The following is a 68,736-nucleotide window of genomic DNA, read 5'->3' on the forward strand; positions in this document are numbered from 1 at the left end:
GGGAAGGGTCTCTGATGGAGAGTGCTCCTCTTGGCATCTTCTCAGCGAGCCCAAGACAAGGGTAAGCTTTCCATCCATTCTTCTTTTATTTGATCACCTGTTTAGCTTAACTTTCCTGTGTATTTCTTAATTATAATAACTGTATATTTATTGATTATACAAACCTCATCTCCGCTTACAGCAGCTCTGCCTTCTCCCAGTTCTTACCATTGCTTTCCACAGCTTGGGTAGTGTGGCACAGAGCCCTTGCCAGTGAGGCAAGGAAGTCATGGAGCACCTCCGCCACATCCCTCATGATCAGGGCTCGTTTCCTCCCAGAGAGAGCCCACATCCTCCCTGGCCTTCCTTTTATTGCTGATCCACCTTGATTACAAGAATTTCTTGTTCCCTTTGATGTCCCTGGCTAGATTTAGTTGCTTGGGTTTTGGCTTTCCTAGCCCAATCCTTGACTGCTTTGACAGCTCCTTTGTAATCCCCCCAGGCAATTCTGTTCCTTCTTCTACCCCCCATATTTGAGTGCAAGTCCAGGAGCTCCTCGTTGATCCACAGAAGCCTCCTGGTATCCTTGCCTGCATTCCTCTTTCTGGGGATGTGCCGCTTCTGGCCTTGGAGGAAATGGGCCTTGAATACCAGCCAGCTTCCTTGGGCTCCCCTTCCCTCCCATGCTTCCTCCCACATCTCCCTGCCAAGCGGTCCCCTGATGAGTTCAACTTTTGCTCTCCTGAAGCTCAGAGCAGCCCCTTGCTGTGCTCCCTCTTTGACACCCCGAGGATTCTGTACTCTGCCATTCGTCGACACTGCAGCCCAGGCTGCCCTGTGCTCCCTGTCACCCCGCAGCCCCCGCTTGGTGAGGACGGAATCCGGTACGGCGCCTTTCTTGTGGGTTCCTGTACTGCTGGGAAGAGGAACGTCTCAGCAGTGCGTTCCAGGACCCCCTGTGGCTGCTGGCACACTGCTGTGCCGTCCCTCCGGCTGACGGGGTGGTTGAAGCCCCCCACGAGGGCCGCATTTCGTGAACGTGAAGCTGTTCCCGTGTGTCCATAGAGGGCTCGGCGCTCCTGCCGGCGGGGCAGTTCGCAGCAGACCGCACTCCGGCGTTTCTTCCCTTTAGCCCCGACCCCTTCGCTCTCAGTCAGCTCCCCGTCCACCCCGGTGGAGCCCCGCGGACCGCAGCTGGCCGCCGGTAAGCAGCGTCGTGCCCCCCAACCCGTTCCTCCCGTTCCGCACCGCGGGCCGCAGCCGCCCCGCCGCGTCCCGGTGAGCCGCTGAGGCCGCAGCGCTGTGGCTTCGCGCGGTCGCGGCTCCTCCCGCTTCCCCCCGGTCGCCGTACGGCGTCGGGCCGAGTTACCGACGGTCCTCTCCTGCACGCGGCGCTCCCGGGTTGCGGTCCGGCCGTGCCCGACGTCAGCCCGCAGCGGGACGGGGCGAGAATCCCCCGCCCCGGAGACTCTGCGAAGCCCTCCCGGCCGAGCTGGAGGCTCGCTGCCGAAGGAGCCCCGGCAGAACGGAATCCCCGCGGCACCTGCCGCGGCCCAACGGCGCCGCTTCCCGAACCGCCCCCGGGTTTCGTCTCGGCCCCTTCTCTCCCCGGCCCTCCTACTGGGGTTACTGACGCTGCGACTCCTCGCGGCCCGTCGATGCGCGGAGCTGCGCGCCGTGCCGCCGTGGGCCCGGGGCGGTTCGGCGCTCCGGCGGGGCCGAGGTGCGGCGGCGCAGCCGTTGTTTCTCGCTGCCTGAGCGGTTCGCCGAACGAGGGGCGGACATCGCAGCGCCGCTCCGTGAGGCCTCCCTGCCCCCCCACCCCCACCGCGTTCGCTCCGCACCGCGCGCTGCCCGCACCCGTAATCCACTTCTTCCGATGGGCTCCACCGCGGCCGCTGCGCTTACGGCCGTTCCGTGCGTTTCGGTGGTACGGGAGCGTCCGCTCCTCCCCGCCCCGCTTCACCGCAGCCGCGTTTAGGAAGAAACCCGGCTCAGAAAATTGGAAACCACCGCGCTCCGCTCCACGACGGACGGCGGTGTTGGAGCCACGTGTGGCCGCACGCCGGCACCGTTAACTCCGCGTTCGTTCCCCCGCGTTTCCCGCCGACGTTTCGGCTGCCGACGTTTCCCGCACCGCACCGCCCCCTCGCCCGCTGCGGGTCGGGCTCAGCTCGGCGCCGCCTGGCGGGGCTCCATCTGTCCGTCTGTGCGTCCCTTCCATCCCCGCTGTGCGCCCCGGGCTGTCCGTCTGTCCGCGCTGTCCCGCCCTCCCAGCCGTTCCCACGGTTCCTAGCCATTTCAGCTGCCGAGAGCCGTTCCACCCCCCCCCCCCCGTTTATCCGCTCTCCGTTCCCTCCCCTTTCCATCTCCGTCATTCATTTCCAAATGCTTTCCCGTTTCCCGTTTGCCATTTTCTCTTTTCCCCACTTCCCCTCGCCCCCGTTTCTCTCCCTGCTGCTTCTCTCCCGTTCCCGTTTTCTCCCCGTGAGCCCATTTCTGTTTTCTCCCATTTCCCCGCTTTCCCCTTTCTCCCATTTCCCCCCATTTTCCCGTCTCATTTTCCCACTCCCCACCTAGCCCCTCCCTTTGCTTTCCCCCTCCTCCATTCACGTTCCCACTTTTCCTTTCCTTTCCTCTGCATCTTTTCCTTTTATGCCCTTTTCCCTTTATTTCCCCCACTTCCCACCGTTTCCCATTTTCCCCCTTCAGCCCCGCTCCATTTTCCCACTTTTCCATTCCCCACTTCCTCTTTTTGCCCCATTTTCCCGTTTCCCGGCATTCTGTCCCCCTCCCCACCCCCACCCCTTGCCATCGTTTCCTCCTTCCCCTCCCTTCCCCTTTAGCCGATTTCCCTTCAATTCCGACCTTCACCCCCCCCCCCCCCCCGCTCAGGGACGGCGCGATCCGTTGGGGATGTGGGTGGCTGGGGGGGGTCGGAGGCAGCAGCGCCCGGCGGGGGTGCGTTGGGGGTTTCTGCCGGGGCTCTGTTCCTCTCGCGGGTCCCTTTAAGCGGCGCTCAGCCCCGCGGCCCCCCCTTCCTCCCCTCGAGCAATTGGGGAAGCTGCCGCAGCGCTGGGGGGCCGCCCCACATCCGTAGGAAGCGAAACTGCCCCGCACCCAAGCGGCGGCGGTGCGGGGTCGTTCGTGCCCCCCCGGCGCTGCAGGCGGCCGCTGAGGACGCGGGAGGAGCCCCGGGGGGTTCAGCGCCGCACGTGTGGGCGCTCCCCCCCCCAGCTCCCGCGCCCCCCCAAAGCGGCCGTCGCCGGGAGCCCCCCAGAGCCCCGCATCCAACCCGGGACGCCCGGCGGCCCCTCTCCCCCAAACCGCCGGGGCTCTGCGCTCACTGGCGGGGCTGCGGGCTGGGGGTCCCAGAGCCCCCCAGCGCTGCTCCGCTCCCGTCGGGTCGGCCGCCACTCCGCTTCTGCCCCTTCGTTACCGAGCATCTCTCCTTTGGGCCGTTTCTGCCACTTTTGGACAACTTCTCCCCACGGGGACGCTGGGGACACTCGGGGAACTGAGGACGTGGGGCAGCTACAGGACAGCTATGGGGCAGTGCTATGGGGCGGCCGTGGGGCAGAGTTATGGAGCAGACCCATTTGGCTTTTGCCCTTTTTTGGCTCTCTCGGCCCTTCCCCGCCCCCTCTCCCCACTTCCGCCCCCCACGGCCGCGCGTGGGCTGTGGGTGTGGGGCAGCCCCCTCTATTCCCCGCCATGGGGCCGTGGGTGCTGCTGCTGCTCGGCGCAGGTCTGGGGCCGAACGCGGTGCTTTTGGGGCCGGGGGGGAAGTGGGGGGTGTGGAGGGAGAGACCCCGGCGGGGAGGGGGAGTCTGAAGGGCTGAGGGGACAGATGGGGGAGAACCCCAAAATGCCCCCAATCCCCAACCCGCGTTTTCCCTCTGACGGCGGCATCCCTGGGCCCCACTGCCCCACAGCCCTTCAACCCCACAGAGATACTGGGGCCGCTGGGGACACGTTGGGATGGGGGCGTGGGGATGGGGGGGAGCGTGGGGGTGTGAGGAGAAATGGGGGACGGTGTGACAGTGGAGGGATGTGGGGACATGGAGAGGTCCTGGGGGACAGTGGGGATGTGGGGCAGCTGTGGGGCAGCATTGCAGTGCCACAGCGGGCAGCTCTCTCACGTTCACCCATTTCTTCCCAGTTCCGTTCCTCATTCTGCCCATTTCTGCTTCCGTTCCTCACCCATTCCGCTCCCATTTCACACTTTGCTGCCCACTATTTCTCCCCATTTCTGCTCATTATTTCTTCCCATTTCTGCCCATTTTTGCCTATTTCTTGCTGCCCGTTCCCTGGTGTTCCATTCCTCCCATTCTGTGCCACTGTTTCGGACCATTTCTCTCAGTGTTATTCCATTTCTTTTCACATCTTCTGCCCAATCCAATTCCCTCCCATTCTGACAATTCCTGCTCCTTTTTGCCCATTTCTTCTGCTTTTTGCCATTTTTCTCTTTTTTGCCCATTTCTGCCTCCTCCTCCCTCTGTCCATTCCGTCCCTCTCTCCCCATTTCTGCACGTTTCTCCTTTTTCCCCATTTCCACCCATTCCCTTTCAGGTCTTTTCCTGCCCGTTCCCCCCATTGCAGTTCCCCCTCCTGTCCATTTCTTTCCATTTCCCCCTTTTCTCCCCATTTCCTTCCATTCCTTTCCCTCTTTACCGATTTCTGCCCCTTTCCCCCCGAGCCCCAACCCGGGACCCCCAACCCATTGGGGCAGTGGGGCTCTGAGCTCAAAAGGGTCTGGGGGGTCCCAGAGCCCCCAGTGCTGCTCCACCCCACTCTCTCCATCCCACTCCGGTCCCATCAGTTTGGTCCCGTTTCCCTTTGGGTCCATCCCCATTCCTGCCCATTTCTGAGCACCGCTCTCCGTTTGGTGCCATTTCTGTCACTTCTGGTCATCTTTGCCCATGGGGACACTGGGGCCACTGGGGGAACTGAGGGCATGGAGGCATGGGGTGTGGAACTGGGAATGCAGGGCAGTGCTATGGGGCAGCACTATGGGGCAGTGCAGCAGGACAGCTATGGGGCAGTGCTATGGGGCGGCCGTGGGGCAGAGTTATGGAGCAGACCCATTTGGCTTTTGCCCTTTTTTGGCTCTCTTGGCCCTTCCCCGCCCCCTCTCCCCACTTCCGCCCCCCACGGCCGCGCGTGGGCTGTGGGTGTGGGGCAGCCCCCTCTATTCCCCGCCATGGGGCCGTGGGTGCTGCTGCTGCTCGGCGCAGGTCTGGGGCCGAACGCGGTGCTTTTGGGGCCGGGGGGGAAGTGGGGGGTGTGGAGGGAGAGACCCCGGCGGGGAGGGGGAGTCTGAAGGGCTGAGGGGACAGATGGGGGAGAACCCCAAAATGCCCCCAATCCCCAACCCGCGTTTTCCCTCTGACGGCGGCACCCCTGGGCCCCACTGCCCCACAGCCCTTCAACCCCACAGAGATACTGGGGCCGCTGGGGACACGTCGGGATGGGGCGCGTGGGGATGGGGGGGAGCGTGGGGGTGTGAGGAGAAATGGGGGACGGTGTGACAGTGGAGGGATGTGGGGACATGGGGGGACATTGGAGGTCAGTGGAGATATGGGGGCACAAGGAGCAATATGGGAATGTGAGGGGTAGGGTGGCATGGCGGTGTTACTGGGATGTGGGGTGATGAGGGGGGATATATGGGGATGGGGAAAACTTGGGCACATTGGGGACACATGGGGACATTGGGGACATGCGGACATACAGGGGATTTGAGGATGTGGGGGCACATGGAGGGGTGGAGGGACGTGGAGGACACAGGGATGGTGGAGGACATGGGGACATTTGGGGACAGTGGGGAACATGGGGGTGCCTGTGTGGCTTTGTGGGATCTGTGGGGCTCTATGGGATTCTGTGAGTTCTATGAGGCTTTGTGGGATTCTTTGGGACTTAATGGGGCTCTATGGGGTCTGTGGGGCTCTGTGGGGTCTACAGAGCTCTATGGGGCAATATGGACTCTGTGGAGGCTATGGGCTGTATGGGTCCCCATGGGTGTCCTCCACCCCACAGCTCTGCCCCACAGCTGCAGCTCTGCCCTCGACGTGGACTCTGCTGTGGCCTTTGAGGGTCCTGGTTCCTTCGGCCTCAGTGTGGCACAGAGCGATGATGGGTATGGAGCTGCCCCACAGCTTGTGGGGCCTCCCCATGGATTCCGTGGGGCACCCCACAGAATACATGGGGTGCCCCATAGAATATTTGGGGTGGCTCACGGAATGTATTGGGTGGTTCATGAGGCAAATGGGAGCCCACTGTGGTATCTATAGGGCACCCCACAGAAATCTATGGGGCACCCCATGGAACTTAGAGGGTGACTTACAGAAGCTGTGCGGCACTCTACATAATCTGTGGGATGCTCTGGAGAATCTGTGTAGTGCCCCACTGAATTTTGAGATGCCCCACAGAGTCTGTGCGGTGCCCCATGGAAGCTATAGGGTGCCAGTGTGATCTATGGGGCAGCCCACATAACCTATGGGCTCCCTACTGACTCTATGACTGCCCCACAGAATCGATGGGGGACCCTGTGGGAATCTACGGTTACCCTACTGAATCCATCCGGCCCCCCAAGTAATCTAGGGCTGCCCCATGGAATCTGTGGGACACTCCACTGAATCTGTAGGGTGGTCTGTTTAATCTGTGCAGTGCCCCACTGAATTTAGTGGTGCCCCATGGAACCTATGGAGTGCCCCATATGTCCTAGGGGACTCCTTGCTGACTCTATGATTGCCCCACATAGTCTGTGGGGACCCAGTGTAATCTATGTAGTGCCCCATAGAATTGAAGGGGTATCTGTGGGTCACCCTGTGGGATCTATGGAGCACCCCACTGAACCCCACATCCCGCCATCACAGGGTGCTGGTTGGGGCTCCCCTGGACTTGGGGGGCCGAGGCCGTGTCTATCGATGCCGCGTGGGGGAGAAGAGTTGCAGGGATGCAGACGTTGGTGGTGAGAGCTATGGGGCAGCCCCACACATGCGGGGCACATGGGGTGGTGTGTGGCTGCCTCTCATGTGTGTCCCATGGGGAGTTGTGGGGTGGACTGGGGAAGGGGGGAAGGATGTGGGGCAGCCACAATATGTGGAACTGAATGGGGAGTTTGTGGGGTAGCCTCACATGTGTGGGGCAGCCCCAAATGTGCGAGTCCTGTGGGAGTTGTGGGGCAGTACTATATGTGGACCTTAATGGGATGTTATGGGGCAGCCTTGATGTATGGGTCTGTGCGGGAAGTTGTGGGGTGGCCTCAATGTATGAGTCCTACGGGCAGTTATCAGGCAGATCAGAGGGGGTCCCAATGGGAGGTTATGGGGCATGGGGTGGTGTGGTGCTGCCTCACGTGAGTCCTTTGGCAAGTTTTGGGGCTGCTCCACAAGTGTGGGTGCTATGGGGTTCCCTGCCCCACAGACCCCCCGGATATGGGTCCCACGGCACTGGGAATGTCCATGGCTGCCAACGGATCCCAGCTCCTGGTGGGTACTATGGGGTGCTGTGGGACTCTCACGGGTCTACAGTGTCTGTCAGGCTCTGTATGCTTTATGTCTCTGTGGGGTGCTATGGGTCACTGTGTTGTCTAGGGGTCTGCTGGGCTCTATGGGTTCTATGGGGCTCTGTGGGTCTCTATGGGGTGCTATGGAGCTCTGTGGGTCTCTGTGGGGTATTGTGGGTTACTATGGGGTCCATGGGGGTCTGTTGAGCCCAATGGGTTCTATGGGGCTTTGTGTGTCTCTGTGGGTCACTGTGGGTCTGTGTGGGGTACTGTTGGTCTCTATGGGATGCTGTGGGTCACTATGGTTCTCTGTGGGGCACTATGGATCTCTCTGAGGCTCTATGGGATGCTCTGGGGGTTCTATGGGGCACTGTGGGTCTCTCTGGAGTGCTATGGGTCACTGTGTATCTCTATGGGCTGCTATGGGGTGCAGGCCTGTGGCCCCATGGCGCAGCGGACGTGTGGGGAGAATGCGGAGGTTCCAGGATTCTGCTTCCTCCTCTTCTCGGGCCGCTCCCTAACGACCACCCCAAGAGGTATGGGGCACATGGGGGGCAGCAGTGGGGCAGAGGGGCTCTGTGGGGTGGAGAAGACCTAGTGCCATTGTCCGTGGGTTCTGTGGGGCAGATATAGGATCTATGGGGCGGACGCGAGGCAGAAAAGATCCAACGCTATTGTCAATGGGATCTGTGGGGCAAAGAAGACTCAGTGTTGGGTTCAATAGGATCCATGGGTGGGGATGGGTTGGATGAGACTCACCCGAACTGCCTGCTCCGCCCCACTGCCTGCCCCACAGCTTGCCCCACATCGGCCTCCGACATCGTGTTCCTGATGGACGGCTCTGGCAGCGTGGCACGGTTTGACTTCAACCGGATGAAGATATTTGTCATCGAAATCATCAAACGCTTCCGTGGGACCAACACCCGCGTGCGTGACACACGGTGCTATGGGGCTGCCCCACAGCGGGGCCTTAGCCGATGGCCTGCCTCTATGGCTGCCCCACAGAATCTATGGGGCGCTCCATAGAATCCACGCATTACCCGAGTGAATCTCTGGGGCGCCCCATGGAACGTATTGTATCAGTGCCCCACACAATCTATGGGGCACCCAGACTCAACTCGGAGCTGCCCGACATCACTTGTGGGGCATCCCGCTGAATTTGGAGCTGCCCCATAGAATTTATGGGTGTCCCACTGAATCTATGGTTGCCCCACATAATATATGGGGCACCTGGTGTAATGTGTGGGGCTCTGTAGGGCCTTATGGAGTGCTGTGGGGCCCTATGGGGCTCTGGGTTTCTGTGGGATGCTGTGAGACTGCGGGGTTCTGTGGAGCTCTGTGGGGCACTACTGGATGCTGAGGGATGCTGTGGAGCTCTGTGTGGTCCGTGGGGCTCTGTGGGCTCTATGGGTGTGGGGCTGTAGGGGCTGGCTGGTGGGGCTGTGTGGGGACTCAGTGGGGCTGTGTGGGGCTGTGTGGGGTTCTGTGGGGCTGTGTGGGGCTGTGTGGGGTTCTGTGGGGTCTGTGTGGGCTGTGTGGGGCTGTGTGGCTCCTCTGTGGCTCTGGGCGCGGTGCTATGGGTGCCGTGGCCGCGCCCCGCAGTTCGCAGTGGTGCAGTTCTCCACCGGCGTGCAGCCGCACGTGGGTTTCTCCGACTTCGACCGCTTGCCGGCGGAGGATCTGGAGCGGCTGGTGCTGGGGGTGAAGCAGAGCAACGGCGTCACGCAGACCGCCACCGCCATCCGCACCGTGCTGTGCGTCCCGCCCCGCCCCGCCCCGCCCCGCCCCGCCCCGCCCCGCCCGCCGTTCGCCCGGCGCTGACGCCGCTGTGCGCAGGACGCGGGTGTTCACGGGGAGCCGCGCGGGGGCCAACAAAGTGCTGATCGTGGTGACGGACGGACAGAAGTACGGCGATGAGCTGCAATACAGCGATGTCATCCCGGAGGCTGAGCGCGCCGAGGTCGTCCGCTACGCCATCGGGGTGAGCCGGGCCGCAGGGCTCCCCCGGCCCCACACGGCTCCCCCGGCCCCACGCGTCACCCCGCATCCCTCCCAGACCCCAAATTCCTCCGCGTTCCTCCAAATCCTCCCCCAAATCCATCCTCAAAATGCCCCAAATTCCTCCGCGTTCTCCTCAAAGTCCTTCCCCAAAGCACCCAAATTCCTGCAAATTCTCCCCAAAATCATCCCCCCTAAATCCTAAATTCATCTCCGAAGCTCCAAAATTCCTCTCCCAAAATTCACCCCTCAAAACCCTCAAACCACGAAATCCATCTCCCAAACCCAATCCCCCAAAACTCCCAAATCCGAAGTTTGCCCCCAAACCCCAATTCCCTCACACCTCCCCCACAAAAAAAAACCAAAAATCCCAAATCCACCCAATCCCCCATCTCCACAACTCCTTCCCCTAACGAATTCCCAAAACCAGACCCATCCCCCAAACCCCCAATTCTCCACAAATTCTCCCCAGCTCCTGCCCAAAGCCTGGCCACAAAGCTCCCACCCTCTCACCCCCTCACCCCCACACTGCCATGAGCTGCCCCCCATAACTCCACATCCACCCAAAGGCCCCAGTTCTGCTCATTCCCCCCAAACCGTCCCCAAAACCCCTCCCCCCAAAACCCCAAACACCAAATTCATCACCCAAACCCCACATTCCCCCCAGTTCTCCACCAAACCCTCCCCAGAAATTCACGAGCCCCAAATTCATCCCCCAAACCTCTAAATTGTCCCCAAATCGTAACCCAAATCCCTCCCTCCAGAAAACCCCAACTCCAATCTCCAAACCCCAAATTCCCCCAAATCCTCCCCAAGAATTGTGGGGCTCTATAGGGGTTTGTGAGTCTCTAAGGGCTCTGTGGGGTGTTATGAGGCTCTATGGGGTCTGTTGGGCACTATGGGATGCTATGGGGTGCTGTGGGATCTAGGGGGCTCTATGGGGTCCAATAGCCATGGGGGCACCTGAGGGACATCGGGGGACACCGAGAGCATTGGGGACGTGGGGCTTCACACCCCTTCATTGGGGACACTGAGAGGACAGTGAGAGGCTGGGGACATGGAGGTGCCACCAGGAATGTAGGACAGTGAGAAGAGTGGGGACACAGAGTGCCGGGACACCGAGAGTGCAGGGTGTTGACACTCCTGGCGTTGACACCAGGAGTGCTGGGGACAGCAAGGGACACGGAGAGTCTGGGTGCATCAAGGGTCGGGGACATTAAGTGACATCAGGAGTGCTGGGGCACCAAGAACACTGGGGGACTCCCAGGTGAGATTGAGGCCATGGGGACACGGAGGTGACACAGAATGTGGGGGGCATCACGAGTGTCATGGCCACCTCGTGCTGGGGTGACACCAAGAGCACGGGGAACACCGAGTGTGATGTCAAGTTCTGGGGATGCCAAGAGGGTTGGGACACCTAGAACGCTGCGGGCACCGCGAGCTTTGAGACACCTAGAACGTGGGGAGCAGCAGGGGCAGTGGGACACCCAGAACTCGGGGACAGCCGGGTGACACCGAGATGGCAGGGACACTGTGAGCGACAGGGACGTCCCCGCAGGTGGGCAGCGCCTTCAAGGACTCCAAGGCAGCCGCAGAGCTGCAGACCATTGCCTCGGCCCCCCCCGAGGCACACGTCTTCCGTGTGGACAACTTCGAGGCGCTGCGAGGAATCCAGGAGCAGCTGCAGGAGAAGATCTTCGCCATCGAAGGTACGGCCCCGTAGGGCGGCCCCGTGGGGGTGCTGGGGGCCCACCTCACCCCACGATGCCCCCAGGGACCCGCCCAGCCTTCGGGAGCTCCTTCCAACTGGAGATGGCCCAGGAGGGCTTCAGCACTCTGCTCACCCCCGTGAGTCCCCACTGCCACCCCACGGCTCTGCACCCATCCATGCAGACCCAAAACCCATCGGAACCCCATACAACCCCATAGAACCCTCAGATCCCCATAGGCCCCATAGCACCCCATAGAGACCCCATAGAGCCCACAGAGCCCCATAGAGCCTACAGAGCCCCATAGAACCCATAGAATCTTCAGATCCCCATAGGCCCGATAGCACCCCATAAAGACAAGCCCATAGAGCCCCATAGAGCTCCACAGACCCACAGAGACCCACCAGATGCCCCCAAACCCACCAGAATTCCCCAGGACCTCCTCAACCCCCTACAGACACCCCCTAAACCCATCTGAGATCCTCAGAGCCCCATCCCACCCAGCTCAGCCCCCTGCCCCCCCACAACCTCCCTGCTGCAGGAGGGGGCGGTGCTGGGAGCAGTGGGCGCCTATGACTGGGCCGGAGGGGTCTTCGTCTATGGGGCTGATGGGAAGGTCGCCTTCGTCAATGCATCCGAAGGGGACGGGGGTATGAGCGACGCATACTTGGGTGAGGGCCTGGGGGTCCTGGGCTCTTCAGGGGGTCTTTGGGTTGGTGGTCATCCCCACGGGGGTCTTGGCATCCTCATGGGGGTCTCTTGGTTGAGGGCATCCCCGTGGGGATGTTGGAGTCCTCACGATGGTCAAAGGGGTAGTGGGCTACCCTCGGGGGTTTTGGGGTCGGTGGGTGTGTCCCCACTTGGGTCATGGAGATAGTGGGGTTCTCACGGGGATGATGGGGATGGTGGTGATCCCATGGGGCTAATGGAGTTTTGTGGAGGTCCTGGGGTCTTCACGGGGGTCTTGGGGCCCTTGTGATGGTCCAAGAGATGATGGAGTCCCCATAGAGACAGATTTGTCCCTGTGTGTGGTGTGGTGATGATCCTATGGGGGTCCCGGAGCTGTGGATGTCCCCATGCCCCCACGAGGAGTTGTGGGGCCAACCCCCGCCATGGGTCCAACCCGCCGCCCCTCTGCCCGCAGGTTACGCCACTGAGTCTCTGTCCCTGGGGGGGCTCCGGGCACTGGTGCTGGGGGCCCCCGATATCGCCACGTGGGCCGCCTGCTCCTCTTCGTGCTCCACCGTGGGGGGAAGTGGGAGCTGCGCTCTGATGCCATGGGGCGGCAGGTGATGGTGGGGGAATGTGTGGGGCACAGCATGGGGTGGGAGGAGCCCCGGGGCTGACACTGTCACCCACAGGTGGGCTCCTACTTTGGGGCAGCGCTCTGCGCTCTGGAGGGATCAGGGGATGGCGTGGCACTGCTGGTGGGGGTCCCCATGTTCTATGGGGACGGCACTGGGGGACGCGTGGAGGTCTGCATGGTGCTGCCGCAGGTATGGACCACCAGCACGGCCCCGTGGTGCTCAGCGCGACCCCACCCCAATAAGGCAACTGCAAACCAGCCCCAGTCCAACCAACCCCTATCCGAACTGCATCCCCATCCCTATCCCCACACCCATCCCATCCTCACCCCCATCCCATCCTCACCCCCATCCCTATCCCCATCCCTGTCTTCATCCCGTTCCCATCCCCATTCCCGTCCCAACCTGACCCCACCTCTCCCCTCGCCCCCCATGTGTTGCTCGCTGTAGGGCCGTGCGCTGCGGTGCCATCGGATGCTGCGGGGTCAGGCCGGACACCCGCTGGGGCGCTTTGGGGCCAGCATTGCTCGCCTTGGGGACATCGACGGGGACGGACTGCACGATGTGGCCGTGGGTGCTCCCATGGAGGATGATGAGCGCGGTGCCGTCTACATCTTCCGTGGGGAGAAGGGCGGTGTCGGTGACCACTACAGCCAGGTGGGACCGCCCCACTGAGACCCACCGAACCCCATAGCGTCCCATAGATCCCAAAGAGCCCATAGGGCCCTTCAGAGCCCACAGAGCCCCACAGACACCACAGTGCCTCCAGGTCCCACAGACTCCACAGTGCCCAGCTGCCACTTGGAGGCTTGGGTGCTGCGCTCCGTCCCGGTTCTGAGGAGGTCCCTCAGAACCACCCATGTGTGGTTCCGTCTCCCACAGCGCATTGCAGGCTCCATATTCCACAGTGCCCCACAGCACTTTGGGCAGGCGCTGAGTGGGGGGCGCGACCTGACTGGGGACAGACTGCCGGATGTGGCCGTGGGCGCACGGGGACAGGTCCTGCTGCTCAGGTGGGAGTGACGCACCGGCGCCCCATCGCCAATCCCAACCCCACACATCCCCAACTCAAATAACCCATCCCCATACCATTCCCATCTCCAACCCTAATCCCAACCAAACACCAGCCTAACCCAACTTCATCCCCAAACTCAACCCAACCCCAATCGCCATCCCCACCCCCATCTCCATCTCCATACCCATTCCCGTTCCCAACCTCGCCCCACCCCACGTTCTCCCCTCCCCATGCCGCCGCCCCACAGGTCCCCACCCCTGCTGAAGATTGAGGTGACGGTGACCTTCAGTCCCCCGGAAATCCCAACATCCGCCCTCGACTGCCACCGGGCAGAGGAGGAGGAGCTGAGCGCCGCTGGGGCTGCGGCGGTCGCCACAGCCGAAGTCTGCTTTGTCGGCACCAAGAAGAGCCGCGACAGCTTAGGTGAGAGCGCGGGGTGCGGGGCCGTGCCCCAGGGGCGGGCCTCCAGCCATCGGCCACCCGCGGGACCTCCCCAGCCCTCCGGGTTCCCTCGGGACCCTTCGAGTCCCGTAGGCGCTCCCCGGCCCGTCCCAGACGGCCTCGCACCCATCGAGCCCCGTGGCACCTCCCCAACCACCTCCCGACGCCCCCCGACCCACCGGGCCTCACAGCGCCCCGTAGAGCCCCGCGGCGCCACGTCCTGCCGCCCCCCAGGTTCCCTCGGCGCCGCCCTCCGCTACCGGCTGGAGTTGGACCCCGGCCGCGCCGCGCGCGCCGTCTTCTTGCCGGGCGCCGCCAGGAGCAACGGGACCGCGCACGTGGGCGAGGGGCTCCGCTGCCAGACCTTCCCCGTCGCTCTGGCGGTGCGTGCGGCGCGGGCGCAGACGCTGGGGGTGCGGAGCTGCCCCGCGCGGGGCCGCCGCCGCCACGGGCGCTGTCTGTGGGTCCCCAGGGCTGCCCGGCGGACACGCTGAGCCCCGTGGTGCTGCGGGTGGCCTTCGAAGCGCGCGGGGACGCGCTGCAGCACGCGCAGGGGCTGCGCGTGGCGCTCAGCCGCGACACGCAGTGGGCCGTCACCGCCGCGGTAGGGGCACGGGGGGCTGGGGTGGGCGGGGGGTTGGGGATGTGGGGGGGGAGGTGGGGTGGGGGTCTGGGTGGGTGAGGGGGTCGGGAATTGTTAGGAAACATTTGGAAGGAAACATTGGGAGGGATGGAGCGATGCGGTGGGCGCCTGGAGAAGATGGGACAGACGGATGGGATGGGATGGGATGGGATGGGATGGGATGGGATGGGATGGGATGGGATGGGATGGGATGGGATGGAAGTGTGGGGTGCATGAAGAGGGTGTGATGGGAGGGAGGCACAGGATGGAGGTGGTTGCGGTGGGAATTTAGGAGCGTGGATGGAGGAATGGGATGGGATTAGAGGAACGGGATGGGTGTGTAGGGTGGGTGGAGAACGTGGGATGGGAATTGGTATGGGGATGGGATGGGAGAGATGGATGGGGATGGAGCTGATGAGGTGGATGGGATGGAATGATTGGGGTGAGTGGAGAAGGGATGGAAATTTGGGATGGACATTGGGATGGATGGAGATATAGGATGGATGTAAAAGTTGGGTTGGAAACGTGGGGTGCATGGAGAGACAGGATGGAGATGTGGGGGGATGGAGCAGAATGGATGCAGTTGGGGCGTGCACTGGGAGGTTGGGATGGAGGCCTGTGTGCCGGCCCCCAGCTGCCCTTCGAGAAGAACTGTGGTGAGGACAACCAGTGTGTGCCCGACCTCCGTGTGGCCCTCAGCTTCTCAGGGTATGTTCCCCCCATGGCCTCACCTCATGCGGGGCACCCTACCTCCCCGCCCCACACCCACTGCCGCCGCCCCATAGGCTGGAGGAGCTGGTGGTGGGCACCACTGAGGACATCACCGTCACTGTCACCGTGCACAACGTCGGGGAGGATGCCTATGGGGCCCAGGTGGAGCTGCAGCACCCCAAGGCGCTCTCCTACCGCAAGGCCACCGCGCTGCAGGTGCCCACAGGGAATGGGGGAACTGCCACCCCACAGGGGCTGCCCCATGTTCCCCCAGTTCCCCCAGAGCCCCTCCAGATGCTCTCAGGACCCCCAAAATCCCATCCCGGTGTTCTCAAGACCCCATAGATGTCGTTATGGCACCCAAACCTCCATCCAGATGCCCTCAAGATCCTCGCATCCTCTACAGATGTCCCCAAGACCTCAAATCTTCTCAAGTTGCTATGGAATCCTGCACGAACCCATACCCCAAACCCATTTCATATGCCCTCAAGAGTACAAACCTCATCTAGCTGACCTCAATCCCATCCAGAGGCCCTCAAGACCACAGAGAATCCCGTGTGTCCCCAAAACACCAAACCCCAATCAGATGACCCCAAACCTCCTTCCCTCACCCCCAGACCCCACCCCAAGTCCCTCCACACCCCCCCACAGCTGACCCTGTGCTCCACAGCCCCACCGCAGGTCCCTGGCACAGCACTGCAGCTCAGTGTCTCCAGGAGGTGGGCACATCCGCTGCAACATCAGCCACCCCGTGCTGTGGGCCGGCCAGCAGGTGGGCTGCTATGGGGCACTGTGGGGCTCTGTGAGGTGCTGTGGGGCTCTGTGGGCTGCTATGGGGCACTGTGGGGTGCTATGGGGCTCTATGGGGTGCTATGGGCTCTGTGGGGCTCTATGGGGGTCTGTGAGTCTCTAAGGACTCTGTGGGGTGTTATGAGGCTCTGTGGGCTCTACGAGATGCTATGGGGTGCTGTGGAGAGCTATGGGTGCTTTGGGCTCTATGGCAGTTTACGAAGCTCTAAGGGCTCCGTGAGGTGCTATGGGAAGCTATGAGACTGCACGGGCTCTGTGGGGCACTATGTGCTTTATGGGGCTCTATAGGGCTTTATGGGGTTCTGTGGGGTGCTATGGGCCCTGTGGAGTTCCATGGGACTCTGTGGGGCCCCATGGGGTGCTATGGGGCTGAGCCCCACATCCTGTGCCCCCCAGCTCGTGTTCGCTGTCACCATGGATGTGCCCCACGAGGCTGAGCTGGGGGACAGAGCAGAGGTGGTGGCATTGGCCAGCAGGTGGGTGACACTGCAGCATCACACTGACACCACACGCCATGGGTGGCACTGTGGTGCTGTGTGGGGCTGTGACATTGTGACATGGTGTGACATGGTGTGACATTGGGTGACAGTGTGACATGGTGACACCATGTGATGCTGTGTGACATGGTGTGACGTGTGAGAATTTGATAGAGGGTGACACGGTGTGATACTGTGACACTAACATTGTGCTATGTGACACTGTGATGTGGTGGTTCCTTTGATGTTGTGTGACACTGTGACGTGGGGTGACACCGTGGAACTGACATGAGGTGACATGGTTAGTGACGCAGTGATGTGCCGTGGTGTGACATGGCGTGAGTGACATGGGTGGCAGTGTGTGACACAGTGTGACCTTACGTGGGGTGGTGACAGTGACACTGAGTCTGTGTGATGCTGTGTGACGCTGCGTGACACTGTGTGACGTGACGGGATGCTGTGTGACTGACAGTGGGTGACACGGGGTGAGATGGTGACACTGTGAGGCTGACACGGCGATGCAGTGTGAGCCCACGTGTCCCGCTGTCCCCGCAGCGTCCCCCCACCCGTGAGCTCCCCTCAGGCGCGTGCTGAGCTCCCAGTGCTGTACAGCGTTGTGCTGCTGCTCACCAGGTGGGCCCCCCCCACGTGCCCCACATCCCTACAGTGCTGCCGCCCCACATCCCTGTGGGCGTCCCTGTCACCCGATGTCCCTACGGCTGTCCTCACGACCCGACGTGCCACGTCCCTACGGACAAGGGATGTCCCTGTGGGTCCCCCAGCGTCCCCAAATCTCCGCGGACGTCCCCACATCCCCACACGTTCCCCGGACGCCCCCACGCCCCGCCATCCCCCGCGGTTATCCCACATCCCCGCGGCGCCCGGCTGCACCCGTGACTCGCTGTTCTGTCCCCACGCTGTCCCCACACTCCCCCGTGACGCGTTGTCCCCCCGCTGTCCCCGCAGCTCGCCGTCTTCCACGCGCTCGGTGCCCGCAGGACAGACTGCGGTTCAGCACCGCTACCAGCTGGCAGCGCAGGGCGCGCGCCGCCCCCGCGGCAGCGCCACCATCCGGGTGCCCACGGCGCTGCGCGGCGCGAAGCTCTGGGAGGAGCTGCGGGTGAAGGGGCCGGAGGTGGGGGCGGGGCCGGGGCGGGCCGGGGTCAGCGGGGACGCGAAATCGAAGGTTGGCCGGAGGGCCCTGGGGACGCGCCGGAGCCCCGCAGACCTCATAGAGCCCCGGTGCCCCGCAGAGCCCCGCGGACCGCACAGAACCCCGTAGAGCGCACCGTCCTGTAGAGCCCTGCAGAGTCCCTCGGGCCCCGCGGGGCTGCACAGAACCCATAGAGCCCCATAGAGCTCCTTTGAGCTCATTGCCCCACGGACCCCGCTGTCCCGTAGCGTCCCTTTGGCTCCATTTGCCCCCATCGCCCCCCAGCACTACAGCTCTGCCCCCCACTCTGCAGGGGTCTCAGACCCCAATCCCCTCCTGGGGTCAGCAGGTTTGGGGTTGCCCTGGGGGCCTGGGTCCTGCTGTGGGGTGGGTGCTGCTATAGGGCCGGGTCCCGCTATTGGTCTGAGTTCTCCTATGGGTCTGGGGGCTCGCTGTGGGTCTGGAGATGCACGGGGATCTGCTGTGGGGCTTGGAGTTCATTATGGGTCTGGGTCCCACTATGGGGCCAGATTCCACCATGGGTTTGCATTCCTCTATGGGTCTGGGGATGCCCTATGGGGATGGGGTTCTTCTGTGGGGCTGGAGACACTTATGGGGCTGGGGGCTCACTATGGGTTTGGGGATCTTCTATGGAATTGAGTCCCACTGTGGGGCCAGGTTCTGCTACGGGTTTGGATTCTGCTATGGGTCTGGGGTTCTCCTATGGGGCTGGGGCTCTGCTTGTTGGGGGGTGGTGACACTTACAGGGATGGGGTTTTTCTATAGGGTTGGTGTTTTGCTATAGGGTCTGGTTTCACCTATGGGTACAGGTCCTGCTATAGGGCTGGATTTCTCTATGTGTCTGGGGTTCCCCTATGGGTTTGGGGGGTTCCCTTTGGGGCTGGGGGTCAGCTATGGGTCTAGAGGTTCTCTATGGGGCTGGGCCACATTGTGGAGATGGAGGCCTGCTATGGGGATATTTATAGGGCTCACTATGGGGCTGGGGATTCCCTATGGGTCTGAATCCTGCTTGGGCCTGGGAGCTCCCTTTGGGGCTGGAAGCTGCTGCTGATATGGGGCTAACTGTATGGGTGGGTCTGCTATGGGGCTGGGTATTTGCTCCAGGTGTGGGGGTCCCCTATGGGGCTGGGGGTTTCTTGCGGGTGTGGGGGCTCCTTATGGAGCTGGGGTTTTGAAATAGGGTCTACAGTTCTTCTATAGAGATGAAACCAGCTATGGGGGCTGTGCCCCACAGACCACTGACCCCACTGTGCCCCCCATTCTCCCACAGTTATGTGAGACTGCTCCATATTCCTCGGGGGTTCAAGACCCCACCTCCCTCTTGCGGCAGAACCCGGTGGTGGTGAGTGCCCCATAGCCCCACCCCCTTCTGTTGGCCACGCCCCTTTATTGGCCCCGCCCCACACCCCGCCTTCTCCGCATAACTCTGCCCTGCCATTGCCATGTAGTCCCGCCCTTTCCCATAGCCCCGCCCTCTTCCCTGGTCCCACTCCTTAGGCCCTTCACCCTTAACTACACAGCCCCGCCCTTTCCTGTATGCCCGCCCCTCCCCTGTAGCCACGCCCCTTCCCCATAACCCCACCCTATTTGCCCCACGCCCTGCCCCTTTCCTTGGCCGCCCCTTGCCGCCACACCCATGCCCTGTTCCTTTGCCCCCTTTGCAACCCCGCCCCCTTCCCTCGGCCCCGCCCCCCGGCCGCTCTCCACCAATAGAATTGCAGCGTGGCCACCTGCTTGGAGTGGCGCTGTCCGTGGGGCGACACGCTGCCCCCCGAGGGCGTGGAGTTCATCGTTGGGGGGCAGCTGCGGCGGAACTGGGTGCAGCAGGTGGGTAGGGGGCAATATGATGTGGGTGGGTATATGGGGGTATTTGGTGTGGGGCTGTGAGGCAACGGTGTTATGGGGTATATAATATGAGGCTGTGGGGAGATGTGGGGTGGGGTATTGGGGCTGTATGGTGGTGTGGGAAGTGCCATTGGGATCTATGGACTCCACGGGGTCCATGGGGTTTTTGTGTGGACCTGGGGGCGGCTGTGGGGATGGGAATGCGATGGAGACATGTGGAGTTGGAGGTGGTATGGAGCAGCCATGGGGCAGCTGTAGGACATGAGAATGCAATGGGGCTGGGGAAGTCTGTGGGGCTGCCATAGATCTGGGAGTGCTGTGGGGTGGCTGTGGGTCTGGAGAACTTTATTAGGTGAGATATATATGGGGGGATGTGGGACTGCTGCGGGGCTGGGATGTGCTATGGGGCTGTTATGGGGAGATGTGGTAGCAGCTGTGGGGCTGGCGAGTGCTGTGGGGCTGCAAAAGGGTTACTATGGGGCTGGAGAACGCTATCGTGTGGGTTGTGCTGCGGGGTCGAGGCTGCTATGGGACAGGTGTGGGGCAACCATGAGGCTGGGTGTGCTATGGGGCTGCGGGAGGAGTGGGGTGTTATGGGGTCTGCGAGGAGATGTGGTGGGAAATGGAGGGGGGCTGGGCGTGGTCATGGGGGAGCGTGGGCGGGGCCAGGGCTGTGGGTGGGGCCGTGGCGCAGTGCCATCCCTCCTCTCCTCTCCCCACAGCTGCCCCTCCCCCACGTGGAACTGCAGAGCTCCATTCAGCTGCAGCCTGAGGAGCGGCGCTACCGCAATGTGGGGCGGGACCGCCTGGAGGTGGGCGGGGCTTTGGGAGGGGGAACCCATTGAGCCCCATGGAGTGCATGGAGCCCTGCAGGCCCCACAGAACCCTATAAAGTCCATAGAGCCCCACGCACTGTGCTGAGCACGTGAAACCTCATAGAACCCATTGCCCCACAGAGCCCTATGGCACCCATAAACCCTAGGGAGCCCGCAGAACTCTGTAGACCCCATAGCACCCCATTGGGCACACAGAGCCCTATAGAACCCATAGCTCCTCACGGACCCCGTAGCGCCCTGTAGATCCCCGGAGCCTCATAGAGCCCGGTAGACCCCACAGACCCAATGAAGCCCCACAGTTCCCACCGAGCCCCACGAGAGCCCCTCGGAGCCCCCTGGCCCCGCCCCCCGCTGACCCCGCCCCGTCCCGCAGGTCCGCACGGAGCTCCGCCCCGCAGCTCCTCCGGTGCCGCTAGGCCCCACGCTGGGCGCGGTGGTGGCGGGGCTGCTGCTGGCGGCTGCGGCGGGAGCGGTGCTGCATAAGGTGAGGGCGGGGCTGCGCGGGGAGCAGCCTCTGCTAGGGAACTGGGGGGGGGGGGACGTGGGAGTGGGCGGGGCTTCCGGGAGACCCCGCCCACAGGGTCAGATGCTGATTCTGCCCCTTTCACTCCAGGTCGGCTTCTTCCGGCGGCACTACAAAGAGATGCGGGAGGGCGGGGCCGATGGGGGCGGGGCCGATGGGGGCGGGGCCGATGGGGGCGGGGGAGGAGCTCAGAAAGAATGAGGGGGTGGATGAGTGGTTGTGGGGCTGGAGAATGCTATGGGGCTGCTATGGAGAGATGTGCGGGTGCTACCTATGGGGCTGGTTGTGGGGCTGGAGAATGCCATGGGGCTGCTATGGGGAGATATGGGGCAGCAATGGGGCTGGTTGTGCTGTGGGGCTGGGGGGAGGAATGGGGCTGCTGTGGGGCAACTGTGGGGCTGAGGCTGCTATGGGGCTTGGGATTGCTTTGGGGCTGGGAGTGTTTTAGAGCCGCTATGGGGAGATATGGGGCAGTTGGGGGTCTTGGTGCAGGGCTGGAGCCTGCTGTAGGGCCGCCCCATTGCTCTGTCAGCAATAAATGTCACTGCCCCACAGTACTATGAGGCCAAGGAATTCTGTGGGGCTGGGGGTGAGTCCGTATGGGTCAGGGCAACAGGGACAGTCTGTATGGGTCAGGGCTCCCTGTGGGTCTTGGTGTCCCGCTGTGAGTCTGGCTACAGGGCCTATGGATCACACCTCACTATGGGTCACATCCTGCTATGGGTTGTGTTACGTGTCCTGCTATGGGGCAGGCCCACTCTGTGGGCTCCCCTATGGGTCATAGCTCTCCTGTGGGTCTGAGTCCCTCTATGGGTCTCACAATGGGTCAGATCCTGCTATGGGTCCCTCTGTGGATCAGAGCCCTTCTATGGGTCCCACTATGGGTCACACTATGGATCTGGATCTCTCTGTAGGTCCCCCCATAGGTCTCACTATGGGTCAGGGCTGTGCTATGGATCCTGCTATGGCTCAGACTGCATTATGGGTTAGATCCCATAGGATCCACATGTGTGACTGCCCTATAGCTTTCCCGTAGGACCCATACATATTCAGCTGTCCCACAACTTCCCTTTGGGACATATGTGGAACTTTCCACACTTTCCCATAGGACCCACACGTGGGGTTGCCTCACATCCTCCCTTGGGCACCACCTGTGGGCCTGCCCCATCTCTGCCCCACAGCTTCCCATTGAGTCCCACACATGGAGCTGCACCATAAGCTCCCATTGAGTCTCATACGTAGGGGGCTGTCTCACATCTACCCCACAACTTCCCACTGGGACCCGATATGGGGCAGCCACACAACCCCCCCATCCATCGCTATGGGACCCTTCCCCCCCCCCCAGGATCGTTTCTGTGGCGGGGTCCGTGGGAGCGGTCCCCCTAGGGGTCCTTGGGGGGGTCCTCCCCCGTTCTGGGATCCTTGGGGGGTTCCCATAGCTAACGGGATCCCTGGGGGGCGGTCCTCCCGTTTGGGGTTTCTTGGGGGGTCCCTATGGATATTGGGATCCGGCGGGGGTTGGCGGTCCTCCCCTATTTCGTTTTAGTACATACTGGGATCCAGGGGGAGGAGGAGTCTCTCATTGAGGTATTTTTGGGGGGGGCGTCCGTGAGGGTCCGGGGGATCTGCGAGTCCGCCCACCAGCACAGCCCCCCGGCGCGGCCTCACGGAGCTGCTGTGCCGGAGCGGTAGAGATTTGTGCTTACCTGGTATTTGTATGACTAGTGAAGCGTCGCAAAGAGTGTGAGCCTGCAGTGCTCAGCCAGTGAGGAACCAGGGCAGCAGATCGGCGTCGGGCAATAGGGGATACAAGATGTAACGCTGCTTTCTCGGGGCGCTGCTGCTTGCGGGACGCCGCCACTGCAATCGCAAATAAAATCTGCTTTATCAGAGAAACCATCCTGGAAAATTATTTGGGTATTTCCACCAGGAGGGAGTGTCGATGTGCCACAGGGGAGAAAGGCGCTGCGGAAGGACCTGGATGTCGGGACGGATGGGCTGAGGCTCACTGTATGAGTTTCAGTAGGGCTGAGTGTCGGGTGCTGCGTTCTGGTGACAACAGCCCCAGGCAACCCTACAGGCCTGGGGAGGAGTGGCTGGAAAACTGCCTGACGGGAAGGGACCTCGGTCCGGCAGTGGGTCAGGTCATGACGTGACAACAGGACAGCATGGACAGTTGTGATGCTACTTTATTTATTGGCACAGCACAGCATGGAAAGCCCCGGGTGATGCCAGCAGTGGTTCTCTGGCTGTCAGATGATGCCCCCAAACCCACACGCCGGGGGTGCTCCCACCTCCTGACTGATGGTGGAGAGGAGTGGGAGGGCAGAGGTGATGCTGGGGTGGTCTGGGGGCTGCTGTGCCTGTCCTACTTCCCCCAAGGAGTGGTTTTACAGGTGTTGCATGGTGACCCCCCCGAGGGGGCCGCTCCCAGCTCCTGAAGGATGGTGGAGAGGAGTGGGAGGGCAGAGGTGGTGCTCTGGGGGGGGCTGGGGGCTGCAGGGCCTGGTATGCTTCCCCCAGGCTGTGGTTTTCTGGGTGTTGGATGACGCCCCCAAACTGACACCCTGGGGGGGCCGCTCCCACCTCCTGAAGGACGGTGGAGGGGAGTGGGAGGGTGGTGATGATGCCCGGGGGGACGGGGGGCTGCTGGGCCGGTCGGCTTCCCCCAGGCAGCGGTTGTCTGTCTGCTGGACAATGTCCCCAAGGCTACACCCTGCTGGGCTCGCTTCCATCCCCTGATGGATGCTGGAGGGGAGAGCGAAGGCAGAGCTGGCGCTGGGGGCTGCCAGGCCTCTCAAGCTTCCGCGAGGCAGTGGCTGCCCCCAGGCTGACCCCCTGAGGGACCGCTCCCGACCCCCGAAGGATGGTTCTGGGGGCCGGGGGTGGTGTTGATGCCCAGGGCGGCCGGGGGCTGGCAGGGGCCGCCCTGGTGGTGCCGTGCGGCCGCTGGGCAGGTGGTCACGGTCGTTGGCATCATCTCCAGCTGCCAGGGCCCTTGAGGAGAGCAGGACGCCCGTCCGAGGGCAAGCTGTGGCCGCGGACATCGCGCTGGGCTCCATCAGCTGCAGCCAGGCGCCTGCGGAGAGAGGAACGTGCTGAGGGCACAGCAGAGCCCCTGCTCTCCTTCCTCAATGGCAAAGAGCCGCCCTCAGCTCTCAGCCCGTCTCGGGCCCAGCGCCGAGAACGGGCTGCAGGAATGGCCGTGCCAATTCACACGTCTGACAGCGTCGATCTCAGACCACGGTAGCCCACAGCTAACCGGCCTCTCCACGCTGCTGGAGCTGCAAGTGCCTCCGGGCTCACAGCAGCCCCACAGGAAAGGCTTGGGCAGGATGGGGGTGGGGGTGAACAACCACTCACCGGTTTCTCTGCCTCCATCGCCGGAGAAGCAGACAGCACGTGATCGTCGCTGCCAGCATGGAAACCACGAGAGCTGCAGCCAGTAGTGCCAGGCAGTACTTCAGTAACACCGGACCTTCTGTGGCACGTCCCTCATCTTCCACACCTGGAGGAACAATGCGCTCACTGCTGTGTCTCGTGCCCTGCTGGCAGGCTCACAAGAGGTCTGACACGGCCACAAAACGTTGTCTTTCGTTTGGTTGGCCTCCGGGAACACGTGAAAATCCTCGGGCTGCAATGCTTCCCTGATTCCAGCGAAGCAAAGGGAACTCCCAAAGGCCCTGCACATCAAGGCACTCTGGAGCCTCTTTTTGGCCTCCCAGCTTTCTTTACACCCTAGCTCTGCCACGGTCCAGACCTTGCTGGGCCACGGATTTGCCGAGCTGGGACGTTCTGCGATTCTGTGATATGTGACATGGACAAGAACTGCCACAGGAGGGATCCAGCTCCAGGCTGCTGTTGTGCCTGGTGCCTCAAGGAAGGCACCTCAAGCTCTGGAATGCGGGGACTGTGGGCAGGAGGTACGTTGGAGGGTCCTATTTCCTCCCCTCATCTGCTGAATGTGGTTCCCCTGGCCTTGTTCCCAAAAGGGCAAAGTTCCTACGTGTCTGGGAACTGGGGGCAGTGGGAGGGGAGCAACCTCTAACCACGGCACGGAGCTCTACGAGGGGCTTTACCTGGAGCACCAGTCATGTGCGTGGCCTCTGTTCCTCCCGGCTGGACGGGCAGTGTGAGACGGCTGCCTTGCTGAGATGCAGCCCTGTGCACAGGCTCTCCGTCTGCCTCTTCAGAAAGGAGGGAAGAGTGGGGCTGTAAGTGACTGCTCTGATCCGCCCTTTCCTGCTGCGCACCCTACGGTTTCTCCACGTCTATTTCTAGAAGCTCAGCTTCCCAAGCCTTTCAGGGAACAGACAGAAATGCACTCACCACGTGCCGCCGTCTTCATGATTTTCGTTAGCAAGTGGGACAGTCCCGTGGAATATCTTCCATCTTCCCATGCCACCTTCCATCCCCCCGGACCTTAACAGAAAGCATTAAGATAAACCTCAGAGAAACCAAGGATTGAACTGAGTGGTCTTTTCCGTGAAGGCAGTACAGACAACAGCCACCCTGGGACGCCTGTGGGGCTCCAGCACAGGAGGGCGCCGAGGATTTGGCAGCGCCTTCCCTGCAGGCAATTCTGCACCCAAAGCTCTCTGAGGAGAACTTCCCACCACACACCGCAATCTACAGAGCTGCTCAGGAGCATCACCGAAGAGCAGACGGTGCCAGGGGGCCGTGTGAGGACAGGGCACGCACACGCAGCTGAGAATTCTCGCTCACAGCTGCAGGCACGCCTGGCTGCCATGAGCACTGTGAGCTGGCAGCTCTCACAGGAAGCAAAAACTCGTGCCATACCGGTACGAGTTGCTGGGGCTTCTGTCCTGGCGCTCAGCTGGGAAGCCGGAGACGATTCCGCTCCACCCGCACCTGTCCACAAACACAGAGCAGCTCCTGTCACACTGGCCACGTACTGCTTTAGACTGCAATGCCAGCAGTGCTCCACAGCACTCTTCTCTCCCTGCTCCACAGCAGCATCTGGCAAACAGCTGCTGGGTGCCTGCAGCACCGTGCCAGTCCAGAAAGGAACCGTGTGCGGAACTGTCTGCAGAAGGGAAGGGGCTGGAAGGGGACGGGAAGATCTGAAACCCTTTCCTTTGGGATAGCCCCGTAGGAGGCTTATGGAGCAGACTGTGCTGAGCCTTTGGCGAGGCACTGCTTCTAGGCACAGCTGTAAGGAGAAACATTCCCATCGTGTGTTGTCATCTCGCTCTTCCTCAGGGACCTGCAGCGACTGGAAGGGGCTCAGCTGGCGCCGTGGCACCCAGACCTGGGTCGAAAGTTGCAAAGCTGGAGAGGTGGGCAGCTGGCTGGCACCCAGGCTGCTCGTGGAGTAGAAATCAGCGGGCAGCGAAAAGCTGAACCCTTCCTCAACTACCACAACCGCATGTGAGCAGAGAGCGTGAGATGAAGGCTGGTGACTTACCTCTGGCATCCGGCCCGGGCTCAGGAACAGGACTCTGCTTGGGAAATCCACCAGGAGGACCTGCAGGCACAGATGTGATCAGACGCAGGCGAGGAGAGCTTCCACTGCACTAACTTTTCTGCCTTCAAGGAAGCAGACACTCGCAACTTACCTCTGGGTTTCCCCCGAGGCACAAAAGCAGCCTTCAGCCAGCCGTCTGCATAGCCAGGATTGGGAGCACCATCATCTGGAATCAAGAACAGCAGAGGGATGTTCCCACGGCACGCTGTGATCTCCTCGCTCGGAGACGGGGCAGGGCTCAGCTCGTGGGATGGCAGACTCGGGCCGCGACTGCCCAAGCTACAGGGCGACCTGGAGCCCGGCACTCGGCAGCTTTCCCAAGCTCTCCAGGCCACGTGCAACACCCCTCCGGGACCGCGTGGGAGAGCACGCGAAGAAAAGACACCCGAAGCCTCCGGGCTCCGGCCGGGGTCTCCGCCGGGAACCGGGATCCATCTGCGGGGAGCAGCAGGAAGCCGGAGCAGAAAGGCTCCCGCTTTTCCCAGCACCCATCTTCTGAGCTCCCCCTGGGACACCCCCGGGCGCAGAGCGCGCTTGGCCAGCAGCAGAGCCACGGCCCTGCAGAGCACCGCTTCCTCACGCCCTCGCCCGGCTCCTGCGCTGCTGCCCGTCCCCCCCATCCCAGCACCCCCACGGAAGGCGGCCCCAGAACGTCAAGGTTTTGGTAAGCATAGTGTATAATCCCAACTTCTGAATGTGGGCACAGCACATTCTGGCTCAAATCATGTCTGAGTACCACATTCGTTGTGCGTGAAGGTCACGACATGAGTCAAAATGCCACGTAAGGATGCACTGAACGAGGTGACCTGGGAGTTGATGCCTGTCTACATTTCACCTATTCAAAGCGTCCTTACCAAGATGAAATCCAGCATTGATAACGAAGCCCGGGTTTTTATATGGAACTCTACCTGCACTAAGATCACCTGTTAGTGTTACAGATGTACATAAAATATCCTAAGGACATTTCTGAAATTATACTAACAGTTCATTTGGAACTGTGTTCCGAGGAGAGAAATACATCCTGATTTTAGGAACTCAGGGTTAATTGCATATTCTAGTAAGTGCCTCATGTGTCATACATTTAAAAGAGAAGTGCAGTGACCTCTGTCCTCAAAGTTCCCCCTCCACTGTGAGACGTGGAGCCCCACAGCTGCTCCTCTGCCCTTTATTATTTGCAGGGGGCTGTGGGGGGGGCATCCCCCAATCCCTCCTTATCAAAAAATAAACCTTCATTACAAAAGTGAGGGGTGGCACCCCCGCCCCGCGGGAACAGTGTGGTCTGTGGGGTGGACCCTGCGTGACGGTGACACTTGAGTGACGGTGACACCTGGTGACAGTGACACCCAATATCGCCCACTGAAGGTGACAATACTTGCTAGCCTCCTTGCAAGCACGTATTCAAATCCTTTAGTGCTCTTGGCCACGTTGCTTTTGAACCTGGCCAGACCAAACTCCTGGACTGCCCGTGAGACGCCAAAGAGGCTGGAGGAGACCACGGTGACACCAGCGACCCCACGTCACACCCATGCAGACCCCACATGTCCCCGACTGTCCCCAGCCCCCCTCCCTGTGCCCCTCCTCGTCACCTCTTCAATGACGGTGGCACCGCGCTGCGGTTGTGCCACCATGGCAGGGGGGACGGCGTGGGACAGTCATGGACAGGCAGGGTGACAGCGTCACCCGGCTCCAGGAGCTGCAGGACGCTGATGGGGCTCTCGAGGTAGACGGGTTGCTACGGCCCCAGGTTCCACTGGGTTCCCAGGGTTTGCACTTGGGCCGGAGGAAACCCAGGCATCCGTACAGACTGGAAGGAGCGGTCCTTGAGAGCAGCCCTGCGGAGAAGGACCTGGGGGTCCTGATGGATGAAAAGCTGAACGTGAGCCAGCAGTGTGCTCCTGCAGCTGGGAAAGCAAATGGGATCCCGGGCTGCATCAGCAGAGGGGTGGCCAGCAGGGACGGGGAGGTGACTGTCCCCCTCTGCTCTGCTCCTGTGAGGTCCCATCTGCAGCACTGCGTCCAGGTCTGGAGACCCCAGTACAAGACAGACAGGGAGCTGTTGGAGAGGGTCCAGAGGAGCCACAAAGATGATCAGGGGGCTGCAGCACCTCCCCTACGAAGGCAGGCCGAGGGAGCTGGGCTTGTTCAGCCTGCAGAAGAGGAGGCTGTGGGGTGACCTAACTGCAGTCTTTCAATACCTGAAGGGAGCCTACAAACAGGAGGGGAATCAACTCTGTGAAAGGGTAGAACAGCAGGACAAGGGGAAATGGTTTGAAGTTGAGGGAGGGAAGATGTAGGTTGGATGTCAGGGGGAAGTTCTTCGCAGAGAGAGCGGTGAGGTGCTGGAACAGCTGCCAGAGAGGCTGTGGATGCCCCGTCCATCCCTGGAGGTGTTCAGGGCCAGGCTGGATGGGGCCCTGGGCAGCCTGGGCTGGTATGAAATGGTTTGTGGCCGTGCCTGTGGCGGGGGGGCTGGAGATTTGTGATCCTGGAGGTCCCTTCCAACCCGGGCCATTCTGTGATTCTGTGCCTCCACGGTGACAGTGACAGTGAGAACTTCGGGGACAGGCGGTTGTCCCGGTGGTGGCACTGCCGGCGGTTGTCCCGGTGTCACCCGGTGGCCCTGGGGGGAGTTGTTTCCGTAGGGCTCTGGATGGGAATTTGATGAGAACCATCCATTTCTGAAAGGAAATGGGGAAAGAAAGACAACAAAATTGACATAGTATTGATTTGAATGGAAACAGACATTTTGGGGGTGATCCCAGGGGGACAAAGCAGAGCGAGAACGTGTCACTATGTGAGGTTGTCCTCAAAATCCCCATTGGAGACCTCTGGAGGACTCCCGGAACCCCTGGGGACCCTCTGATCTCAAAGAGACCCCTCTGGGACATCTCCAGACCCTTCTGGATGACTCCAGGACCACTCAGACCCACATGAGGACTCTCCGGACCCTACCAGACTCCCCTGGGACATCTCCAGATCATCCCAGTGGCTCCTCAGAGCTCCTGGAGCCATCCTGGGAGCTTCCAGATCCTTCAAGGGACCCCCGCGGCCAACCTGGGGACCCCCTGAATGCCCCAAACCCTTCTAGGACATCTCCAGGTTTTTCTGCAGGACTCCAGGGATGGAAAGGGGAGTTGTGGGAGGAAAAAATAGGTTAGTGAGGCTTCCATGCTGTGGAAAGGGAGTCTGGGGGAGACCTCAGGGGACACGGGGCAGGGGGAAGAGGGGAATGGGGTCTCAATGTTGTAGAAAGAGATTCTGGGAGGAACTTAATGGGTTGTGTGGGGGAAAGAGGTGAACAGAGTCTCCATGAGGCAGAAAGGACATCTGGGGGCAGAGGGAGGAGTGGGAGAGGAGAGCCAGGAGTTGTGGGGGGCTTCTATGGGGCAGAAAAGGTGGCCGGTTGGGGGGGACTGGAGGTCAAAATGGGGGAACAGACACCAGGGGTCAGGGAGGAGAGCACGGGGGGGTACAGGGGACTCTAGGGGTCAGAAAAAGGGGTGAGGAGGTGAGAAGAAAAGGGAGGACAGGGGATCCTGGGGGTCAAATAGGGGGGACTGGGGCGTGGTAGGAGACTCTAGGGATCAGAATGGGGGAAATGGAGTGGGGATAGCTGGGGGGAGGAGAGGGGATTCTGGGGGTCGGAAAGAGGGGACTGGGAAAAGGGGGAGGACTCTAGGGGACAGAATGGGGAGACTGGTGGGGGGGTGGGGGGACACCAGGGATCAGAACGGGGGACCGGGGAGGGATGAGGGATTGGAGCGGGGTGGGGGGGGGACAGACAGGGGGACCCTGGGGGTCAGAATGGGGGAGGCACAGAGGGGAGGTGATCAGAATGGGGGAACTGGAGGGGGGGAACGGGGAGAGGGTGTAACGCCGGGAGTGACACAGAGGGCCGGGGGGGTGCGGGCGATCAGCGGCGGGGGGGGGGGGGGAGGGCAGCGAAACGCACGGGGTGGGAGAGGCGGGGAGACGCGGGGCAGCCGCCCCTGCCGAGCGGAAGCCCCGAGCGCCACAGAGACCCCGCGGGGCCAAGGCGGAGCGGCACGCGGCCCCCCGGCACCCGAACCCCGCCCCGCTGCCCCCCGAACGCCCACCTGGAGAAGCCGAGGCGCCGCTCGGAGCCCCGGCGCTGCCCCGCACCACTTCCGGACGGCCGCCGCCTCGCGTCGCAGAGTGATGACGTCACTCGGCGGGGACGGCGCGGCGACGGAGCGACGGAGCGGCGCTGAGGCGCTGGCGCTATGGAGACGCCGCCACGCATGCGCTGTCGCCGCGGGGACGGCAAGGACGGAGGGCGCGCCGTCGCCATGGCGACGCCATTGAACAGCACCGCTCTTGCGGGAGCTGCGTTGAGACTCGCGCTGTCTCTGGCTTCCCAGAACGGCTTTCTCCAGGCTGCTTCCCAGGTCCCGGCACTTCTTTAAAGCCAGGCGCACATCTCTGTCCAGTTCTCTGTGTCCCGGCTCCTGCAGTGACATCGCTGACAGCTTTCTCCTCCGAGGAAGCACCGAGCAGCAGCTCGTCCGCCTGGGCTCGGCGGATGGGCTGTGAGGAGAGCACGGCCCGGACCAGGGCTTGAGGAACGAGCTCAGCTCACTGCTGGCCGCGTTCTGCAGTCCCCCAGGTCCTGAGAGCTGCGCTGGACTCACCGGGCAGCACGGCGTGGTGCAGGGGATGCAGAGAGAACACAGGGTGCTCAGCAGACTTGCTGGGGCAGGAGGTTCTCCTTCAGCATGGAGCGCTGGAAGGCTGTGGGACTGCGGTGTCACCTCTGTCAGCTCTCATTCCAGTTCCCTCTTGTTTGCAGAGCCCTTCTGAGCGGCCCCTGCTTCTCCTTGCTGCTTTGGGATCCTGGTGTGTGATTGTAGACTGGGCAGCCAGTTGTCAGGGTAACTGCAAATGCCTTGGCAAAAAGAAAAGGTCTCCTTTTGGAAACGTCTCATCTGGCACGGCTCACGCGGTGTTGGTGACCAAGTGTTTGTTTTTTCCTGTAAGTCAGGAACCCTTCCTTTTCTTGACTGTATTTTGTATTGCTTTTCACTTGTAGTTTTCCTCTTTTTCAACCCCTCTGCCATTGTTGTGTCCTTCTCTCCAGCCGTGGATTCGACTCCGAGCAGATTCCTGACCTAAGCCAGGACAGCTATGGCTGTGACATTTGCAGCGTGAGCTCCCTCTGCAAAATGAACTTCAGGGAGCTCCCAAACCCTCTGCTGACCGTATGAGAAGTGCTCAGTGAGTACAAGGCAATGTCTTTCATTTACCTCTTCCCTGGGCCTCTTGGCATGGCCTGTCATGTACAGAATGTCATGGCCACAGCAGGCAGGCCTGTGGCCAAATTCTGTGCTGGCAGCACAGTCTTTTATGACCACTAGGAACATTCCCAGTTACAGAGCTGCCACAACTTGGGCACAAAATATACAGACCCACCTGGGAGAACAGAAAATAAAGAAGCAACTTACCCTCCCCTTATCCAGCTCCGCTCTCACATTTACAAGTGAAACTACAAGTTCAAATGCCATGAAAAAACGAGGGGATGAGATGCAGCAAGCACAGGGAGCAGGCAGGTAGGCACAGCAAAGCAGCAAACAAAGACCAATCTCTGAGAGGGGGGCTGCTTACAGAAATAAACCCGGGGCCTGCCTACAGAAAGCCCACACCTTTCACTCCCACTAAAGCTCCACCATTTTGACAGCCAAGCCAATAACTACCACTTCACTTCTCATGACTCTTCCCTGAGCTCCAGAACAAATAGTTACTCGAGGTCGCCTATTGCAACTGCAACTGCTCATAACTAATAATCAAGATTATATCTTTCGTGACATAAGCAGCTCACTTCTGCTTGGTGGCAATGACAGTCCATTCCCATTGCATCCCTTCGTGTCACAGCTGGCTTTCTGACAGCCTCCTGGATGATTCCCCCAAAAGCACCCTGCACTTATTCTGAAGAGTGAAAGAAAGGAAGGTTCGTGGAAACAGGCACTCAAGGCTTGCAAGAGATGCAGTGCTCCAGATCAGAGATAGGACCATCACAGTGCCAGAGCACACTTTATCACTAAAGGAAACATTTGAGAGCACATTCACAACCTCTGCATAAGCTGTAACGATTCAGCATCTTTAGCTTTATCATTCAGTTGGAGAAGGCAGATGCTCTCACACATCAGTCAGCAAGCACTTGGAGGAGCCAGCCCTCTGGTTTGTACAGTGACAGACATCATTGCTGCCGGCTCTGACACCTTACCAGGAGATGCTTCAGTTTAGTAACGTGGGCTTCATTCCTTCCATCAGCAGCTGCTCCTGGACTGACCTTCATTCATACAGTGACACCATCACTTCTAGCACGAGCTGACCTGCAAAACAGAGGGAAGAAAGTGGGATGACAACAAACACGGAGAGAACGTGTTTTAACAACACACCAGTACACAAAGAAATGGAAACCTGGCCCGGCCGTGACGGCCCCGGCCCCCGCCCCCCTGCACCAGCACACACACACACACACACACACACACACAAAGCAAATAAGAAAGCCATAACATAAGTAACAGCAGAAACACCAGTGCAATGGGAGTATACTAAGAAGGTAGGAAAAGGACTGCCCACCCACTCACCTCCAAGGATTTACACCCACAGAACAAACCCCACAGTGGAGAAACTGCCAGAAAGAAACCCTTCCCCCGCGGCGGTCAGCCCTCAAACGAGCTCCAAGAGAGGGGCAGCCAGGCTCTGCCCCTTCCAGCCACGGAGCTGAACTGCCTTCACCTGTGCTCCCAGGGCTGGCTGGGTCCTTTCCTCAGCTGCTCCATCAGTGGTTCAGGCTGTGGTTCAACAGCTCTCATACAGCAGAGCAAAGGAAAAAAGAGCAAAGCAAAGCAACAGATGAAAGAAAAACAACAAAGAAAACTAGCAGGGTTCTAGGAAATAACAGAAAGCCACAGGAAGCAAGGCAGAAGGCAAGGTTATGTCTGTGTGTCTGGAAACAGAGCTGCGGACGTTCAGTGCTGCTCGGTGCACCATCGCAGACAGCTGCACAGAGCAGGGCTCCAGAAGCACTGACAGCTCCTGTCAGCTTCAGTATTGAAGCGATCTGATCAACTTCCAATTCCGTATTTCAAGCACTTTAAAGAAAAAAGCACTAAAGCTGGCAAACACGTGATGGCTTCAGTTAACAAACACCAAGCTAAATGGCACTTAAGGCAACGAGCACCTTAAGTTACTGCACCTCTTGTAGTTTATCCAGAGAGGCTTCTAGCTCCTTTAGAGCTTCTTCTCATTCCTGGAGCTGAAAAAAAAAAAAAAAAATCAAAGGAAAAATGTTGAAATGGCTCCAAAACCTGTTCAATTTTCACTTAATCCTGATTTTGCCCTGCAGATGGGGTTTTGTTTTTATTTACGGTGTTACACCACAGGTGACTAAAGTGACTGATACAGCTTTGAAGTAGTATCATCCCATAAAATATACCCTTTTTCTTTGAAATCTCTCTCTGAAACCAATTAATTCATACATATATTGTAGGAGGAATTGTACTAGCCAAAGCCGATTCTAGGTTTTTTGGATACAGCTGTAACTCCTTTCTCTCCCTGAGAAACAGAAGATCTGTGCCTCTCTTCCAGTGTTAGAAAAGACCCGAGGCACAGTGAAAGGAGTCAGATAGTGTTTCTTCTGCTGCATGTTTTCTTCCTCACAAAGTGCAAACAGTCACGTCTTGGAGGTTTGAGAATAATTCTCTGAATTTAGTGACAACAGCTTCTGTTAAAGCCTTCATTCTTACTTTCACAGTTTGAATTTTAACTTCTGCCTGAGTGCCTTCTGGACTCTCATCTTCAGCACTGCTGCCAGTGCCCCAGGCAGATGCAGAAGGAGCCTGCAGAGGTTGTGCTGTAGTTTTCTCCCCAGGAGTTGGTTGATTTTCCAAAGTAGTCACACGTTCACTTTCCAATTCAGTCTCACCTTCGATGCCTACTGCAAAGAACAAAAAGTAGTGGAAAACAGATGATGAGGTAGCTTAATATGGAGACAATGTTTGGCACCCACGTTATAATTTAACCTAATGTATACTCAACGAATACACAGATGTTGTAATTAAGAACTATCCAGGAAAGTTAGGCAAGTAAGATTATTGCAACAAGAGGATCACAAATGGAAAGCGCTTACCTATGTTGTAGGCTCGCAGTCTTTTCCACAAGGAGTGATCTCCAGGGAGATCCTTCCTCAGTGGCAGTCACCCCTTCCGACAGGGCAGCTGAATGGCCTTCGCCTGTGTTGCCATGGCTGACTCACTGCTTGTCTCAGGTGGTCAATCAGAGGCTCAGGCAGTGATGCAGCAGTTCCCATGCACCTAATGATAGCCAGAACATCTTAAAGTAAGGCCAGAACCTTTCGAATAGCACCATCATTTAAGAGTGGCACCGGAACTGCACGTTCACAAGGCTTGGTTTTCTGTTGCTATCAGAGAAATTCCAAGCAGTGGTGAACATTTCAGTCTTGCCGTTGTCTCTACTACTGGCTTCCTCTGACATTTACTTCCATTTCTGATAGCTCAGCATGTGCCAACTCTTCACAGGACACAGAAACTCGTATCCTCAGAATCAGACCTCATCTGTTCAAGCATCTGACCAGATTCGGTGACGAGACACTGAAGTTTGAGGCACAGTCAAAATAACCATAAGCACATAAGCAAGCAAATTCAGTCTTCTATATTTTTGTATTGCATTTGTGCTTGTATTTTTGACTGAAGAAAATATACAGCTGTATTTTAAAACAGTGCACTTTGGTTTTAAGCTATTGATTAACTGCTAAACTCGTAATGTACAAAAACTATCTGCAGAAGTAGCAAACATTCACAGCTGTCAACCATTCTTCCACCCCTCCCCCCAAGCCTTTCCATGCATCTTGTGGAGCAAAGCTCTCCACATTCAGAATGGCAGAAAGTCTCCAACTAGGAAAACACTCTGATGCTCTTGTTTAGAGGCTCTAAAACATGCATTTCTCATTCAGGTTGCACATAATGCTAACAATTCAACTCACCAATGCTAAAACTGCTAAGCAGCTGCTTTTCTGACTGCAGCATCAGTGTTTCTAAAACCACCTGTCTCAGGACACTTAACCTCAGAGCCTAAATGTCCTCTAGACTTGAAGCTGAAGTGTGGGCATATCAGAAGCATTGTGTTTTCAGACATACCTTGCAATTTTCTTTTCCCTTTCTGATCACTGGAATACAGTCCTCCATTAAGTTTCTTAACAGCTGTTTCGTAGTCTTCATAGTCTTTGTCTCAAATGTAGGAAACAAGTGGAAGTTCTCAGCGATGCTCCAAATCCAGAGAAGTCTAAGTCTGTTAAGCCCTTCCGACTCAGAATCCCACCAGGCATACAAAACTTCTGCATGTGTGTTAAGAGCTTTACTCATCAGCAAGCAAGCTTCCCTTTCCTATTTGCATACAGGTGCTTTAATACAATATTGACAGCTTTTCAGCCCAGAGGTCTGGCATAGGTTTCACGTCTTGTGAAAACAAGCATCTTGGTAATTCTATTAAGAGCACCACAGGAGAGATTTGGGAAGGGAGACACACGATCCTTGCCCAAAAGGAAGATGGCAGGAGTATCACTGCCCATCAGTCTGAACTATATCGGCGTCCGTTGGTTCTGATGGCATGATACCCTTTCTCCACAAAAAAAGCAACACAAAAATCAATGTAACAAGTTCCAATTTCCATGCACAATTCTATCTCATACTATTGCCTTTGAAATTCAAAGCTCAGGTCAGGAACAAGCCTGCATCTTTGTACGTCACAAGGATTAGTTACATCCTTACACCAAACAACACAGGATTACGGAGAAGAGCCATAGAGGTGTCGTCTGCAGAGGTGGAGAAGCAAAATTCAGGCAGGACTGAGAAAAAAAAGAAAAGCTGTTTGCAGCAAGACGTACTACTGAGTAACTCTGAGCGTTTGGAATTCCAGAAGACATTAATAAACAGCAACTGAAGAGGACTTGTTTCAAATTACTCATGGGAAATCTGTGCTTTTTACTAACCAATCTCAACCTACTACCATGGTTGCTGCTACTGAAACTTTTACTGTTCAAGAAGTCATCTTTTAGTTCCATGCTCTGAGACAACCAGAATAGTGCTCTCAGTCTTTGAAATTTAACAGACAGATATATAATATAAATCCTATAGATCCAGATTTCTCTCGTGCAGGATTACGGCTGGCTTTGAAACCTGCAGCACATTCAGTGAGTGGGGGCCACGTGTTTCCCACATAGCTGGATTTGGGCTTTGGCACAAAACACAGTTCTTTGCAGTTGCTCTCTTTGGAACAGCACCAACCTACCTGTTAAGGGAGCTTCCTGAAGATTCTGTGCTCTCTGAGAACCATCTGAACCGTCTGTTCCACAGCTTTTAGCAGGCCTCCCATGAGATGATACGCTCTCAGTGGAGTTACAACATTTCATTTCTTCAGTTTCATTCTGTTAAAGACAGTGTTTCCATTAAGAGAATGTGAAGGAATTCCTTAGGTATTTGAAGAAAACCTAAGAAACGATCCTTACTCTCTTGCTGTTTAAAGCATGTTCAAGGTCTGAGAAAAAAAATCACGAGCTAACTGCTGGAATAATTCAAGATTTGCCCGTAATGTACAAAACTCTGAGAGTGTTCTCCAAAGCCAGAAAAAGCCCAGAGCCAAGAGCACGACAGCCAAGCTGATGAAAGCAGGACTCTGTTCACACAGTCCTTAGAAAGGTTCCCTCTGCATCTCTGAGTCCCCAGTCAGGGTTTATAGGCAACAGGTTTTACTCTTGCACTCAATTAAGAGATGTTCAGAGCAGATGTTTTCACTGAGTTATGCTTTAGTCCAGTCAGAATGTCTGTCCAGTGCTCGGATCACCAAGTACCTACTGTAACTAAAAGAACAACTGTTCTTCACTGAGCATAGTGACAAAGTTGTTTACCTTTGAAGCATCCACTTGCTGACAGAGCATTTGAAGTAAGGACTGGGCATCTTCTGCCCACCGAGGGAGAGTTTTGGGAGAAAACTGGGGAAAAAAAAAAAAATGTATTGAACTTTGAGTTGTTACTCAAACGTAACACTGCCCTGAAATCACACGGCTCATGTACCTTGCAGCTGTCAGCTGGAGAGAACAATAACTTCTTAGGAGATGGAATGGAATGATTTGCTCCTGAACCTGCAGCTTGAGAGACCTTCCTGGAGGAAAGATCCTCCTCTTCCTTCTCTTCACTTTCTCCAAGTTCCCAGATCGCTGCATTCAGCATTTCTGTTGCAGTTCCAATAGGCACTGGCAGCTAGAAAATTAATTGAAATGCAAGTCATGATTGCAAATCTTCCTCACAGCAAGAGGCTACGTTCTGGACTCTGGTAGAACAGTTCACAGGGCTTTCATTACAGAAAGACAGAAATGTGTGGTTTGGTTTTGTTCCTTGCTTTTTTTTTTTTTTCCCCCTCTGGGGGAAAGCCCAAGCCTCTGTTAAAAGTAATGTAGAGGACAATTCACACAAGCAGTAATTCTGCTTGGAAACTATCAACCCACTAAGAAGATAGTGGGAAAAAGCTATTTGTTTACATCAGTGTTGTCATTTGCAGAAGTCAAAGCATTTCATGTTCTGGTGTGCTCAAGAAGTTTCCCAGAATATATCAACCCACTGGAGTTAGGCAATTTATTTGTCTGGGGGAACAAGTCAGTTTTCACTTGCCTTAAAGCAAAGGCTGCAAATGGTTTCACTTTGAAACACTAAGTGACACCACTGCATCTCCCAGACAAGATGTTCAGGAAGATTTACTTATTTTGTCAGCTACTGACAGACCTGAGGAGCATTCATCAACCATCTTCATTCGGTAGTGCTTTCTTTCAAGAAGATAGGCTTTGTGTCCTTTCTGTTCTTCTGGCAACCTATCATCATTCACAGTCTCCTCTGCCTTCCTTTGGCAAAGCTAAGCAGCAGCATTTGGATGAATAAGAATCAGTTGGAATGCAAGGAACGAAAAAGCATTTGGGTAACACAAGTTAGGAACCAGCCTCGGCAAGGTTCTGGTATGAAACCATATGCTTCATAGCTTCAAATGCTCGGAAAGCGTCTTCAGTTTTGCCTTCAACTGCATCCAGCACTGCAAATGCTACATGAGCCTCTTCTTCATAGGCTGCAACCTGAAAGACCTACAACCAAAGCAGAAGACAATTCATACCGAACATATAGATGGATACTTAATCAGCTGGGGCATGCCAACATCCAGGAAGTAATCGGGTAGGAGGAGGTTAATGACATTACTCATTTTCCTCTAAGACAAGAAAATACTTTGCAAGAAAGTTGGTGTCAAGGGAGTTCAGTGTTGTCCAAGCAGATAGGACTAAGAACTAAGAAAAGTTCTCAAAAAATACCTTTTCCCCCTTTATCAGATACATTCTGATACTACCAAGTCTCATTGTTAGCACGGTGCAAAAAACCCAAAACCAACAACAACTACAATAATAATCAATTAATTAAACAAAAACCCCAATGTAAATGTGTCTTATTTTCAGCTGGGATGGAACTGTTTTCTTCAGTGTGTCTGGTGTGATGAGATGTTTTGGTTCTAGGAGGAAAGCAGTGTTGATAACACACCAATGCTTATAGCTTCAGCTAAGCATGCTGCACAGGGCCAAGCCATTTTCAGCAAAGGATCCAAGGAGCTGGGAGGGAACAGAATTAGGACAGCTGACTTCAACTGGCCAAAGGGGTGTTCCGTGCACTGTGACATCGTGCTTAGCCATGTTCTGGGTGAAACCAGAACCCTAAGCTCGTGTACCGACACATAACCCTCCTTTCTCTAATCTTACATTGATCAATCTGCACCTGAATGTCCACACTATGGAAATATTTGAAGAGAGGATCATTCCGTTCAGGAATATTTTTGTTCTTTTTGATTGTTTCCAAACTAATCAAAACTTTCTTCCAGTAATAGATACGTTGCCCAGTGCATTCCCTCTGGTCACAGAAAAATTTCAGGCTAGCACCCTGTTGAGGAAAAGAAATAGAAGCTACCTCAACAAATTCAAATCAAGTCTTACTAACACTTATTTTTCCTGGTTTAGTTGTTTTCTTGAAAAAATTCAAGAATTGTTCTCTCACACTTGTGATAAATTTCAGGAGGGCTCTCTCTAGAGTTATCCGAAGTAACAGAGAGAAAACAACACTGCAGTTCAATCTCAGTGTTAAGAGGTAGTGAGGGAGAGTGTAGCTGATAGCTTGACTAGAGAAACCGACTTACCTGACAGAGTTCACGGCAGCTCTCAATAGTACCTTCTCACCTGATTTTGTTTACTTTGTGCGTTCAGTTACACAAGGAGAGAAAAAACAGACTGTACATATTGAACAATGATCTCAGCTTACTGTATTTTGCAGGCTTCTTGCCCAGTGTATAATTAAGGCAGGCTGAAGGCCGTGCTTCTCCAGCGCTCGCAGAGTACTTAATCCATGCTGGACAAGAAACTGCAGTTTTGTCACTGATTCTGGCCTGAGTATCAGAAGAAACAGCCCTCAGTTAGTATTTTCTCTTTGTCTTCTATTCACACGTCACCCGTTTGATGAAAATAACAAGTAACCAGTAGGTTCTAACCTAGCTCACTTCACCTGTGCTCCGTGGCTGACTCACTGCTCGCCTCAGGTGATCAATCAGAGGCTCAGGCTGTGACTCAGCAGCCCCATACGCTCCACCCCTTCACGGCGTGAACCAAAGATCAGGTTGACTAAAGGGTGAGCTTTTCCCAATACAGAGATCCGCTATATCGCGACGCTTATACAATTTCATCGCGACGCATGTTGGTACAATTCAAGACGAGTGACGATCGGTGAACGCTGACATTCTTTTGTGGGCCAGTGCTCGATGGTGGTACTGGAGGCACGCGGTCGTGAGGTGCCAGTCTGTCCTGTGCTCCATCATCCCATGCAGACCATCACCGGGTGTTGCACGCGATCTGACAGTAACACTGGAACGCTCTGATGGCATTTTGTTCCTTCCGGTGATCCTGAAGGCTCAGAGACTCACGGGGAGAAATACAGATGTCTCAGAGGTACCAGGAGGGGAAGGTCTGCCCTCCAGGGCAACATACAGGCCGTGTTTCTATCCTGGCCAACACTTCCACCTGTACAGGGGCACGTCCTGGCCGCCTGTACCACACCTTCTGGCCGGACGTCTGCGGCTGCATAATAATATCAGGCACCAAAGGAGTGTCCTGATCTGCCACAGGGACGTGATGGGGGTCCCTTTAGCAGTGAAGATCGGAGTGTTGGCCACAACATCAGTAGGCCGTGTAGCTATTACTGGAGGGACTGCTGAGCCTCCCACTGAGGGGAAGACTCTGGACTCTCAGGACGTGCTAGAGACATAACAGCACACCAATGTGGTCAAAAGCTATTAGTCCGCTTTACTTTAAGCACTACTCTATTTATACACGTTAGCAGAGCATTCTGCAAAACACTTCAACCGTTCACACAGGCGCTTGGCCGGTCAGAGCCGTGAGATGTTCTTTCCTCTTCTAAAGGTGTCCTTGGTTCTCATGCCGCTTACCTTGTTCCACAGCTGCTGCTCTGAACAGTTTTTTTTCTTATGTTCCCACATCCCACCTCCAGCAATCTCCCCCAAGGTGCAAGTAGGCCACACCACCTGGGTCCTACCTGCACCTTCCACGGCCATTTTATTCTATGGGTGCCTGGATCTAAATTCTCAGGGGCAGGGAGCAGATGATGATTTTCATTACCAATCTGGAGTCTTACCAGATGATCAGTGCCCGTAATTTGGATCCTAAGCGGGGTGGCCCATGTTGCCTGCAACATTCTCAGGGCACTGGGTCTGCCATCCCAGGGTCTTTCATTCAGGTCCCGCAAGGTTTCATACAGTCATTTTGTCCACCCCTGCAGGGACTGGGAGTCTGTCTTCAAGGCAGCCTTAAGAATACCATTATAACGTTCAATGAGGCCTGCCCCTGTCGGATTATACGGCAGGTGGAATCGCCATTCGATGTTATTTTCTTCTGCCCAGGGCAATGTGGTGTGCACGTGTCTGCTGCTACAGATGACCAAAACAGATTAACCTCAAGTTTCATATTCCTGCAGTGATCAGTCAAAGTCATTCACACCAGTCATTAGCCACGCCAGCTGTGTTCTAGAATAAGTGGAGATAGATATACAATGGGAGCCACCAAGCAGAGCCTTTATATAGCAGTGAAATGCCACACGTTTCCGAAGAGCTTAGTCAGCTTTAGCACTGAGTCAATGGTTCAATTTTTCAAACACAAAAATACACGTAGGAAAAGCAGAGCTCAAGTCTTCTCTTTGGACAGCTGAACTCTCACCCATCATGAGCAGAGGGTGAGAAATCTTACTCAAAATCCACAATGACCAACGATGCTTCCATGCTGATTGCATTACATGCCATAGAACAGCCAAAAACTCTGTCAGCCGAGCACTGGCAGAAAATGAGAGTACACATTTTCAGCATTTCATCGTGAATTCAAAGTATAGTCTCAGTTTACTATTAAAATTAGAAGGGAAAAAAAAATCTCTATACATATATACATTAGCCTCCAAGTTGCCAGGCATCAGTTTTCGATGGAGAAAAACCACATTTAACATCTGCTTCTATAGCAGAGTCCATCCGACCTTTAAAAATTATTTTGATGAGGTTAAAGACATTCCACTGCTTTGTCTTTATGAAGCATTTCATGTGCATCGAATTTGGCAGCCAGCAGAAGAGAAGGCTCCGGGGAGACCTCCTGAGGGCGGCCTTCAGTATCCCAAGGCGGGCTGCAAAAAGCAAGGGACAGAGTCTTTAGATGGGACATAAGGAAGAAGTCTGTTACAATAAGCGTGGCACTGGAACAGGGACACTGAGGGACCCTGGGGCTCTCTGGAGCCCTGAGCACTGGGTGTCAGGGCCTGGGGATGGAGGGGATGGAGGGCACAATTCCCCTACCCCTTTCCAGGGGGACCACTGCCACCCCCAGACCTTCCCTCGTGCTCTGAGGGGCTGTGCAGAGGAGGAGGGTCTCGAGCTGTCCCACGGATGGCCCAGGGTCACTGTGGAGATGGGACAAAGGCTGTGGCTGCTGTCCCCAGGGGACCCACATCCCGCCCTGGGCTGCTGACAGCCCTCCTCCTGCCCAAAGTCCTGGGGCACAAACCCTGCAGGGACGAGGCTTCTCCATGGTCAGAGACACCTTCTGACATCCTCTGCTGACCAAAGGAGTCCTCTGAAGAAGAATGAAGACCCTGATGGTCACTGACATCCTCCAGTGATCAATAAAGACCTCAGCAAAGCCACGCTCTGTGTGTCTGTGTCCTTGTCCCCAAGCTCAGCAGGAACCGCTGACGTCTGTCCCTGCCTGGCACAGGCCACCCCTAAGTGCTGGGAGGGGTCCCCAGCTCCATGCCCTGCACCCCACGTCCTGCACCCATGGATCTCTCCATCTCCTCTGTGCTGCCTCCTCCAAAATCCTGAAGGACGGAGCTCCCCATGCTGCCAAGCAGCCCCAGTACCCTCCCTCTGCTCTCTCCCAATTCCTCCCTCCAGTTCCTGCCAAACCCTTCACCCTCTGTTCCCCCTCCACACACGATGTCTCCAGGTCACTCTCCTGTTACCCCCTCCCTTATCGCAGCCAATTGCCCCTCACTTGGATCTGCTTCAGCCCTCCTCCTTCAGTCCCAGTTCCCCTCCGTCACCACCCAACATGGAGTCCCCAAATCCCCTCCCTTAGGCACCTCAAATCTCCTCTCTGATGACCCATGACACCCTCTGTTGATTCAAGAAGCCCTCTGACCGTCAGTGAAGATCTGCGATGATCAGTGGAGCCCTCTGACAGCCAACAAAGCCTTCAGATGACCACTGACAATCTCTGATGGCAAACTGAGCCCCCGATGATCAGCGGGTTGCTGCTTCAAGCGCAGGAAAGGGAAGGGAAGGGTGAGAAAGAATATTTTGACCTCGTTTGGTTGATAGCAAGCTTTGCTCATCATGGCATAGAGATTTGTTTGGATTTAATCAAGCACAGAATTCACACAGAAGTGTGACTGCATCACAGCTGTGTGTGCTGCCCGCTGCCTGGGACCGGCTGCCTGATTCTAAGTCCTCCTCCAAGAGGCTCGGCTGCTCCTCAGCGATGCCGACCTGCTCCTCATGGAGGTGCTGCTGTCCGGGCACTCGGGCTGCGCTTGGGGTGGGCTGCACTGGAAAGACACCGGGTCACAATCCAGGCTGGGGACTGCGATGTCTGCTGGGCTCAGGTCAGAAAGGCGCACTTCGTCACCCTCGGGGAGGTGCTGTACTTTTCAAAGACTTGGTTATCCTCGCCTGCAAAAGATAATGTCAGAATCACCATTTTGCTTCCGTGGTGACGGATGGAGGAGTTTTGTGCCGGCACCCACAGCACGTGGTCCCCAGGCTGCCGGCGGCACGGCAGGACGCTCCCCTCCCTCCCATCGCCCCTCAGCTCCCGCATCCTCCCGTTATCTGCCTGAGGACACAGAGACCCCGCAGAGCCATCTGGACGCGGGCTCGGCCTCGCTGCGGTCCCCCGCGTCCCCGCCCTCCTCGTCGTCCTCCCGCAGCCCCAGCCGGAGCCCGGCCGCCCCGGGGCCCTGGAAGCGGAGCGGGCGCACGGCGCGGGGCGGGGCGGCGCCAGCCGGGGCCAGGCGGGACGCGCGCGGTGATGACGCAATGACGGCGCGGGCGCGGACGGAAAGGACCCCGCGCGCAGCGCCCGCCCCATCCGGCGGACCGACCAATGGCAGCGCGGACGAGGGGGGGCGAGCGCGGGCTCTCCGCCAATGGCGGCCGCGAACGGGGGGTCGGCGCGATGGCGCCGGCGGAGCCGCGGGGCTGAGTGCGGGGAAAGCGGCGCTCTGCCGACCCGCGTCGTCGCCGCCGCCCTCGGGGACGCCGGGCGGTCGGGGGAAGGCGGCGCGGGGGTACCGCCGCCGGCCCCGTCCGTCCCCCGTCGGAACCGAGCCGTCCTCCGTCGTTGCGCCGCCGGGCTGCGAGAAGCGGCGGCTGACCGCGAGCGGCGGGACCCGGCCGGTGTCCGGGAGCGGCTCCTGGCTGAGCCGGGCAGCCCCGAAAGAGCGGCAGCGATCGCGCGGGTCGAGGCGCGTTGCAGCCCGGCACGGAGTCAGGCGGGCGCTTCGGTTCTCGTCGGCTCCGATCAGCAGCGCTGCGCTGAGCTGCTGCCCCGCAGCTGCAGTCCCCACGTGCCGGTTTCCGTCTGTCTGTCGGTCCCCGTGCGGAGCTCCCGGAGCTGCGTGAAGCCGACGCGGAGCCGCTTCGTGTTGGCCCCGAGGAGGGAAGCCGTGAGGGGGGAATGACTGTTAGGCTGGGAGCTGGTTGGGAACGCGGTCATTTCTCTCTTTGTTGCTCTGAATGGTAAACGATTAAATGTTCAGCGTTCGTTTTTCTGTGTTTTGGCCTGCGGTCAATTCTGCAGCTCCAAAGACCCCCATCCCCGTGCCCACCTCAGTGCAAGGACGGGGCACCGCAAATGGCCGCGTCATAGGACTGCAACCACCTGCCCCGTTCCTCCCCCCAAAATCCCCTCCCCTCCTCAGCACTGTGTGGGAAATGGCTGGGGCGGGGATTCCGGGAGAGCTGGGGCGGCTCAGCCTGCAGCAGAGGAGCTCGGGGGGAAAGGAGAGCCAGATTGGGGGGGGCTTCTAGGGGGCAGAAAAGGTGGCCGGTTGGGGGGGACTGGAGGTCAAAATGGGGGAACAGCCACCAGGGGTCAGGGGGGAGACCCCGGGGGGTACAGGGGACTCTAGGGGTCAGAAAAAGGGGTGAGGAGGTGAGAAAAAAAGGGAGTACGGGGGAATATGGGCCCAATAGGGGGGACTGGGGCGTGGTAGGAGACTCTAGGGATCAAAATGGGGGAAAGGGAGTGGGGATGGCGGGGGGGAGAAGGGGGGATTCTGGGGGTAGAAAAGAGGGGACTGGGAAAAGGGGGAGGACTCTAGGGGACCGAATGGGGAGACTGGTGGGGGGGTGGGGACACCGGGGATCAGAACGGGGGACCGGAAAGGGATGAGGGTTTGGAGCGGGGGGGGGGGGGGACAGACAGGGGCCCCCTGGGGTCAGAATGGGGGAGGCACAGAGGGAGGGGGATCAAAATGGGGGAACTGGGGGGGGGGGAACGGGGAGAGGGTTTGACGCCGGGAGTGACACAGAGGGCCGGGGGGGTGCGGGCGATCAGCGGCGGGGGGGGGAGAGGGCAGCCAAACGCACGGGGTGGGAGAGGGGGGGAGACGCGGGGAGCCGCCCCTGCCGAGGGGAAGCCCCGAGCGCCACAGAGCCCCCGGGGGGCCCAGGCGGAGGGGCACTGGCCCCCCCGGCACCCGAACCCCGCCCCGCTGCCCCCCAAACGCCCACCTGGAGAAGCCGAGGCGCCGCTCAAAGCCCCGGCGCTGCCCCGCACCACATCCAAACCCCCGCCGCCTCGCGTCGCAGAGTGATGACGTCACTCGGGGGGGAGGGCGCGGCGACGGAGCCCCGGAGGGGCGCTGAGGCGCTGGCGCTATGGAGACGCCCCCACGCATGCGCTGTCGCCGCGTGGACGGAAAGGACGGGGGGCGCGCCGTCGCCTTTGCGACGCCATTGAACAGCACCGCTCTGGCGGGACCTGCGTTGAGACTCACGCTGTTTTGGGCTTCCCAGAAGGGCTTTCCCCAGGCTGCTTCCCAGTCCCGAAACTTCTTTAAAGAAAGGCGCACATCCCTGTCCAGTTCTCTGTGTCCCGGCTCCTGCAGTGACATCGCTGACAGCTTTCTCCTCCGAGGAAGCACCGAGCAGCAGCTCGTCCCCCGGGGCTCCTCGCATGGGCTGTGAGGAGAGCACGGCCCGGACCAGGGCTTGAGGAACACCCTCACCTCACTGCTCCCCGCGTTCTGCAGTCCCCCAGGTCCTGAGAGCTGCGCGGGACTCACCGGGCAGCAGGGCGTGGTGCAGGGGATGCAGAGAGAACCCAGGGTGCTCAGCAGACTTGCGGGGGCAGGGGGTTCTCCTTCAGCATGGAGCCCGGGAAGGCTGGGGGACTGCGGTGTCTTTTCTGTCAGTTCTCATTCCAGTTCCCTCTTGTTTGCAGAGCCCTTCTGAGGGCCCCTGCTTCTCCTTGCGGCTTTGGGATCCTTGTGGGTGATTTTTGACTGGGAAACCCATTGTCGGGGTAACTGCAAATGCCTTGTCAAAAAGAAAAGGTCTCCTTTTGGAACCATCTCATCTGGCACGGCTCCCCGGGTTTTGGGGCCCAAATGTTTGTTTTTTCCTGTAAGTCAGGAAACCCTTCCTTTTTTTGCCTGTATTTTGTATTGTTTTTCACTTGTAGTTTTCCTCTTTTTCACCCCCTCTGCCATTGTTGTGTCCTTCTCTCCACCCCGGGTTTCGACTCCGAGCAGATTCCTGACCCAACCCCGGAAAGCTATGGGTGTGACATTTGCAGCGTGAGCTCCCTCTGCAAAATGAACTTTAGGGGGCTCCCAACCCCTCTGCTGACCGTATGAGAAATGCTCAAAGAGTAAAAGGCAAATTCTTTCTTTTTCCTCTTGGGAATCTGTAAACAGAATGGTTATTTTGACATCATCTTCCAGTGGCGAGGGTAGCCAAAACTTAGAAAAACACAGCACCACCCCCAGATCTGCCATGGCCGTGCTGGTGCTTGCTCTTATCTGTGCTTTTCCCTTAAAGGGCGCAGTTCTTTTTTATGGCCCCAGGCCCCGTGGGCTTCTTCTCCTCCCACAAAGCTGCTCAGCCAGGAGGAGGCACAGGCACGGACACGAGGCCACAGCAGCTCCCGTTGTGTCAGACAGCAGAGACGTTGGAGTGGAAGAAGGCCCCCCAGCTTTTCAGGGGGAATACACAGTCAGTTACTTTCCCTCCAAAAGGTGAAGAGAAATTTCTTTTTCAGCACCTAACATAATAACTTGGGGGGGGGGTTTTTCCATTATTAGAAACACAGAACTTGCTGAAACTAAGTTACCCTAATTGTGCCTGAGGGGTTTCAGCGAATTCCCACTCGCTTTGGAGGCCGAGGACTCAGCTCACACACAACTGCCCCGGGGGTCAGTTGACCCACAAAACGGGGCCGTTCCTTCCCGGGCAGGGAGGGAGACACGAGGTGTTCAAAGCCATCAGACGGGTGTCCTTGCCTGTTCTGGCTGCACCTGGGCACATCGGGACTTTCCAGATCTCAGGGCACGTGCCTGAAACCAATGTTGGGTTTCCCCTCAGCAGAGCTGTTGGACAGCCCCCTTGGCTCTAGAATTTAAAAATGGGGGTGAGATGAGGCCAATGATGTAAGAGTAAAAGATGCTTTGGGAAACTTTTATGGGTGCACAGTGCCTCAAAAAAAAATGACACCTCCCAGCTAAATAAAAGCTGTCCCTTAGATGCTGTGCTGTACAGCTGTGGGGCCACAGTGCTCCACGACCGCTATAAAGTGTCCTGATTAAAAAAAAAAAAAAAAAAAAAAACAGGGGCCGCCATCAGATGTCCTGGCTGAAAGGGTCTTCCAGAAAAAGAAAAAGGCAGCAGAACCTTTTGCTCACACTGCAGTACAGATGCCACAGGAGCAGAAACAAACTGGGAAACTCTGGTTTCCCCCGGGGAAGGCAAAACTGCACAGAGATGCACCAGCTGTGTTTGGCAGTGCCCTCCCACCCTCATATTTCCTGCTCCCCCTCCTCGTCCGATCCCACAGCTGAGCCGGGAGCTGCCCATCCCCGCAGAGCACCGTGAAAAGGTCTTCTGGGACCACCTCCCCTTCCTCTCCTGCAGCTGGGCGCGCAGCCTCGCCTCCTCCTCTGGCCGAGCTGCTGATCCCACGCGTCCCATCGGGATGCTCCTCTAACCCAGAGCCCCTTCCCACCCTGCCAAGAAAAAGCAAACCAACCCCCCGCCTCCGGCACGGCTCCGCAGCAGGGAACCCACACAGCTTCACGCCGCTCCCCTACACCCTGTCCTACCAAAGAGACCACAGGAGCACTAAACGGGAAAGGGGTACAAAACACAGCAGCGCCCCCTTGAAATTCAATTTGTGTTTTCGTTGTCAGGTTTATTACACCCCAAAGGTTGTCATAAAGTTCATGTAAAGGAGGATAAAATACAGGTGTTCTTTAAACAAAAGCAAAGAGGAAAGGCTGTTTTTCCCAATGAGAAGTACGATTCCAGAAAGCGACACCTACAGAAAACCCACAAGGATACCGGGGAAAAGGGAACAATGACTGTTACAAAACCAGTGGTACAAAAAGGGAATTTACGCCAGGGGTGTCTCACAGCCCAGTGATAGATTAACAACACTGGCTGCAAGCTGGGGTTTCCATTAAAAACGCAAATTCAAAACAACCGGGATTTCTAAGCTAAATGCACTTTTATGGGGGGGGTTTCTAAACGGTGCTGCAAAAGAGGGTGGCAACAAGGGGCAGAGCAAGGGGGGCTGTGCACAAAGGAAGCGATGCAAAGCCTCGTGCAAACCGGAGGGCTGGGGGGGGTGGCAGTCTACGGGGGCCAAAGAAACGGGGGGGGGGGCACAGGTAGGGGAAGCAGGAATGTTAACTGGTGGGGGGGGGAGGGGGAAGGCAACGGGGCTGAAGTGTGCGAAGGGGGACGGTGTGTTTGCACGGCAGGGGGAAGGCGGGCGGGCTGCACACGTGTTTTGTGTGTGTGTGGCACAGGGGGGGAGCAGAGTGCAGGGGCCAGGTCCTCCCTGGGCAACGTCATTTTTCAGCAACAGCAGGAGCATGGGGAGCACTGCCTCCAACCAAAGCAGATGCAGGATGGCAGCTCGGTGGGCCGAAGCTGCACAGTTTCCACTCCGAACCAGTAGAAGTGCAGCAGCTCGTGGATTGCCGCTGGACAAATGGGGCCGTGCGCTCCTTGTCAATCTCTAATTATGACTTTTTTTAATTTACTACGACCAAAGTTGGAGCGCCGAGTTTGGCGGCACTCGGAACGCTGCCCTGTGACGCCGCGCACTGCAGCCGCTGCCTCCTCTTCCTCTCAGTCCTTCAGCTGCAGCTTCTGCATCATCTCCACAAGGCTGTTTATTGCGGAGCGCTGGAAGGAAACCAGGCAAGTTTGATTTCCTCAAACACACAGCTGGGTGTTTTTCCCAGACATTGCTTTTTTTGGGATTCTGAAAAATCTTTCACGTCTGACACACGGAGGGAATGGGAAAAACAAGAGCCGGGCCCGTGCTCACCAAGGGCTCACCTCAGCAGAAGCCGCAGCTCTCATAGAAGCCTTCTTCAGTTGCACACTTCTCTCTTTTCGTTGTCTTCTTGCTATAAAGCAAGAATAAAACGGAATTCATTTTGTCAGCAGCAAAACGGGAGAAACAGGGGTACCATACAAACAGATGGGAAAAGCAGACAAAGGAATTGGGAAACCTCTCAGTGAATGACAGTTTCCCTGGAAAGGTGCAGAAAACCAGCATGGAGTTAACGGAAAGGGGGGGGGTCACACACTGTGGCACCTCACTGCCTTTGCAATTGGTAGCCTTCAACTCTTTTCCCCTCTCCGAAGAGAGAAGGAAAAAACAAAGCAAACCTCTGCAACTTCATCGTGCTTGATAAGGGAAGCACCCACTCTACAGTGCGGGTTCCACAGCACCTGCCTACCTCTTAGCTTGGAGCTCCGTGCTGCAGCAGGCCCAGGCTGTGCTGCTGGACCGGGAAAGCTGTCCCCCCCCTGACCCCTCGCTCTTTTTTTGGCAGGGAACTGCGCTGCTGTTTGCTGCTCTTCTTCCAACCCCTTGCGTTTTTCCCCAGCCCGGGACTTGGAGACAGAGCGGGGGCACACTGCAAGGGAAGGGCTTCCCCCTGAACTGGGACCCGCTGCTAAAGGAAGCCCTCCAGCCTGGAGACGAGCTCTCTCAAAAAGGACTTTCTGCACCGCTTTTGCGTAGATCTGTAAATTGGGCTCAGCACCTCTCTCTGGCAAAAAAGGAAAAACAAGAAGATAAAACAAGAGTGCAATACTACTTCCACCCTGCAAAAGGGGCCAAAACGCTAGCGCATCTCATCTGGAGTGTTAACGGTAACGGAACTGATGATCGGGGGTGAACTGTGGGTTTGTATTTAAAATCAGCACAGGGAAAGTCTGTAAATCCCGGGGATTAAAACCCCAAGCAGCACACCATGAAAACAGGCCCGGAGAACAGACAAAAAGCCTGGGTAAAAAAACAGTGCACCAAACCCAGATGCCTGTGTTGACCCTGTACCTCTCATGGGTGCCATGCCATGGTCTGTAGCTCCCTCCTGCCTTTCTGCAAGGCTGCGTTTCAGAGGAAGGCCACTGGCATCAGCTTCTGACAGAAAGGAAACAAGAAAGACATAAATAGAATCTCTTTGGAGAAAAACTTTAGCACAGTCAGACACAAATTTCTGGTCTTCAAGCATAGTTTCTTCCAGTGCCTTTTTTCTGATCCAACACTGTCCCATTTCTGCAGTCAACACAGATCTGCAGCATCCTTTCCTCCCTCCTCCATCACACACCCGCCTTGCATGCAGCCCCTTTTAGGGGCAGTTACCCACCCCACAGCTCACAAGAGCTTCTTACCTTTGCAGGCTTGCCGTTCCCCCCCTTGCCCAGCCCAATTCCACGGACGCGAAAGCTCCGTCCCTACAACAAAATACAATTTGCTGATTTAGCAAAAACCAGTAGCCTGTAGAAGGATTGTCCTGTCAGCCCAAATCCACCCCCAAAACAACAAAAAATTCTCATTCTTGCTCAGGTGCCAGCAGAAGAACTCCAGCCTGCCTGACACCTCTACATTCGGCAGAGCAGGGGTACTACACCAAACAAAACGCTATCAAGTGCAAAAGTTGAGACACGTTTTTTGGCTCAAAAAGGAATTCACTCAACTCTAAGCATTTTAATGCAGACTTCTGCTTCACTCCTGCCACTAACTGCCGCGGTGGGCCTCTCCAACGCTTCTGCAGTGGCTTCCTTGGCATCCCCTGCAGCACTGCACCTCAGAAGTAATACCCCAAATTCATTCCTCCATCCTTCATGACAGAGGACTGAAAAAACTCACTTTTGCGTGGCAGTAAGGACGCTCTGTTCCCTCTGCTTCCCTCTGTGCGCTGCAGGGCGCAGCTGGATTCCTGGCAGCCTCCTGCCTGCTGCTCCCAAACACGGGGAACCGCGCGGCGCTGCTTCTGAGGAGAGAAAGGAATAAACGTCGGTGGGGACGGGCAGCCAAGGTTTGCACAGAGCTTCCAGGTCGTGCCAGAGATATATTATCAAACCGCTGAGAGATTAATTATCACTAAGGGAAAATACAGCCTAACCCATGTCCAGTCATTAGCCCGTGCTGTCAGCAGTGAGCGCAAAATCCAACTGGTTCCTGAGGTCACAAAGCACCAGCAGGGCTCCTCCGGCTCCACCTCTTCCCTTAAAAATGAGAAAAAAGAAGAAACATCACACAAAAGACCCCCAGCCATACCTTTCTTCTCACAGAGCAGGAATTGGAACCATCCCCTTGCGGGAACATGATGGCTGAAGTGTCAGAGGAAGCCCGGGGTCTCAGGTTTCTCACCACAGGAACCTCCCTCGCTCCGGGAAGGAGCTGGCTTCACTCGTTCTTAAACCGCCTTGATCCCCGAGTTCTCCTTTTGGACAGGAACCCTACAAAATGTCCCAAAAAGTAAAAAAACAAGAGGGAAAAGCATTTTCCCAACTTTCTTCTGCCATGCAATGACATCTCTTGAGCAGGGCAAAGCTTGGAAATCAGCTGCTTGCAACAAATGCCCGCCCATCACTAGCTGCAGCTTGTGTCTGACTGCCATGGCTCCTGTCAGCAAGTGCCCCAGGTCCCCTTTTCCCCCCTCCCAAATGTGCTGACCGTCCGCGTCCCCAGCTGAGCACCTGGCTCTCTGACGTGACTTCAGCACGGGTTGCTTAAACACCTTCTGGGGAAAGCACACCAAGCAATGCAAGGAGCAGTGAGGCACAAGTTGCACTCTATAAGTCTGCGCTCTGCTTCCTTTTTTAGGTCTGACATGAAGATGGGGCCCGGCAGCAATTTTGCAGGTGAGGAATGCCTTTTCATCATCCCACTGAAAAATGGGATGGAATCTCAACAAGAACCCATTTTCCCGGGGGCCCGCCATTCAAAAGGGCACCGCTGGAGCTGGAAACTCCTCCCCAACCCCGCTTTTCTGCTAACACACCTCCCAGCAACCACCCAGCACCAAACCCAGCTCACCTGGTCACTGCTCAGCCCAAGCTGTGCCCAGCTCACACACCCGCCGCAGCGGTGCTTCCAGTGGGCTCTCACAAGGTAATCTCTCAAGAAAAGCACAGAGCTTAGTCTCCGTGTGCAGCACGCTCACCAGAGCACCAGCTCTGCTCACAAGCTGTGGGAAAAACGCCTCCAGCCCCGCAACGATTGTGACCCCTCAGTGATGCCCGCACCCCTTCTGTGCTTTCCATCATAAACAAAGGGAGCGTCCACCTCCTAGATCCAAATTTTAGGAAGCCAACACCAGGGTCACCCGTGGGGTGAATGGGTTAATTTAATGGGGGTTAAATTAAGCAAAGCAACAGCAAAGTGAAAATGACTCTCATGCAGCCCAATAAAAACGCAATATGGCCTCGCAGTGGTCAGTGGAGTCCCAGAGGAACTTGTAGGAACTGTGAGGAGTGCACAGCAGTATGGACCAAAAAAATCCCGTATGGCTAAGTAACAACCACTAAGGGCCAGTATGGCCCCACAGCCGTCAAAGGAGTCCCATAGGAATCAGCAGAAACAAACAGGAAGGCACACCTGTGTCCCAGGGCCGGAGCTGGCCTCTGCCTCTGGCTTTGGGCCCCAGGCCTGGTGCCGGCCTCTCCGGCTGTGGCTAAGCTTTTAGGACCTGGGGCAGTGCAGGCCTCTCCGCTGTGGCTTTGTCTTTAGGCCCTCGGCTGGTTCCGGCCTCTCTGGCCGTGCTTCGGGCCCGGGGGCTGGTGCCAGCCTTTCAGCACTTGGCTTTGGGCCCCAGGGCCGGTCCCACCCCGTCGGGCTGTAGATGTGGCTTTAAGCCCCGGCTCTGGTGCGGGCCTCTGGGGCTCTAATGTGGCTTTAGGGCCCAGGGCTGGTGCTGGGCCTCCTGCTGGAGCTTCAGACTTCAGGGCCGGCACCGGCCTCTCAGGCTGGGGCTTTGGGCCCAAACCTGGTGCTGGCTCCTTGTGTTGTGGCTTCGGGTTTAGGCCCAGGACCCGTGCCAGCCTCTCTGGCTGGGGCTGTGGCTTTAATCCCCGGGGTAAATGCTGGCCACTCAGGCTGTTGCTTCAGGTCCCATGGCAAGTGCCCGTGTGCCAGCCTCTCAAACTGGGGCTGTGCCTTTAAGCTCTTGGACTGGTTCCACCTTTTTGGGCTCTGGCCCAAATTCACCAGGGCTGGTACCATATTTTAAGAAAACAACATGAGGGCCACCCAAATGCGTTTTCTAAAATAACAAAAAAGAAAAATTTAAATGACTTTTGGGTAACCAGCCTGGGTCATCCTCTCGCTAAACAACCGCATAACAAAACCCAAGAGATGTTGCCCCTAGGCTTGGATGTGGGCTTCCAAGCAATCAGCAAGCATTTGGATGGGAAAGTCCCCGGTTTTTGTGAGAACAGACAAGTCCATCTTAAAAAGCCATTTTGGCAAAGGCAGAATAGCTTTGTTTTTGGGCTGCAGCACTCCGAGGCCGGTGCTGCTCAAACTCCTGGCCTCCATTTCCTCCTGGGCACCCATACGTGCTCTGAGTCTCCTGCAGCTATCTGCAGGGTTTTTGGCTTCCTGCTGAGGAGCTCCTCGTGTTCTTCTGCAATTCCCCCCCCAACATCACTACTGCCTCCTCTGTAACCGAACTGGGAGATGCTTCAGAGCCCTTTAGCCTCCTTTTCCTTCCTCCCATCAGCAGCTGCTCCTGCACGGACCTTCATTCACACTGGAATGCCGTCCACTTCTAGCGCCAGCTGACCTGCGAGACAGAGAAAGGAAACGTGGGATCAGCACAAATGCAAAAGCCCAAGGCTGTGCCACCACCACGTACTGCACCCTTGGGAAGTCAGCTGCAACTGCCACTGATTAAATTAACTGTAACTGTCAGAATTAAAACAGGCACCACTGTAAATTAAGCTGACTCACATCACAGACAGAAGCTGGAGAGCTCTCGTGGCCCAAAAATCAGGGCTGTAGAATTTAAGGTTCCTCTAAGCTTTAAAACAAGAAGAAAGACAAGGTTAAATGCAAAACATCAGCTCTTCCTGCAGAGCAAATCGCACAGCTGTAGGGACCACCTGAGAGGTGACAGATCAGAAAGGGCAACCTTTCAACGTGAACACAGGGACAAGCCCCTCTCCTCTTCTGGGCCTTTGTGCGCAGTGAGGATTTCCCCCAAGAGCCCCCCAGGCTGCTGCTGTCTGCAGCTTTTGGGCCCTTCCACCTACTGGACGCTGTGCCCACAGGTCATTCTGCTTTGGGAAAAGCCTGCTGGGTTAACTCCAAACCCAGGTCACAGGCCCCCCTAATCCAGCCGGTTTGTCTGGAAGGGCTCAGAAACCGCGCAGGGGATCCTTTCTGCTGGTGTTTCCCTCCGGGGAAGAACCTCCACTCTCAGAGCAGCAGCCAAGAGCTGGAAGGCAGAAAAAGCTCCCAATCCCCATGGATGTGGCTGTCTCAAAAAACAACAGCTGCCTGCTCTTTGGCAGGGGGATGCTCACCCAGCAAACCCCCCACCCAGCAGATGCCTTTCCTAAACCCCAGAACTGTCCCCAATTTGTGCAGCCCTTGGATTTCATTTCCAAACCCAGCTCACCTAAATTCCCGCCATTTTTTCTGAGTTAGTCCCCTTGTATCCCCACACAGGGCTGCAGCTCAAGAGGTCAACACAGCAGAAATAACACAAAAATCAACTGGAAAACACATCTCAAAGCCCAGAAGAGCCAACTCTCCGACCTTGGGGACAACTCACCAACCAAGAGCCAGGCCTGGCAAACCTGGCCGAACTGAGCATGGGGGGAGGGGCTGCAATCATACCAGAAGTGTCCACTTCAATTTCAGCTCCTTGTAGAGAGGAACATCAAACAGTAACAGGGGTGAATGAGTTCATTCACAAGCTGCAAAATGATTTTGTTCTTTTTTTAAAAAAGCATGCGTGCCGAGTCAAAAAGGTAACAGCAGGAGTTAATATCAATGGAAGACGTTCCTCTTCCAACGCCTCATCCCCCCCCCCCAGCTCTCCTTGCCTCACCTTTACCCCAGCTCCTGGAAGATCCCCAAACAACTTCAGTCAGCTCTCAAACCCAAAGGACTCCTTTCACATTACTCCATTAATAAAAAAATTCAGACTCGTTCCATGCACTCAAACTGACCGAGCATTGGTATCACAATCACTCTTAACACAGGGAAGCCCCCAAACCCTGAGGATTTCTTTTCCCCTCCACTACCAGGTTCTTCTTAGCACACAGGATTTCTCCTGCTGCTATCAAACAAAGCCAGCTTTACAAAGCAACCAGCCACCGAGGACTCAAAAAGCAAAGCCTGATCCCCAAAGCACACCTGAACTTCACAAGCACACCTGAGCGGGCTCCCTGGCTGATGATAATTTTCAGGTATTTTATGAGCTAGCTGAGAAGAAACATTTTTTTATGTTGGCCTGATTACGGGGTTTTTTCAAAAGCCTTCCCTGCGGGCCTCGCTCTGCTCCCCCCTACCCACCCAGAGCCTTACAATTCCTTTTCATGGTCAAGGATTAAAGGCCACTCTCAAAAGCTTCTAACAACCCCTGCCCAAAGACCAACATTTCCACAGCCATCCTTCTCATTTGAGTCCAGAAAACAAATCCACAGCACAGTCTTTCTGAACTACCATCATATCAGTACCTTTTCGGGTGGTAGAAAGCCCCACCAAATAGTCCATCAGGTACATTCTGGCACATCTCCCATAAAAAAAAGCACTATTCAAACACCTGTTTTTCAAGAAAATAAAAACCTACGGTAAGCAGCAACGAAAGGGTTTAATTTTAAATCTTCCAGTAGGGGAAGTGTTGATATCCACTTTCCTGAAAACACAAACACGGTCCCAGCTGCCAAAGCCCTTCTCCCATAGCACAAGCAGACTGAACCAACATTAAAGAGCACCCAAATTCCCTCCTGAAATACCGGAACCCACAGCTCCCCTTCAGAGCTCCATAGCTTACCGGTGTTTCACACTGATGCGCCCTCCCCAAAGTTTCGTAGGTGTCAAAGAAGGCCTGCAAAGGGCAAGAGGGGGCAGCCAGAGGACAGTAAAGAGGCCCTGACCCCTGTCTTACATCTGTGCCTCCCCTTTGGGTCTGCTCAAGATCTGCCTTCTTCCTCACCCTCTCCGCAAGGCTGCGTTTCCCGGGAAGGCCTCTGCCATCAGCCTCTTGCACAGAGAAAACTAAAAACATTTGAAGAGCATGGGACTGGAGGAAGACCTTAGCTAAAAAAACCACCACCTTCACGTTTTCAAGCGTCGTTTTTTAAATTTGCCTTTCCCCTCTGAAATGTTGTTCTTTTCCCCCAGCCAACACAAACTGCAGTGCACTTTCCTCCCCTTTCCTCCATCAAACACACCCTTTCATAAAGCCCTATTCAGATGAAAGTACCTAAACTACAGCTCACAGCGTTCGTACCCACACAGGTTTCCCGTTCCCCCCTTTTTCAGTAAGATTAAATAAAACCCCACCCTCCACCCCTAAAACAAAGTGAAATTTTTCCTTGTCACAAAAACCGGTCGCCAATAAAACCCTCGCCCTGTTCCCCCCACTCAGCAAAAATCCCTCAAAAGCACTATTTTTACAGCCCAAACTAGCTCCTTCTTCAACTGCACTGCGCTTACAGAAAGTGTTAATGCTCTCTTTTCCCCTGATTTCAGCAAATAAACCCAGGTCTACCCGGCAGCTCTACATTGCTCAGAGCAAAACTGCACGAGGACACAAAACGCTACCAGGTGCGTAAGCTGATGAACACACTTCACTCCTGGGTTTCACAGCTAAGGTTTTAAGCACCTTCACACTGTTCGGCCCCTCCAGGGACTTCACACAGCTTTAATTACCACCATTTAGACACAGACTCATAGCACTGCACACCCCCCAAAGGCCCCTGTCGGCCCCTCTATTCCTTCCATAGAGCACTGCCATCAGTCCCTCTTTGCACTCAAGACTCTCCTTTTTTCTCAGGGATCTCCTTTGTTGCACTACGGGAAAGGTTTTGCCATTAGCTACCGCAACCACCCCCAACCAAACCAAAACAAAAAGAACTTTCAGAAAGACCCCAAAAAAACCCCACCCTGTTTGCCATGATCCACATGCATGTGCAAAAGCACAGCACTCACCCAAGAAAAGGAAAACATCCCGCAGGTCTGCTGACATCTCAGATTTAATGCAGTGCCCCAGGATACATCAAAGGCTCCACGAAGAGTCCAAAATATAAAGACAGTGATAACTGGTATCAAAAAAAATTTTACTCCGTAAAGCTGGCACTCGGGATGTGGGGGGGAAAAAAAGCAAAAAAAGGGTACGGGTAAGAAAGAAAAGCAGAAGAGGAGTACAGATGCAGGAGTGAGGGGGGAAACAAGGGGGAAAGAACAGCAGAAGAGCAGAAGAGGAAATGCTAACACTGAGGGAGAGGGGCTGAAGTAAATTTCAAGAGAAGAGCAGAAAAGGGAAGCACAGAAGAGGGAAGAGCAGAAAAGACAACGCCGTCTGTTTTGTCCCCGCTAGCAATGCCCCGAGATAAAACCAAAGCCAGGAGAAAAAGTCCCCCATACAAAGTAAATGAAATGCTTCGAGGCACACAGGGTCAGCTCACAGCAACGAGTCGGCATACCCTGCACGGGCACTGACTCATTCCTGCACCCCTCTCAGCTGCATCAGGGCTTTTCCACAGAAATCACTCCTTTTCATTGCTGCCATAGGGCTAACTGGCCGACCATGGCTGCTCCAAATTTCAAGAACTGGAAATTTATGCTGGCGGTTTCCGTTCTTAGCCATGGTGCTGCTTAAACACGATTTTGGGCGGGGACGACTGGGAATTACTTGGGTGGGGTATCCTTACTGGACATGGAGGGGAAACCACCCCGGGGGGGGGGAAACCCCGCAGCGATGGGAAATCCCCCCCGGGACAGCAAAACCCTTGGGAAGGAAGAGCACTGGGCTGCAAAATGCCCCTCGGGATGGGCACTGATCATTGGGGTGGGAAACGGCTGGGATGGGAAGGATTTTTGGGGGGGAAAAGTCAACAAACGCAAGCCTGGGGGAAAGGGGCTGACCCCAACGGTCACGGAACCCCCCTGGGGGGAGGGGCTCCCCTAACTGCCACTCTCCAGCTGTCAAGGCGGGTAAGGCAGCGGGCCCCCCTGCTCTGATGCTCCAGCTGACCCCAACGCCCAGATCTCACCCTGTGACCCCCAATCTCACCCCCGTGACCCCCCATCTCACCCCCTGACCCCAGATCCCACTCCCGGCCCCAAATCCCACTCCCGTGCCCAATACCCCGGGACCCCTCTCAGCCCAGCCCCTTCGGGCTTTTCCCCACAAAGAGTTTCCCTCGAGGAGAGCTGACGGTGCCTCTAACACCCGAAACCATTTTCGCTACTGCGACTGTGCCGCCACCGGACCCCGCCGGGATGCAGCCCACCTTCCGCGGACCGATCCCGGTACCACCCCAACCCTACCCTGTCCCAAGGGCCGCCCACCGGGCCCCTCAGGCCTCTCCCTGCCCTGGGCTACCAGCTGTCGGGGGACGGGCAGCGCAGCTCCCACCCGGGGGGCCGCCCCCAACCCCGGCTCAGCTGCCACCCGGGGGCCTAACCCCAGCTGCGGGGCCGCACTTACCGGTGCTGCTGCTCCTACCTGGGGGGCCGCACCCAGGCACGGCTCCCCCCACCGCCCCTGCTCCCCGCTCGGGACATCCCCTGCCCGCAGGGCAGCCGATGGGGCCGCGGCCCGGGGCCGTCCTCCCCCACGGGGAGCCCCCGCAGCCCCCAGGCCCCTGACTGTCGGGGCCCCCCGGGCCCCCCGGCCCCCCGCCAGTTCTTTTGCGGGTACCCTCCCTGCAGGAGCGGGCGCTCCCCGTGCCCCGCACCCTGCCCGCCACCCGGGAGCCGCCCAGGGAGCCCTTTCCAGACCCCGTGCTGCTCTGGGGGAACCAGGGGCACCCGGCTCCCCCCGACGTGTGCCCCCATCCCGCCACGGCTCCGCTCACCTGCAGCGCTGCCACGCTGGAATCAGGGGGTGAGTTCGGGGGCTGCAGAGCGGGCGGCAGGCTGTCCGCACCGACTGCCTGTGGCAAAGCTGGCTTTCCCCCACTGGGGATGGTCTTGCTTTGCCAGCAGTGACAACGAGCGCGGACACCCCGGAAGACGTCGCGGGGGAAAACAAAGAGCTCCTGACCTGGATCGACGAGGGTAAATTTGGGGGCAGCACAGCTGGGGGGGGGTGGGCACCGAGTGGGCGCAGGAAAGCTGGCAGTGCCCCTCTGGGGGTTTTCGCCCTTTTCCCGAAGTGACGTCCAACACAGGCACCCCGGACGACACCGAAGACATGGGTGAGCTCCTCGCGTGGATCAACAACGGTGAGTTTGGGAGCAGCACAGCTGCCGGGGGGGTGTCTGCGCCGAGTGGCTCGGGGAAAACTGGCATTGCCCCCCTGGGGGTTGCTTCTGTTTTCCAGAAGAGAGCCCCCTCACCAGCAGTCCTTTTCACAATCTGCAAATTGACCATTTCCCCACCTGGGTTGATGGTGAGTTGGTGGTCTGCACACATGACTGGTGGGTGTCCCCCACGAGCTGGGGGGAGGAAGGCTGCCATCATCATTCTGGGGGACCTTCTGCTATTCCAGAAGCGGGGATTTCTCTGGGCAGCTGCAAAAGGGGAAAACTGATGCAGTGCACCACCTCCACCGAACCACCGAGCACAGATGTCTCCAGCAGCCCCGACACCGCTTCTTCCATCACAGAGCTGCCTACCCCCCCCAGGGCCAGCCGGGAGCTCAGCAAAGAGACAGATGCTGAACCTGGGCTCCTCAGAAACTCACCTGGGCAGCAGAAAGCATCCCCTGAGCTGCCCGTCCAAAACCCCACGGCTGCCCCCGCACCTCCATTGCCCACAACCCCACACCTGATGGGAGAGGGGCAGCCGAGGGAGCCCCGGGTGATTCTCACCCGCCTGGCACTCCCCCCCGGGTGCATCTCCCCCCGGCTGGGAGACGAGCACCGTGGGGACAGCACTGAGCCAGCCAAGCGCCCCGTCCCCCCTCTGCTGCACACTGGCCGGCCCGCCCAAAAGGGGCAGCTCAAAAAACCCCGCGTGTTTTTCACCCGCCTGCCACTGCCGCCCGGATGCACCTCCCTCCGGCTGGGAGACGAGCACCACGGGGAAAGCCCCGAGCCGCCCAAGCGCCCCCCCCCCGTCGGGACCACCCCCAAAGGCAGCTCCACCGGTCACAGGCAGCACGCCGGCAGCATCCCAGCCACAAAGAGGAAACTGCCGCGCCCCCACCATCTTCCAGGCCCCAGACGCCGGCGCTAGGCGAAGCTGCCTGTGTCAAAACGGGGGCCACCACCAGGACTCGGGCCGCTTTCCTGGCACGCTCCCGCCCGGGCCGCTGTGGTCTGTTATGGGGGCCGCTGGGGGGAGCAGGAGACGTGGCCGCAGCGAAGAATATGGGACCCCGTAGCCCTGGGCTCCTCGCTGGCCCCCCCGAGACCCGCAGTGCAGCGTCAGTGTTCCAGGGGGACCAGCACCGGCCCCAGCCCTACCCCTCCAAAAGTGGCTTGGGAACAAACGGCCCCTTGGACTGGGGCAATTGGGTCCCCTAAGCAGATGGACCGCAGAAGTGTCGGGCTGTCAACGCTTTGGGCTGGGAAATGTTGTTTGAGGGGGGGGAATTGCGGGTGGGAAATGGGTGGGGGGGGGAAGGGCTGGAGTGGGAATTTTCAGGTGGGGAAAGGGGGTTTTTGGGGAGGTGGGAAACTTTTGGAGGGGGAAAAGAAATGGGTTTACTGTTAGATTGTTGGGTGGGGAAAAGACTGGGGGGAGAAATGGCTGTGGTGGGAGATGGTTGGCATCCAAAATTCTTGTACTCTGTAAAAGCCCACCCCGGAGGTGTTCAGGGAAGGTTTAGACGCTGGGGCGAGGGACATGGATTAGTGAGAACTGTTTCTGACAGGGGGATGGTTGGGCTGTTGATCCCCTATTTTTTTTCCAACCTTTGGGATTCTGGGATTCTAACATCTTGCAAACTGGCCTGCCACGCCTTTTACCCCCTTCCCAACCTCCTATTTCATGCTGGCAGACAAACTTCTTTGCTACTTTCCCCCCCTCCCCAGTTGGGGGAAAGTCCTCATCTCCACTTGACAGGCGGGAACAGTAGAAAATTGAACCTGTGAGTAAAAACAGGTCCCTTTTAATCCCCAGAGGGAAGAAAACCCCCAAAACAAAAAGGCTGCAGGGGGGCTCTTTCGGGACCCCTGTTGTCTCAGCACAGCTCAAAATCACTTACAGTGCACACAGCCCCTACAAAAGCACCACGCTGCTACAAGGAAGGAAAAAAAACCCACGACGCTCTGCAGGGCTCCGAGCCCTCAGGGGGTGACGCCTGCCCCGGGGACCCCCCATGCACACAAATTGCACCTCATCTCTTCCCTTTTATCCCCCCCCCATTTCTGCAGGCTTTTAGGGGCACTAAACGTCTCTGAGTGGAAGGCTCGTGGACAAGACTGCATGCACAGGACATTTCTCACTTCTTTGGTGCGAGAGCACTGCTTGTCTACATGACCAATATTTTGAAAACAACCACCAACCCCCATCGCAACTAACACCTGAAATGCCATTTCCCTGCAAAAAAAACAACCAAAAAAAGGACAGCCTGCCCAAAGACCTCCCCAAAAACACTTCCCCAAAAGGCCAAAACCATTATTCCGTCTGCCAGGCTTACTCACTGAACCCCAGGCTTCTCCCCCCCGGGCAACAAAATGACAAAAACAGGCTGCTGGGGGGGGAAGGCAATTTCACCTGAGCATCTCCCCACAGACTTTCCCTCCGCTCTGCCCTCCTGCAAAGACACGAGGAGAAAAACCTCAGCTCCCCCCAGCAACAACTGGAAACAACTCCAGAAAATTCTCCACTCAAAACCAGTTCCTGCAGACACACAAAGGAGTCCTTCCAATTTCACGGGGGCTTACGCTGTGCCCTTTGCAGAAACACGCTGCCTTTTTGGGTCTGGCTCCTGACGGCTCTTCTTCATCACCTTCTGGGGACAGCACAACAGCTTTTCTGGTACAAATCGGGGCCAAAAAACCTTCCCCTACCCCAAAATGAAGTCTGACGTAGAGCTGTTTCGCACAAATTGGATGCTGACAAGGCCCCTCAAGGGGCAGAAGAGGGGAAGAGCGCAAACAGACAAGACAGAAAGAAAGAAGAGAAGAAAAAGAAGAAGAAAAAAGGGTGCAGGTAAGAAAGAAGTGCAGAAGATGAAAAGTGCTATAGAGAAAACGGTTGGATACAGGGAAGACAGCAAAGCAATGAGGAGATGGGGAAAACGGGGGAAGAGCAGAAGAAAAAAAGACCCATTAGAGAACAAAAACCTTTAGAGGAGTAATTGGTTTTACAGGAAAAAAATACCCCCCTCTGAAATGGGGATTTCTTTAGGAGACTCGAGGGTGTTCCTCTTCAAGAACAAGGAAAATACGTAAAGAAATCAGGATGGGTGTAATTTGAAAATTCTTTTCAGCTGACCTGGCATACTGGGGCAAGCTGAAGAATAGACAGGACCCCAGTACAGAAAGAGAGAACTAACAGCACAGGGGGGGGCCCTAGAGAAACTGGAAAGTGACCAAAACCTTTCTCAGATAGAAACCACTTGGGCACAAAAAATACAGACCCACCTCGGAGAACAGAAAATAAAGAAGCAACTTACCCTCCCCTTATCCAGCTCCGCTCCCACTTTTAACAATGAAACTACAAGTTCAAATGCCATAAAAAAATGAGGGGATGAGATGCAGCAAGCACAGGGAGCAGGCGGGTAGGCCCCGCAAAGCAGAAAACAAAGCCCCAACTCTGAGGGGGGGGCTGCTTACAGAAATAAACCCGGGGGCCGCCTACAAAAAACCCAAACCTTTCACTCCCACTAAAGCTCCACCATTTTGACAGCCAAGCCAATAACTACCACTTCACTTTTCATGACTTTTCCCTGAGCTCCAGAACAAATAGTTACTCGAGGTCGCCTATTGCAACTGAAAACGCTCATAACAAATAATCAAGTTTATATTTTTCGTGACTTAAGCAGCTCACTTCTGCTTGGTGGCAATGACAGTCCATTCCCATTGCATCCCTTCGTGTCACAGCGGGCTTTCTGACAGCCTCCTGGATGATTCCCCCCAAAACACCCTGCACTTATTCTGAAGAGCAAAAGAAAGGAAGGTTCGTGGAAACAAACACTCAGGGCTTGCAAGAAATGCAGTGCTCCAGATCAGAGAAAGGACCATCACAGTCCCAGAGCACACTTAATCACTAAAGGAAACATTTGAGAGCAAAATCACAACCTCTGCATAAGCTTTAACGATTCAGCTTTTTTTATTTTATCATTCAATTGGAAAGGGCAGATGCTCTCACACATCAGTCAGCAAGCATTTGGAGGAGCCAAACCTCTGGTTTGTACAGTGACAGACATCATGGCTGCCGTTTCTGACACCTTACCGGGAGATGTTTCATTTTAGTAATTTGGACTTCATTCCTTCCATCAGCAGCTGCTCCGGGACAAACCCTCTTTCATACAGTAACACCATCACTTCTAGCACGAGCTGACTTTCAAAACAGAGGGAAGAAAGTGGGATGACAACAAACAGGGAAAGAACGTTTTTTAACAACACACCAGTAAACAAAGAAATGGAAACCGGGCCCGGCCGTGACGGCCCCGGGCCCCCGCCCCCTCCCCCCCTCCACCAGCACACACACACACACACACACACAAAAGCAAATAAGAAACCCATAACATAAGTAACAGCAGAAACACCAGGGGAAAGGGGGAATACTAAGAAGGTAGGAAAAGGACTGCCCACCCACCCCCTTTCAAGGATTTACACCCACAGAACAAACCCCACAGTGGAGAAACTGCCAGAAAAAACCCCTTTCCCCCCGCCGGTAAACCCCCAAACGAGCCCCAAGGGGGGGGCAGCCGGGCTCTGCCCCTTCCAGCCAGGGAGCTGAACTGCCTTCACCTGTGCCCCCGGGGCTGGCGGGGCCCTTTCCTCAGCTGCTCCATCAGTGGTTCAGGCTGTGGTTCAACATCTCTCATACAGCAGAGCAAAGGAAAAAAGAGCAAAACAAAGCAACAGTTGAAAAAAAAACAACAAAGAAAACTAGCAGGGTTCTAAATAACAAAAAGCCACAGGAAGCAAGGCAAAGGGCAATTTTATGTCTGTGTGTCGGGAAACAGAGCTGCGGACGGGCATTTCTGCTCGGGGCACCATCGCAGACCGCTGCACAGAGCAGGGCTCCAAAAGCACTGACAGCTCCTGTCAGCTTTTATATTTAAGCGATCAGATCAAATTCCAATTCCGTATTTTAAGCACTTTAAAAAAAAAAGCACTAAAACTGGCAAACACTTTATGGGTTCATTTAAAAAACACCAAACTAAAAGGGACTTAAGGCAACGAGCACCTTAAGTTACTGCACCTCTTGTATTTTATCCAGAGAGGCTTCTAGCTCCTTTTGAGCTTCTTCTCATTCCCGGACCTGAAAAAAAAAAAAAAAAAAAAAAAGAAAAATGTTAAAAAGGGTCCAAAACCTTTTCAATTTTTATTTAACCCGGGTTTTGCCCTGCAGATGGGGTTTTTTTTTTATTTTCGGGGTTTCACCACAGGGGACTAAAGTGACTTAAACAGCTTTGAAGTATAAACATCCCATAAAATTTACCCTTTTTCTTTGAAATCTCCCTCTGAAACCAATTAATTTATACCTATATTGTAGGAGGAATTGTACTAGCCAAAGCCGATTCAAGGTTTTTTGGATACAGCTGTAACTCCTTTCTCTCCCTGAGAAACAGAAGATCTGTGCCTCTCTTCCAGTGTTAGAAAAGACCCGAGGGACAGTGAAAGGGGTCAGATAGTGTTTTTTTCGCTGCATGTTTTCTTCCTCACAAAGTGCAAAAAGTCACGGCTTGGAGGTTTGAGAAAAATTCTTTGAATTTAGTGACAAAAGCTTCTGTTAAAGCCTTCATTCTTACTTTCACAGTTGGGAATTTTAACTTCTGCCCGAGCCCCTTTTGGACTCTCATCTTCAGCACTGCTGCCAGTGCCCCAGCCAGATGCACAAGGAGCCTGCAGAGGTTTTCTGTTGTTTTCTCCCCAGGATTGGTTTTATTTCCAAAATAGTCACCCTTTCCCTTTCCAATTCATTCTCACCTTCGATGCCTACTGCAAAGAAAAAAAAGTATGGGAAAAAAGATGATGAGGTAGCTTAATATGGAGACAATTTTTGGGACCCACGTTATAATTTTAACTAATGTATACTCAACGAATACACAGATTTTGTAATTAAGAACTATCCAGGAAAATTAGGCAAGTAAGGTTATTGCAACAAGAGGGTCACAAATGGAAAGCGCTTACCTATGTTGTAGGCTCGCAATCTTTTCCACAAGGAGTGATCTCCAGGGGGATCCTTCCTCAGTGGGAGTCACCCCTTCCCACAGGGCAGCTGAATGGCCTTCGCCTGTGTTGCCATGGGTGACTCACTGCTGTTCTCAGTTGGGCAATCAGAGGCTCAGACAGTGATGCAGCAGTTCCCATGCACCCAATGATAGCCAGAACATTTTAAAGTAAGGCCGGAACCTTTCGAATAGCACCATCATTTAAGAGTGGCACCGGAACGGCACGTTCCCAAGGCTTGGTTTTCTGTTGCTATCAAAAAATTTCCAAGCAGTTTTAAACATTTCAGTCTTGCCGTTGTCTCTACTACGGGCTTCCTCTGACATTTACTTACATTTCTGATAGCTCAGCATGTGCCAACTCTTCACGGGACACAGAAACTCGTATCCTCAGAATCAGACCTCATCTGTTAAAGCATCTGACCAGTTTCGGTGACAAGAAACTAAAGTTTGAGGCACAGCCCAAAAAACCATAAGCACATAAGAAAGCAAATTCATTCTTCTATATTTTTGTTTTGCATTGTCCCTTGTATTTTTGACTGAAAAAAATATACAGCTGTATTTTAAAACAGGGCCCATTGGTTTTAAGCTATTGATTAACTGCTAAACTCGTAATGAACAAAAACTATCTGCAAAAGTACCAAACATTCACAGCTTTCAACCATTCTTTCACCCCTCCCCCCAAGCCTTTCCATGCATTTTGTGGAGCAAAGCTCTCCACATTCAGAATGGCAGAAAATCTCCAACTAGGAAAACACTCTGATGCTCTTGTTTAGAGGCCAAAAAACATGCATTTCTCATTCAGGTTGCACATAATTCTAACAATTCAACTCACCAATGCTAAAACTGCTAAGCAGCTGCCTTTCTGACTGCAGCATCAGTGTTTCTAAAACCACCTGTCTCAGGACACTTAACCTCAGAGCCTAAATGTCCTCTAGACTTGAAGCTGAAGTGTGGGCATATCAGAAGCATTGTGTTTTCAGACATACCTTGCAATTTTCTTTTCCCTTTCTGATCACTGGAATACAGTCCTCCATTAAGTTTCTTAACAGCTGTTTCGTAGTCTTCATAGTCTTTGTCTCAAATGTAGGAAACAAGTGGAAGTTCTCAGCGATGCTCCAAATCCAGAGAAGTCTAAGTCTGTTAAGCCCTTCCGACTCAGAATCCCACCAGGCATACAAAACTTCTGCATGTGTGTTAAGAGCTTTACTCATCAGCAAGCAAGCTTCCCTTTCCTATTTGCATACAGGTGCTTTAATACAATACTGACAGCTTTTCAGCCCAGAGGTCTGGCATAGGTTTCACGTCTTGTGAAAACAAGCATCTTGGAAATTCTATTAAGAGCACCACAGGAGAGATTTGGGAAGGGAGACACACGATCCTTGCCCAAAAGGAAGATGGCAGGAGTATCACTGCCTATCAGTCTGAACTATATCGGCGTCTGTTGGTTCTGATGGCATGATACCCTTTCTCCACAAAAAAAGCAACACAAAAATCAGCTTGGACTCTCCTTACCAACATCCTCTTCAGGTACATAACCAGGCTTATTCTTATCACAGAAGGATGTTGAAGGGAGCTTGAGAAAGCCAGCAAGATCTCTGCTCTGGGTTAGCTGTTAGCTCATCAGCAGTAATAACATCATCAGATGGTGGATCGTCTGATGACACAGTTGTCATCTAAGCTTTGGACAGAAACTGAGCAAAACGTGAAGACTGAATTACTCCAGAACAGCAGCAACATTAACCCCACAACGCCCTTATTGCTGAGCTAATTAATTCCTAGGTAGTTAGAAACAGATTTGGACTCGACGCACTTTCTCCTTGCCCACAGAAAAAAAAATAGTCCAAGTTACAGAATGCTGGGACAGAAATTACAGACCGTGTTGCAATGTAACAAGTTCCAATTTCCATGCACAATTCTATCTCATACTATTGCCTTTGAAATTCAAAGCTCAGGTCAGGAAAAAGCCTGCATCTTCGTACGTCACAAGGATTAGTTACATCCTTACACCAAACAACACAGGATTACGGAGAAGAGCCATAGAGGTGTCGTCTGCAGAGGTGGAGAAGCAAAATTCAGGCAGGACTGAGAAAAAAAAAGAAAAGCTGTTTGCAGCAAGACGTACTACTGAGTAACTTTGAGCGTTTGGAATTCCAGAAGACATTAATAAACAGCAACTGAAGAGGACTTGCTTCAAATTACTCATGGGAAATCTGTGCTTTTTACTAACTACTCTCATCCTATTACCACGGTAGCTGTTACTGAAACATCTACTGTTCAAGAAGTCATCTTTTAGTTCCATGCTCTGAGACAACCACAATACTGCTCTCAGTCTTTGAAATTTAACAGACAGATATATAATATAAACCCTATAGATCCAGATTTCTCCCGTGCAGGATTACGGCTGGCTTTGAAACCTGCAGCACATTCAGTGAGTGGGGGCCACGTGTTTCCCACATAGCTGCTTGGGCTTTGGCACAAAACACAGTTCTTTGCAGTTGCTCTCTTTGGAACAGCACCAACCTACCTGTTAAGGGAGCTTCCTGAAGATTCTGTGCTCTGAGAACCATCTGAACCGTCTGTTCCACAGCTTTTAGCAGGCCTCCCATGAGATGATACGCTCTCAGTGG

At 56.1% G+C, this 68,736-nt stretch overlaps 3 protein-coding genes and 2 long non-coding RNA genes across 13 annotated transcripts; 2 read left to right on the top strand and 3 right to left on the bottom strand.

Annotated features, from left to right (window-relative positions):
- Positions 1-5,067: 5,067 nt before the first annotated feature.
- LOC104913516 (integrin alpha-D-like) lies at positions 5,068-22,846 on the top strand. Its single transcript, XM_085237109.1, is given in 30 exon segments — positions 5,068-5,216; positions 6,016-6,115; positions 6,855-6,949; positions 7,405-7,469; positions 7,920-8,022; positions 8,283-8,413; positions 9,089-9,240; positions 9,323-9,467; positions 11,043-11,193; positions 11,259-11,332; positions 11,735-11,864; positions 12,338-12,388; positions 12,391-12,482; positions 12,555-12,689; positions 12,948-13,154; positions 13,380-13,510; positions 13,760-13,935; positions 14,188-14,336; positions 14,426-14,557; positions 15,210-15,283; positions 15,361-15,502; positions 15,957-16,058; positions 16,493-16,572; positions 17,128-17,205; positions 17,539-17,758; positions 19,017-19,088; positions 19,460-19,573; positions 20,314-20,403; positions 20,801-20,911; positions 21,041-22,846. Coding segments are annotated over 30 exon segments (3,447 nt in total). The 5' UTR covers positions 5,068-5,182; the 3' UTR covers positions 21,152-22,846.
- Positions 22,847-23,121: 275 nt separating this feature from the next.
- Positions 23,122-30,602, bottom strand: LOC146543283 (uncharacterized). Its single transcript, XM_085237111.1, has 8 exons — positions 30,536-30,602; positions 26,530-26,604; positions 26,379-26,438; positions 25,751-25,822; positions 25,280-25,372; positions 25,030-25,137; positions 24,314-24,458; positions 23,122-24,029 (listed from the first exon to the last, which is right to left on the bottom strand). The coding sequence occupies exons 5-8, from the start codon at positions 25,296-25,298 to the stop codon at positions 23,927-23,929; spliced, it is 375 nt and encodes a 124-aa protein (XP_085093237.1). The 5' UTR covers positions 25,299-25,372; positions 25,751-25,822; positions 26,379-26,438; positions 26,530-26,604; positions 30,536-30,602; the 3' UTR covers positions 23,122-23,926.
- Positions 30,603-30,614: 12 nt separating this feature from the next.
- LOC146543284 (uncharacterized) lies at positions 30,615-32,952 on the top strand. Its single transcript, XR_014886715.1, has 2 exons — positions 30,615-31,431; positions 31,537-32,952. It is a non-coding gene; the product is annotated as an uncharacterized LOC146543284 (long non-coding RNA).
- Positions 32,953-36,130: 3,178 nt separating this feature from the next.
- LOC146543285 (RANBP2-like and GRIP domain-containing protein 8) lies at positions 36,131-43,929 on the bottom strand. 9 transcript variants are annotated; one of them, XR_014886714.1, is made up of 7 exons: positions 43,184-43,929; positions 42,607-42,675; positions 41,201-42,229; positions 38,255-38,604; positions 37,550-37,735; positions 37,384-37,467; positions 36,131-36,903 (listed from the first exon to the last, which is right to left on the bottom strand). XR_014886714.1 is itself a non-coding variant. In XM_085237110.1 (6 exons), the coding sequence occupies exons 2-6, from the start codon at positions 41,258-41,260 to the stop codon at positions 36,236-36,238; spliced, it is 555 nt and encodes a 184-aa protein (XP_085093236.1). In that variant the 5' UTR covers positions 41,261-42,229; positions 42,607-43,929; the 3' UTR covers positions 36,131-36,235. The 9 variants fall into 9 exon arrangements, 1 of the variants encoding a protein (XP_085093236.1); XR_014886711.1 differs by having other exon boundaries at positions 42,607-42,803; XR_014886710.1 differs by having other exon boundaries at positions 42,607-42,807.
- Positions 43,930-53,997: 10,068 nt separating this feature from the next.
- LOC146543286 (uncharacterized) lies at positions 53,998-56,695 on the bottom strand. Its single transcript, XR_014886802.1, has 3 exons — positions 56,636-56,695; positions 54,583-54,652; positions 53,998-54,415 (listed from the first exon to the last, which is right to left on the bottom strand). It is a non-coding gene; the product is annotated as an uncharacterized LOC146543286 (long non-coding RNA).
- Between the last annotated feature and the right edge of the window lie 12,041 nt (positions 56,696-68,736).

The sequence above is a fragment of the Meleagris gallopavo genome, chromosome 16 (assembly GCF_905368555.1).
Source record: "Meleagris gallopavo chromosome 16, MGAL_WU_HG_1.1, whole genome shotgun sequence".
Classification (NCBI taxonomy): Eukaryota; Metazoa; Chordata; class Aves; order Galliformes; family Phasianidae; genus Meleagris; species Meleagris gallopavo.

Excerpts from the sequence above, each read along its gene's own strand:
- LOC146543283 (XM_085237111.1), bottom strand. Across the intron at positions 24,459-25,029 it reads GCACATGACTGGTGCTCCAG|GTGTGGAAGATGAGGGACGT; the intron begins GTAAAGCCCCTC and ends TTGTTCCTCCAG. Across the intron at positions 24,030-24,313 it reads CGATGGAGGCAGAGAAACCG|GCGCCTGGCTGCAGCTGATG; the intron begins GTGAGTGGTTGT and ends CTCTCTCCGCAG.
- LOC146543285 (XM_085237110.1), bottom strand. The coding sequence starts at position 41,260 with ATGTTGCAGGCAACATGGGCCACCCCGCTTAGGATCCAAATTACGGGC. Across the intron at positions 37,736-41,200 it reads TTACGGGCACTGATCATCTG|CTGCCAGTGCCTATTGGAAC; the intron begins GTAAGACTCCAG and ends TTAATTTTCTAG. Across the intron at positions 37,468-37,549 it reads CTCCAGCTGACAGCTGCAAG|TTTTCTCCCAAAACTCTCCC; the intron begins GTACATGAGCCG and ends TTTTTTCCCCAG.